The sequence below is a fragment of the Rhyacophila brunnea genome, unplaced genomic scaffold (genome assembly GCF_057557595.1).
Source record: "Rhyacophila brunnea isolate RB1 unplaced genomic scaffold, BYU_Rbru_1.0 scaffold_1, whole genome shotgun sequence".
In the NCBI taxonomy this organism is placed as follows: domain Eukaryota; kingdom Metazoa; phylum Arthropoda; class Insecta; order Trichoptera; family Rhyacophilidae; genus Rhyacophila; species Rhyacophila brunnea.
The window spans coordinates 64,057,228-64,129,316 of NW_028232751.1; the positions used below are offsets into that span (position 1 = coordinate 64,057,228).

A 72,089-nucleotide genomic window follows, 5' to 3' on the forward strand; every position below is an offset into this window, starting at 1 on the left:
TCATGGCTGAGGATCATGACCACTTTTTAATTTTGCCATCCTTTGCCATCCAACTTTATTTCTGAGTTTATTCTTTTTTTTTTATCAAGTAAGAGGACTGAAATTTATGTTCGAGTTTATATAATGTGCAAGTTTAAATATGTATGCAAAGACAATTATGCAAAGACAATTCATGCAAAGACAATGTATAAATATCTAAAGTTGTTTTATTGCTTTCAATATTCCTTCATAAGGTCGCCCTATGTTTCCAAAAAATCTTAAAGGCTAAACCAAACAAACACGAGATAATGAAAATTCTTGGATCCCTATACGCTGCATCTACTTTTTAATCTTAACGAGATATAGCTCGTGCACATCTCAAGAGAGTCGCCGATCAATTCCCAGATGGCATCGAAGCTCGGATTTAATTAGAGCAGTCTGATTTGCAGTTATATCATCCCATTTTTTATTAATATACTAGACATAAACTTTCATTTTTAAAGACATAATAATTATGTATAATCATCTCGTCATCTGTCTTTGTTTCATCGTTGATACTAGATAATATGTACTAGATAGATAAAATGTACACTTCAGAAAAGAGGTGTTTATTTTCTACAATGTGAAACTTGTAAAACAGTTTATCTGGGTCAGGTAGGCGGAATAATAGTTATAGACACCACATCAATTTATGGAAAACAGATTCATAATTCACCAAGCATGTCTTTATAGAGAGCAGCAGCCATATAGTAGATCCAATTCATGGTCCGAAATATGTGTATCTATATGACAAGGGTGATCGACTAAATCTCATGGAGCAATTTGGGATAAAAAAAGTGTATTCCAAAAAAGTCTATGTGGATGTTAATCTGTAAAAGACTTGTTTTCACAGGGTTTTATTGAATTTAAAAAACTAACCCAACACCATCTGTAAGTTGTTGTCTTATTTCAATGAAAAAAATATGCATGACTGACAAAGTTTAATGTGTACTATTTATGGCAGTTCTTAACAGCCTACCTCCACCCTTCACCACTGCTATCTATGCCCCAAGGCTTTCTATGCAATGTGCTGCTCACCCATCTAATGGTCAAACAATCAATGAAATGTAAAAACAATAAATTGTTGACTACGTAATAAACGTTTATACAGCAAATATTTTAATTAATATTCTGTATAAAATCTATATCACGTTTGCTTAATCTTTTCAATGTTTTTTTGTTTTGAGTTGGGCCGTGTAACAGCTTTCTACTCTACAGCATGGTGCTCATTCTGAAAAGAATGGCCGCCCAAGTTTTGATTGGTCACAGAAATTTATTACTTTCAATACATACCTATGTACCTGCCTACCGACAAAAAATTGATTAATTTTTGTATCATAAATTTCATGATTTTTCCTTTATAACATTGATGATTAATTTATTGTAGTATATTTCGACCAAGCAAAGAAATTACACGTTACACCTGCTTTACATTTGTCGACTACCCAGTTAAGTACCTCTTGGATTGATGATTGTTAATAGATAGGTAGTTTTAAGTATTTTAATAACCAACCATCTGCTTCTTCAATATATCTTCTTTAAATCGTATGGTTCCTATACCATTTATACGATTGCAATGAAACTTTCGTCAGTTGTTATGCCCACAGCCTCGAAGGTTTTTGAATTAGTACAATCATCTTCTTCTTCTATTCGTATACGTTCCTATTCCATTAATCCGATTGCAATGAAACATTCGTCAGTTGTTGCGCCGACACCGGCGAAGGTTTCTGAATTAGTATAAACGTCTTCTTCTTCTTCGTTCTATATTCTTTATTCGTATGGTTTCTATACCATTCATCCGATTGCAATGAAACTTTCGTCAGTTGTTATGCCCACACCCGCGAAGGTTTCTGAATTAGTTCGACCATCTTCTTCTTATTATTCTTCTATTCTATATTCTTCTATTCGTATACATTCTAATGGTAGTGCCAACACCCGCGAAGGTTTCTGAATTATTACAAACATCTTCTTCTCTTCTATTCGTATGCGTTCTGATAAATCCAGGGTTCCGGTCTAGCTCAGACAAAGTTCAATTCGAACCCTGGTATCACAATTTTTAGTTAGTAACTGGTAAACTGTCACTTTTTATCTTTAGTATGGTTTTTTTTTAGGATTTGGGCTGGGCAAAATAACGCACCGGAATTAGTTTTATAACGGCAGGGTATATTTACGTGGATTTTATATAATTATTACATTGTTTTATAATTTGTTTTACGGAGGACAAAATTTCGTGAGTTCATTGCTTGACTGTTTTCCGACACTGACGCCATCTTGAAATCCGCTTTCAACGGTTTTTTTCAAGGCGACGTTGCAATATCTCCAACGGTCAAATTATGGCATTGTTGCCATTCAACATATTATTTTCTAACAACTCTTTTTCTTCTCCTTGCACTATCTAACATTCCTCTCTCTCAATTACAATACAAGTTATTTTTCCCATTCATTCTTTATACATGGTATTGCAATTTATTGGCGTTTTGTCTACACATTCTACTGACATGTTTCATACATTATTGTTAGCGACAGTTGGTCACTTTTTATACTGTTTAAGGGGTGAAGCCCAATTTCATTCATCGTCTCGCATGCTTTCTTATTTATTCACACCTGGTCTTCCACGAACCGTGTCATCAGCCTCAAAGACACGGGCCGTGGGACTTATTTCTGGAAAGAAACGTCCCTCTGGGTGGTCAAGGGTGCGGCTCGGTGCAGTTTATTTGACAACGAGGCCAAGGGCGTGTTCAGGCCACTCTACACCCCTAAAAGGTACTCTAGGTATAAGACCCGAAGTCCGAGGTCGTGACAATTCGACCTCTCTGGATTTTGGCGTGAACATAATCCTTGGTCTCAAATAGGCCACCGTTCCCACCACTTGACAAACCGTTGGGTATAGGAATATCGTATACAGTGTTTAGTTTTACATTTATTTTAATTACTTTTGGTTTAATAATGACTCATATATTCCAGCCTCGGAATGTTTACTTTAATCAGGTTTCTATTATTTCTATTCAGTATTCTACAAGTTATTTTGTCAATAGACTTCTCCAGAATCAGAGTGTCTAAGGTCTAGGCGTTCGTTCTAGAGGGTGACACGATCGGGGCTATGACTCGCCACATCCAACCTATTTAGAACGTGAGTCGCGAATCTCAGGAACCGAAAAGGGAGGCAGACGTCATCTCGGTTTGTAATCAAGCATCACTCCTAAAGGACCGATGTAGACACCAGCATGCGCCTTTTTAGTCCGCCCAGTCGAGGAGAGGGTTATTACCAATGCATTGGTCGCAATCCATGGATTTAGACGGGACTTCCAGTTCGCTCGGGTGACGATACATATACATGTATTCGTTTACATATTTATATATTTCCGGATCTACTAAAGATCTAGCAAATACAACAGAGAAATTCAAATCGAAACTTAATTCTCAGGTAGGCTATCAGGGTGTCGGATTATATGTTTTATTAAGCCATATCGTGTGATCAGTGGACTCGCTTATCCGTCCAAATTTAATATGCAGGCATCAGTTAGACCGATGTGAGAATTGCAAACTAATTTATTCCCCCTTTCTACGGCATCGTCTCTCATCTGATCACGTGGCCATACGTCTTACCCTCTGATAGTCTAGAAGATACATATTATAATAGTTACCTATCGAACCTAAATAGATACTAAAATGAATCCAGCTTAATACTCTAATTTTAACGTCTAACCGTGGGACAACTACTTGCTTACCTAGTGTTAACTTGTGGTTTATGTATAATATTATTAATTTTATATCTAAATTATATATATTTTTTTTTTAACTAACAAGTAGGTATCGTCTTGACGATCTCAGTATGGTTTCTTTGATATTATTTATATGGGTATCAGATGGTGAATATTGTTTATTTTTCTTTGTTTTCACGGCCGAACAATCCTGTCAATATCTAGCTCGTGATACTGGGAGGTTGTCGGCGCAAATGGGCGTATTTTTTTTCCAAGTCATCCACATATACAGCCTGTGGTTTTGGTCGTAATATGTGGGTCCGGATGCATGTTTATAAAGTTAAGTATTAGCATAATATATTATTTTTCATAATTCTAAAAAAAAAGTGTAATCGCTTTTCGTTCTGCGCGTGACGTCTAACGTCACTAGGCAAGAGTCCGCGTTTATTTTCGTAAAATTAGTTAAGTTTATATTATATTATGCTGATATAGTAATAAGTTTGTTTCTGATCTTCCTCGTGCGCAGCGTCATACGCCACAACACGAGGATCCGGGTTTTATATTTTATGTGGTTACATACAATACGTATCGCGTCTTTCGTTTCTTTTTATTTCTTATTTTTTTTATTACTCGTTTTTGTTAGTTATTTCGTACGTGTTTCAGTGACCTTTTGGTACGTCGATTCACGTAGAACGGTCCGCAGGGAAAAAACGTTTCGGCAGTCGGCGCCTCCCGCTACGTCTAAGTTCTTGAGGGTTTAGGTCGACAGACCTATGTCTTGTAACCGCCCTTTCATTGTCCGCAGTTGGTGTGTTAACTGTCGGATCATTTCCAGCTGAGGGGGGTGTGAGAGGCCTTCTAGCACGCCCCTTCTTTCCGCTCCTAGGGCATTTAAGTGGCTTTTTGATAGGTTGGTGTTCGACTTCTGTTTAAGGCGTCCCCTGAACGAAAGTATCTAACACGTTTTCAATCCTATCGTACGTCACTAGTCCGTCAGACGTTGCTTGCGCGGCGTGATCGTCGACGGACGTCACCTTGGCAACGTCAATCATCGAATCAGCTTCGCAGGGCACAGACGTCGTTGATTTAGCACCTCGTCGTTTCTTTCTTTTCTTCGCTCCCTTACGAGCGACCGGCAATGCTCTTGGCGAGCCTCCTGTTATCTCCTGTTCCACTCGTGACGGGTCGCTTTCAGGTCGGTCGTGTTGCGATGACGTATTCGGAGAGTGATCAATTCTCATGTCTACATCAGGCGTCTTTGACCCGAGTTGTTCTAGGACGTCGTCTCGAGGGTTGGGGCTTAGAGGAGGCGGTACCCGTCTCCGGCTCCGTCGGATCGCTTCCTTCTCCAGCGTCCGCGTTTTCGTCTCCTTCTGTTTCTACTAGTGGAAATCGCTTCCTTATCTGGTCTACGTGGAACTTGTATGGTCGCCCCCGTCGTTCCACGTAGTACATGGCACGTCCAGCCTTCCAGATTACCTGGTGCGGACCAAACCACCTTGGTAACAAACCGACGCAAATTCCAGGTTTCTGGTTAGGGTGCTCCTTGGTGTATACCATCTCGCCAACCTCGTAAGAGGGGGGTCCTGGTCAAGAGACAGGTCTGCGTCGCCTGAAGTATGCCTGTTGGTTGGCCATCACTGCTTCGTTCATTTCTTTTCTGTTTAATGCTGCTCTGTCGCTAGCACTGGTCCTCAACGGGTTATCCCAGTATCCCGGTCGACACATACGGAATCCCCACAGGACTTCCGCGGGTGTAAACCCAGTCGCTTCATTTCGTCTGCAGCGCAAGTCGGCCAGAATGTCTACGAGGGTTTCGTCCCAGCGGTCTTGGCTCGGGCCCGACAAACGGATTCGCATCCCTTTCTTTATCTCTTGGTTTCTACGTTCAGTGGGATTCGCTCTCGGGCAATAGACACCCGTGATCCAATGAAGTACGCCCCAGGCTTCTAGAGCGAGTGCCCAAGACGGGTGATTGAACTGTGTCCCATTATCCGTTAAAAGTGCCCTCGGTGTCCCATATCGTAGGATAATTTGTTCGCGTATTATGGGTAACGTAATTGCTATCGTCGCAGACCTTATCGCGAATGCTTCGATCCACCGTGAAAATAAGTCTGTGATGACTAATATATATTTATTCCGTCTACGTGTAGTGGGATAGGGTCCCATAAAGTCTAACGCTATTACTTCCCAGGGCCTTTTGGCTTCTACGTGCGAAGTCTGAGGGGCCTTGTGTTGCAGTCCACCTCGTTTTCGGGTGGCGCAAATCTCTTGCGATCTATCTCGCGACTTGTCGTTTTCGTCTGGGCCAAAAATAGTCCTCGCGAATAGCAAAGTCTGTTACTAGTGCTCCCGGATGCCCACTTTCATCGTGGAAAAGTCGCAATACGTCTTTCCGGAGTGATTCGGGTACGACGAGTGTTGGATCTTGGCTTTCATTATTACGTATTAGCATATTATCTCGTACGGATAGGCCCGCGAGTTTCCTATTCGGCCCGGTATCCGTGTTTAATAGATTTATTAGTGTTAACGTTGTTTCGTCGGTTTACTGTTTCTCAATGATAGCCTGTCGCAAGTTTACCATGGTTATCAACATGGCGCTTGGGCATTCTTGTCGTCTCGTAGGGGCAGCCATGCGCTTACTCTCTTCTTCAGGGCTCATGGTAGATCCGGCAGGACTTTGAGGAAACCTTGAAAGGTGGTCAGCTAAGTAGTTTTCAGCTCCCGAGCAGTGCACGATATCAAACGTGAATTCGGAAAGTAACATTGCCCACCGAGCCAATTTTCCTCTGCCACTCTTTGCAGTATTCAGCCATGTAAGGGCTTGATTGTCCGTGATGAGGGTAAACTTCTTGTCTTCCAAAAACCCTCGATATTTAGTCACACCCCAGACGGCAGCCATAGTTTCTAGTTCGTTAGAGTGGTATCGACTTTCGACTTCGTTCAGTCGTTTACTGGCATATGCTATGACGTCCCTTCCACCATCATCTTTAGGCTGGAAGAGGACGGCAGCAATTCCATGTCTTGAGGCGTCCGTCTGGAGACAAAACGGTCTCGAGAAGTCCGGTCGGGCCAGCCTTAAGGGTCGGCCTAAAGCTTCTTTTATTCGTCGGAATGCTTCTGTGGCTGCTTGAGTCCATTGGAATTTGACAGTAGTCCTCAGGAGTTGGGTCAAGGGTGTTGCCATTTCTGCAAATCGCGGTACATACTCTCTTAACCAATTACAGAGTCCTGGGAAGGCCCTCACCTCCCTTCGCGTCTTTGGTTCGGCCGCCGCCTCTACTTCTCGAAGATGGTGGGTCTGAGGTTCGTTTCCCCTTTCAGTTATCCGGTGACCCAGATACTCCACCTCTCTCCGACCTATCTGGCACTTCGCTGGGGCTACTCTAAGCTCGTGGTATTGTAGGCGTTCCATTACAAGGCGTAAGTGACGCGTGTGATCCTCCCACGTTTGGCTGTAAACGATTATATCGTCCAAATATACCAAACAGATGCGGCTTATGAGGCCTACCAGCACTTCTTGGCTCATCAGCCTCTGAAAATTAGATGGCGCGCCACGGAGGCCAAACGGGAGTCTTCGAAACTGATAACGGCACCCATCGGCTGTGGTGAAAGCAGTCAGTGGCTTGGTATCCTGGTGTAGGGGACATTGCCAGTACCCACTTTTTAAATCGATGGAACTGAATATGGTTGCCGTGCCCAGGTCCTTAAGGGTCTCCAGGATGAGTGGCAAGGTCGTGGTTTCCTCGGCGGAGACAGAATTCAATCTTCTATAGTCTACACAAAAACGAGAAGTGCCATCCTTTTTCGGGACCATTACGACGGGGCTACTATATGGACTATTGCTCGGCTCAATAATGTTATCGGCTAGCATCTCTTCAACGTCCTCTTGAATCTGTTTACGTCTTGCCTCTGATTGACGATACGGTGCTAAGTGGAACGGCGTCGTATCCTTTAAAAAGATCTTATATTCGGTCGTTCTACTCGGCGGCCCGGTCGCTGCGAATCGATCCTTAAAGTCCTCCATGACCTTCATCAATGAGGACCTAGCCGCGTCAGGAATATCGGGAGCCAGCTCGGCCAATACAATTGGGCCACATGGCGTCGGTGTCCGTGTCGTCGAGCAATGAAGTGTCTGCCTTGTTTTATCTCCGAAGGGTATACAGCGACGTTTTAAGTCGATTACCGCTTCTTGTTGGCTTAAAAAGTCCAAGCCTAAAAGTAAGTCAATATGTAATTCATCCAGAGCGAGGGCCCGTATTTCCAACGGACTATCTCGCAAGAATCCTTTAACAACTACTTCGCCTCTGGTGCGAAGATTCGCGCCGCCCGCAGCAATAAGTATTTGTGACGATCCGCTCGTTGTATACGGTGGGCACACTAATTCACCTCGGATAAGGGTATTAGTCGCTCCGGTATCGATCACAGCTTCATATGTGCCATTTACTCCTTCTATACGAAAAGGTATCTTGAGGAGATGCTCGACATTCAATGGCGGCATTGACTTCCCCCCGATCTGATAGATACCAGTGATAGCCGAGGTATCTGTTAATACGTACACTGGAGTGCTCGAACCGTTAATAGTTTTACTATCGCTACATATTTCATCACGTAATTCCTTATTACTAACACTTTTTATATCATTTAAATCCGCAGGCAAATGCTTACATACTAGACATACAGCATCTATTTTATTCATTTCGACACTGTAAAAGTCACTCTTACAAGTCGCACATACGCTATTCGTTACCTTATTTATTTTTTTAATAGGTGTATTTTTATTCTCCTTATATGCTAAATGAGTTTTGTTAAAGTCATTTATCTCGTTAATAACGTTCCTGTTTATTTCGTTCTTAGCAATAATACTTCCCGGTAATTCTGGCGTATTTGTAGCTGTCTTTCGTAGTAAGGGCATTTTTTTTTTATCCGAAGGGACACCTGTTTTCTTTGTCCTTTGTTGCGGCGAGATTACCCTCTGTACCCCCGCGTTAACGGTGCCGTCTCCCTGCCCCGCGCAGTCAGCTGATTTCGTTCCCGTGTGTCGTGGAGATAATTCCCCCCGCACTCTTGCGTTAACGCTGCCGTTGCCTCCCCGCCCCGTACGATGAGATGCATAAAATGTTCGTACGCGGTGTTTATTTGAAATGATATCCTTATATTTTCTTCCCATATCCAACATATCATTATAAATATTATTTCTGGTTTGTTCCGACTTATTTAATTGAGCCGGTGTAATACAGAATTTATCAATAACAGGTTTGCCAGTGTCAGCGTTAAATCTACTTACGGTTTTTACTGGGGTCTCTGCTGTGTTTACTGCTTGTCGATGAATCCTCGTATTTTTAATCTCACAAACATTCATCGCCTTTTTTGACACAGTATTTATTATTTTATTACTACTAATTATATTTACAGCTTCGATTGGCTCGCCCTGCGGTTGTTTTCCAACTTTTCTATACCGGCGTGAGGCAATATTTATATTGTTTAGCTTGAAAATGGCTAAAGTTTTTTCAGAATCGGTCGGAAAACATCACCAGGCGGTGCGTCACGAATATATTTTTTTTAATATAGACGCTACATTTACAGCCCCTATGAGAGGGTCCTGTTTCATAACTTTTTCAGCTATCGGAAGGATGTCCTGACTAACGTTACACTTCTTTCCACTTTTGAACACAAGCTCTTGCACAAGCACTTGAAGAGAGTCCTGCGCGACGGTACCTTTGCCAGTGCCGTATGCAGCACGTCGACTGCCATCTGCGAGCCTAGACGGAGGTCGGGTTCTGCATCTAATCTTCATTCCCTCGGTGTCTCCTGTGTTCGCTGGATCCTTCGTTTCAGTACCTCGCACTCGGAATGTTCATGATACTCAGGGCAATAGTAACACTTCCGAGCTCCGTTAGCATTTGAGTAACTTCCACGGCCCCTAGTTCCAAATGAACCCCGTAGAGGGTATTGGCCTCTATACCCGTAACTCGTCTGAGCCGGCGGTGCTTCATAATTAGTGGTCACTTCGTTCTCCGTTTTTGTAGCGAGTGGTGCGAGGCATGTATGCGATACCTCGGCGGACCGTAGTTTCGCGTGTCCCCCGGTTTGTTCCATTCGTTTTGTCTGCTCGCCTCGCCACTGACAACTGCATGTTTGAGGTGTGCTTCTTTGAGTGGGTGTTGGTACGGCGATGGTCGGGTTTGTTTTTATCATCCGTAGGTCACGAACGACTTCTAGTAGTTCTTCGAGTGTCTGCCACTTGCACGCTCCCACCCACAATTGTACTCTTTCTGTAAAAAGTTCGTAAAATATGTCGGCGAGGTCTTTACTACTTGCAGTAGGCATTAACGCCTTGGCGAGGTCTCGCTTGTTTAAGAGGAAGGCATAAAGGTCTTCTTCAGGACGCTGTGCTGTGGTTTTCAGTTCGTCTTGTTGTTCTCTGGTCCTGGTAGGTGACTCAAAGTGACGGCGGAGTCGGTTGGTAAAGGTCTCCCACCCATCGTCTGGAGACACTGTTCTGGCCCAGGACTTGGCTTCGCCTTTCAGCTGCCCCAAGGCACGTCCTGTCCAGTTATCCTCTGGGGTTCTATCCAACCGGAAGAACTCTTCGCATCCGGCCAGAAACGTAGCCACCCTATGTTTGGGGTTACCCCCAAACGTCACTTGTAGTTCTGGCTTATGTGCCCACGGTTTATATGGTAGTTCTGGTCGGGGCACTACCATCGGAAGTACACATGGTATACTAGGTGTGGTCACTTCGGTGCGCGGACTGTCATTAACAAATGGTCGCATTGTTTCGAAATTAGTCGCGAACGCGTTGTCCGTGGAGGCCACTTCCGTGTCGATAATCGGGTCGGCCATGTTTAAAGAGTCATCAGATGTCTCCTTGTTGGTGTCGGCCTTTGTTTGCGAACGTGTCCGCATTGACATGTGCACTCGTTTAGTTTTTTTTTTTTTTTTTTTTAAAAAACAACAAAAAAAAATATTTTTATTTTAATTTTTTTCGGTCCTCATGGTTGCGGGATCGGCAAATCCGTACAATTCACAAGCCGTATATGTTGGGCGCCACATGATAAATCCAGGGTTCCGGTCTAGCTCAGACAAAGTTCAATTCGAACCCTGGTATCACAATTTTTAGTTAGTAACTGGTAAACTGTCACTTTTTATCTTTAGTATGGTTTTTTTTTAGGATTTGGGCTGGGCAAAATAACGCACCGGAATTAGTTTAAGGCGACGTTGCAATATCTCCAACGGTCAAATTATGGCATTGTTGCCATTCAACATATTATTTTCTAACAACTCTTTTTCTTCTCCTTGCACTATCTAACATTCCTCTCTCTCAATTACAATACAAGTTATTTTTCCCATTCATTCTTTATACATGGTATTGCAATTTATTGGCGTTTTGTCTACACATTCTACTGACATGTTTCATACATTATTGTTAGCGACAGTTGGTCACTTTTTATACTGTTTAAGGGGTGAAGCCCAATTTCATTCGTCGTCTCGCATGCTTTCTTATTTATTCACACCTGGTCTTCCACGAACCGTGTCCTCAGCCTCAAAGACACGGGCCGTGGGACTTATTTCTGGAAAGAAACGTCCCTCTGGGTGGTCAAGGGTGCGGCTCGGTGCAGTTTATTTGACTACGAGGCCAAGGGCGTGTTCAGGCCACTCTACACCCCTAAAAGGTACTCTAGGTATAAGACCCGAAGTCTGAGGTCGTGACAGTTCCTATACCATTCATTCCGTTGCAATGAAATTTTAATCAAGTGTTGTTCTCACGCCCGCAAAGGTTTGTGAATTAGTGCAACCATCTTCTTCTTCTTCTATTCGTATGCGTTCCTATACCATTCATCTGATTGCAATGAAATTTTGATCAAGTGTTGTGCGCACACCCGCGAAGGTTTCTAAATTAGTATTATATAAAATAGAAAGTTTGTTTGTTCCATCCAATTTTGATTTTTTTTACTACATATTAATAACATTAATAACGTTTTCATATTTTGGATTCGATTTTAATTAAGTGTCTTATGTTTGACCTTTACTTCTATTAGAATTATTTTAATATTGCCATATTGTATTACACAGATATTTAAATATTAAAAAAATAATTACCTCTTATTATTTTTTAAATAGGTATCTAAGATAAATATAACCATGAAGCGACCCTGTGCGAAGCCGGTTACTTCAGCTATTATTATATAATTTTTATAAATAAGGCCTTTGTAAAATAATATATTAATAAAAATAACTATTAAATCCAGAATCTGGATTATAATACAAATAGGTACATTCACATAATTATTATTACCAAGTCTATGGTCAGTATCATAGACTAATGTCAGTATTTTAATAATATATCAATTGTTTTTTTTATTTCTATTTATGAAATTCATAAAAGAAAACGTAAAGCTTATATTAGTAGGCATTAGATATTCTTAATTATTATTATATTAGCTTTGTGGACGGCAAAAGAATTTTCGTAGTAAAAAGGTTTTTTCTTTAATATTTTCATTTAACTCCATCTGGCAATTTTGGCATTTTTAATAGCAGGCGGATAGTCATTCGTGACTGACGTTTATCGGCGGTACTAATTCAAAAACAGTAGAATATTAGATAAATGGCATATTTATTCGTTTATTTGTCTAAATCATTGTGTTTTAACCTGACATTAGTCGAATTTAGTGTATGAAGATAGCAAGCATCCATATGTACACTGATCACATTTAGGTTCTTCGTCACAATGTGTTATTTCATGCTTTTTACGACTACTGCTGGCACCATTCATTCTGCTTTTCGAAAATCGAAAGGTCGAGAAGGCTTGAAAGTCTTGTTCGCTCAAAAGATGACAAAATTTAAAAGTGGTCATGATCCTCAGCCATGAGTGTACAACCAATAAGAGAGGAGAAGACAACTAATTTTTTTTTTTTTTTAATAATAACCATACCCTTGCTTTTTCGTACAAGGTGGTTGGGTGGGTTAGTTGCATTGATGTGGGGCTAATTAGGTGCCTCCATTTATATCTTTAATTTTCTTTATGGCCAGGATTAAATATTTTGTATAGTGTTCTTGGGTTGTTCTATTGCTTAGTGCTTCGTGAGGCTTTTGGAGGTCAATTTCGTGATTATGTTGTCTACATCGAGTCCTGAGAGTCCATCGCTCCCTTTCTAGTATAGGGCAGTCGTTGATGACATGCCACACAGTTTGAGATGTGTTGCCGTCACATGGACAACAGTCGTCATCCCTCAATTTAAATCTTTTTAGATAAGCTCGCACCGATCCGTGGCCTGTTAGTATCTGTGTGAGTTCGTATGATATTTTTAAGTTCCTGGCAAGAGTGATGGCACAGTTTATGTTTGGAATAAATTTCTGCGTTATTGATCCTGTGGCGGATGTTGTGTATCTGTGGTTCCATAGCTCTATGGTATCTTCGTTTAGTTTTTGTTTTGCGTAACTCAGAGGGAAGTGTGTATAGGTTAAAGGTCTTTTGTCTGTTGTGGCTTGTTTAGCGTATTTATCAGCTTCCTCGTTTTCGGCTATCCCTGTGTGACTTCTTATCTAGAAGAATCTGGGGTTTGTTCCTATCATTCGAAGCTGTGTTGACAGTGTTAAAATGTCTCTTACAAGTGGGTGTGTCGATGATGGGTTTTGGAGAGCTACCAAACTGGATTGGCTATCTGAGAATATGTTTACATAGTCGTGTCTGTGTAACTTTAATCTTTTGAGTGTCCACTCGAGAGATTCTCTGATAGCAAATATTTCTGCTTGGAAAACAGTGCAGTAGCTTTCGAGCTTACATTTTCGGGGTGTTATTAATGTTCCATTTTCGTAGGCTACAAAAGCTGCCCCTACTTTGTTATCGATTAGACTGCCATCTGTGTAGATCTCCAATCCTGTGATGTGGTATTTTGTTTTAGTGTCTTCGTCAACTGTTCCTATGTATTCTATATTTTCTAGATGTCTGTTGCCAGGATGTGGAAGTTGTGTGTAGTGTATTTTGTTTTCGTATGTTCTGTCTGTAGGTAAGTGTCGGGGAAGTATGTGGCTTGTTTTAACTTGGTATATTCCTGTAAGTTCTTGTATTTTTATATCTACTGGCGCTATTCCTGCCAGGGCTTGTGCTGACGTTTGCTAATTTGCGAGCATCTATATGAAAATTTATCGCATTTATAAGGTTTTTCATCAGTATTGCCATTCTATATGTTTTAAGCTTACTAGGTATTTTTAAATTACATATTTTTGATTATATTGGAAATCACATTCATCACACGCAAATGGTTTTTCTCCTGAATGTGTAAGTTCATAAGTTCTTTCATTGAATAAGTTTATGTAATTTTAATATGTTTCTGATATTTCTTCCATCTACCTTCTGTTGAAAATAATGTAATTTCTATGCCATTTTACCATAATATTAACAAACTTATTTCGGAAGTCCTAACTTTTAGCTCAACTATTGAAAAATAATAAAAATGTTAGGTAATAGTATTACAAAGATTTACCACTGCGTTTCATTGGTTAGATTTTTATCTAGATTAATACTGTAAACATCTTTACAGTCTTTTGATGGTGGGAAATTGGAAAATCAAGAGTTACGTATTTTTATCAACATATTGTCGTATGCATGAGAATCCCAAAAACCTCATAGGCTATATACTGCACGTTTGTATGCATGAGTACAAACGTGATTAGCTGTTAAGTGACGTCACGAATGTGAGATCTCATTTGTCCTGGTGTTCGTATTATAAAATTTCATTCCCCGATAAATAATTTAAAATTTTGAAATTGTAAATGTGTCTGAAAGTGTGCGAACGGTACCATATAAATTTAATAATTATACATGAATAATTATTATGAACTTTAAATAATTTATCAGCTATTTTATCACATGTATTTTAAAATTATTTTACTGTACGAAAGGTTGTATTGCCGGTAAACTGTTCCATTTGGTGGCAACACTGAATACATTTGGTGGCAATACTGAATATTATTATGAGAAATGTCAAAACAGAATAGGAATAAATGACAGGAAATGCAAATGATTTTAGACAATAATATGTAATGATCTCTGTATAATATTATCATTTATACCAATCACCGTATGACACTATTGATGTTTCCAGTGTATTTGAGAGTTGTGCCTTGTTTATTACAGTTATCTTACAATAATTAACTAGGTAGGTAGGTACCTATTTTGAAAAACGCAGAATGCTTCCACTTGTATATTTTAAAGCTAGTCTATTATAAACCGACATATTTAGTGAGCATTACACCGTTTTGGCTATTTCGTGTAGACTCTATTGACTGGATGTTCCAAACGGATGCTTGTTCGGGACATTTTGGCGGGGTACTTCATGAAAAATCATGTAATTAAATTACTCAAAGGTGTGCATTTAAAAAATGTGGAAAAAACATGTTTGGTGTTAAAACTTGACGACCACTCAAAATCAAATTACTAGCTTAATTTAAGAGATAATTTTTGAAAAATCGTGTTAAAACTCAACATAAATATACTTAATTGGATGCACTTAACATAAAAAATTTTAAGGCAAATTTAATGGTTCAAGTATCAAGTCACAACATTTAAAAAAATAATATCTCACGATATAATCGAGAAAACAAAAAGAGCACGTGCACAAACGTAAGCCAATAATAGACAAATTGATGACATAATAAATAGTTTAAAAAGTTTGTTAGGTGGTTCTACTTAACGTTCATCAAATATTTAATATCGAATAACTCACGTACTATATGAGAAAAAAAATTAAAAAGTCTGCAGAATTGCACACTAGCTATGCGTCAAGAGATTTCATTTCAGATGAAAAAGCAAAACAAAATCGTGCACTAACGTTCACTACCAACGCACAAGTGTTAACAATTTAAATTTTAAAAAAAACCCAAAGTTTAGCGACTCAAGTATCCAGCATTTAGCTGGGTCACCCAAATTGAAATGCGAATAACCCCCTTAATATTCGTGCACAAACAAAAAAAACGCGCGCACACACGTGCACTAACGATGCACAAACGAATGCACTCAAAAAAAGTTGAAATTTCAACATTGGGTGACCCAACGTTTAGCTGGAACACCCAATTTGAAATTGGAATTTTTCGGTTATTGTAGGTGCACAAACGAAAAAAAATCGTGCACAAACAAATGCACCCAAAAAAAGTTGGAGTTTTAACATTGGGTGATCCAGGTAAATGGACCTTGATTGAGATTATCTTGAGGTAGATATATGTAATACGACACTTGGTTAGGCTAAATGTCGTGTCTTCAGTATCAATGTGATAATATAATAAGTATGTACTGATACCGAGAAGAATGGTAGAGAACTCACATGTATGCTGGCAGCATTCTTCACGAGCGTCACTTTGATTGAGGGATGTGTGGACATCAGGATATATAATTCAAGATAAAACACGTCTTTGATTTGACAGATCCACGTGGAACTAGGTTTATTTACGCTAGAGCATAGGCAAACATTGATAATATTACATCACTTACATCTAAAGAGGTCTTAAATTAGTCACCGCACTGTCTTTATATTAGGGGCGATTCATTGTTGTAATCCCGCGCACTAAGCACTGATTCACTTTTTCTCTCACTAGGGAATTGATTAACTTTCATTGGATTTTTGCGCGAGTCACCGATTGGTATTACAACGATTACGGATTATTAACGATTGATTTAAAAAATGGGTCGGGAACGCCACCGATTGCGCGGCGACACACCTCGCCGGCGTGACGGTTATTTTTTTTGCGTTATCCTTTCATTGTAAGTGGACTCCAACTGGCTTTATTTTTCAAAAGCATCTTTTAATTTTGGCGGGTCTGTTCTACGGAGGGAAAGAGAAAAGGGCAGGTCACTGAGTAACGGGACAAACATTTTGGGACGGGCCGCTTCTATCTTCGGACCAGGTAAAAAAATGCATCTTTTCTGAATGACCGTTTACGAAATGTTATTTGTAATATTTTCGTGTAAGTCAGAAGTTCTAAACATTCTACAGGGGAGCTGGATATTTTTGTTGTTAAATTGTTGATTCGGAATTTGAAATTGTCGCGCCGGGGTCTTTTTTCGTCTGGTAACAGTACATAATGTTCCTAATTTATATTTTTGCCCCTAATATTCGCCAACAATTTTTATGAATATATTTGTTGATACAATCATAAGATTCACCATCACTGCCCTAGAGGTAGTCATTTCTATAAAATATTGTTTTTTTTAATCTCGTTCTTCGGTTTTCTTTTCAGATACATGTTTAGGACCGTCCATTTTGCTATATGCCACCTGTATGCGGGAACCATCGAAGTGCCAAAATGTGTTAACCTGGAGGATTTGGCTGACCTAGCAGCAAAGCTGCGCTCCGATGGGATATCCGCTTCTTTGGATGATGCCCTGGCCAGAAGATATTGCCATGATTTCCATGAGGTAAGTGTTTTCATACTATCATATTTGTTGCGAGCACAAAATATTTGATATGGTACTCATAGCTGAGTGATCCTTCTGCGAAACAATACATTTTGCTTAAGGGCCCACATGCCCCACATAGGTCTTAATTGAGATTTTATGTTATTTTCAGAGCATAAGCGTGGACATTCCTTAAACGTCGTTGATAATCGTTATATAATTTTGAAGCCTTATTATCCCTTAATATTTGATGACTGCTTAAAGTATTTTTACTACATAAAATAGTATTCTTTTAAACCTCTCGATCTAATGTTTTAGATTAGAATTTTATATTAGAATATAAGTTAAAGTGTATAGAAATAAACCAACGGTGGTCCAATAAGAGGTCTTTTTTCTTGAGTGTGTAATTTAACAAGATAATTAAGAGCTAGTCGAAGAATCTAGGTTATCACAAGTTTTGTTTTTGTTCCGTTACGACCAACCGAGTACCCAAGTACACACACCGTTTTTTTTTCTTTCGGTTTAGTACTTGTTCAAACACGCGCGGTAACATGATCTTACTTCCTACTTCAGTTATCGTTTGACAATTTATGGCTACAATGTATGTTGAAGCTTAGCACTGGGAAATGCCAATAGAAATAGCGTATTTAAAAAAAAATAGTACTTACCTTATTATTAGGTCAATAAGTATTATAAAACAATCGTTATTCGTAGGATATTTTATCACGTTTGAATGGTCAAAGACATGGCTTATAATCAGTGTCTTAAGAATTATCTTCAAATGTGTTAATCGTGCCCATTTTTTGAATAAGAAAATGTCTAATTCTTGTCAAATTTGAGATCGCAGAGTTTATAAATATAATTTTTTATCGTAAATCTTTTACTATATTATAATGTTTACAACAATTTTAGTAATGGTTTTATAAATGTGTTTGACTATATTCTAAAACATTATATTAAGATTCTAATGGATTCAATTTCTGTACTATTCCATTTAAGTCGTTTCTCGCGACCCGGGTTTCGCCTTTCGGCATCTTCAGGCGTCGTGTACACTCACCAAAGGTAAAAATACACTGACAGAAGATGCCGAAAGGCGAAACCCGGGTCGCGAGAAACGACTTAAATGGAATAGTACAGAAATTGAATCCATTAGAATTTAAATTCAAATTCCATCAAGTACCTTCGGTCGAAAGTATTAATAATTATATTGAGAGTTTTAAAATAATACTATTTTATATTAATATAAAGGATAATAAGGCTTCAAAATTATATAAATAGATTATCTACAACGTTTAAGGAATGTCCATGAATTTATGGAATGAAAATACCATAAAATCTCTATTTTGACCCACGTACCTATGACCTTGGCGCACGTGGGTCGTTAAGATTTTTAAATCTGACAACCTAATCACTTTTTTTAACAGATTATCATGATCTACTCAAATGACTTACGAGTAGTAATTGTTGGAACGATCAACTTGTTGGTCTCTATCCAATTATTTATTTAGCAGATGAGTGGTTTTCCATTAGATTCATAATTTTTTTCTAGATGTCGTGTATATATATATATATATATATACCCCGTTGTTTATAAACAGAATCGATATACATATTTACATGATGAATATGCGAATGCGAATGCAAATGCAATTTTTATGATGTAGAATTCATGTAAAACAAGTGTGATAATATAATAGTCGTTTATGCATGCGCATGTTCGTGGGTGAAATTATTTTGTGCAATTATGCATTATGCTGTTTCTTTTTTGCCAATTTGCCAAGACGAATATAATAGGATAGGTACCTATCTGTCTTTATTATTGTTTCGCTTGCGAGATGTAGATGATCACTTTTTGTTTAAAATTCAGGTATTTGTAACGCATTACGTTTGTGTATGTCTGTTTTATGTATTTATTACGATATTTGCCGAGCGTGTACCTGCAAGCGATTTATAAAAGTGCAACACTGTCGTCAAATAAACGCTCCTCAACCTTTCATATTATAGACTCGTAGCATCGTAGCTGTGTACCATATATATTATTATTCGCAGTGTTAATTTTTTTAAATATTGTAATATATAACAACTCGTCACATACTAATTTCACATTTTTATTAATTATTAGCATCACTTTGTCCAACAAGTACACAATACCAATTATCAATTGTTTTTCACCATATTGTTAAAATTTTGGAAATGCAGAGTTACACTGCAGTCTGCGATCTGCACTATTTCACATTTATAGCTGTGCCACAACACCCGCTTCACATTACCAAGAGAAGCTTAGATGATTTTTATAGCTCGATGATATAACAGTCACCTTGGTATTGACAGTAATTTTTTTGTTAAAATAATGATATAGTAAAGTTGTTGCGTCCGTGAATTTTTTATTGTAAAATTTTACAACAGAGCAACAAAAATATTATAAATTTTATTCATGTGTCAGCCTTTCTTTGTGATGTGATACTACACATTTGTCATGTTTTTCTTTTCAGCCTTGTTCGACCTGCAAAGTGTCAGGGCTAGAGTGCTTAATATTAACGCACTCTACAGAAAATGATATGTTCAGCACAGTTTTGGAATGGATCAGAAAATATATTGAAATATTCAAAAGCGGTATTGCGCAATTCGAATTACCAGATAATGTAGTTGAGATGGTTTTCAAAGAATACCATCCAGAACTGGTGAGTTAAAAGAATGTATATTAGAATAAAGGAATTTGATTTTTTCTTATATTACCGTGATACGAGGGTGGGTCAATAATTCCTTAGAAAAAAGCATTAAAAAAGTTTTTATTTTTGTATTTTTTTTTTATTTCTCAACATAATCTCCTTGGAGCTCAATACACTTGGTTAGACGTTTCTCAATTTTTTTTAAACCGTCAGAAAAATAAGTTTTCGGAAGGTCCTCAAAATAAGCATTTGTCCGATCGATGACTTCTTCATTTGAAAAAAAACGTTGTCCACTTAGCCATTTTTTTAAGTTTGGGAAAAGGAAAAAGTCACTGGGGGCTAAATCTGGCGAATATGGTGGGTGGTCGACCAATTCGAACTTCAATTCTTCAATTTTAGCCATTGATCGTAAACATGTGTGAACACGGGCATTGTCCTGATGAAAGAGGATTTTTTTCCTGTTTAAATGAGGCCGTTTTTCTTCAATTTCGTTTTTTAGCTGGTCCAGTAAAGATGCATAATAATCCCCTGTTATTGTTTTTCCTTTTTCCAAATAGTCAACGAAAATAATTTCACGTGCATCCCAAAATACAGTAGCCATAACCTTACCAGATGATTTTACGGTTTTCGCCTTCTTTGGACATGGTTTGCCTTCGCAATCCACTGCTTTGACTGTTTTTTCGTCTCGGGAGTATAGTGGTGTATCCATGTTTCATCTACAGTCACAAAGCGACGAAAAAATTCATCCGGATTGCGTTGCATGAGCGACAACAGGGCTTTGGAGGCCACCACCCTATTGCGTTTATTGTCGACTGTGAGCAAACGCGGCACCCATCTTGCAGAAATATTTTTCATGCCCAATTTGTCATGTAAAATAGAAATGACGCTACCTTTTGAGATCCCTGTAACCTCAATTATCTCACTCAACTTTAATCTTCGGTCACTTAACACCATATCGTGGATTTTATTGATAATTTCTGGTGTAGTCACCTCTACAGGACGTCCTGAGCGTGGTTCATCCTTTGTTGATGTACGACCACGTTTAAATTCATTTAACCAGTTATAAATAGTTGCAAGTGAAGGAGCAGATATGCCGTGAACTAAATCCAACTCATTTTTTATTTCCTTTGCTGTTAACCCTTTTATATTAAAATGTTTAATAACAGCTCTAAACTCAATTTTCTCCATTTTCCATTTTTCCATTTTCCACAAGCAATTTGTTTTTTTAAATGTACGAGAAACACACAACAACCCGACCAATCTGATTGAAACTTCGCAGCATACTGAATCGGTAGTGCCGCTGCATGAAAACAAACCGCTTACAGTACTAGTCGCGCCACCTGTCGGCTTATCTAAGGACTTATTGACCCACCCTCGTAATATATTTGTACTGGAGTAGTTACACAATGTAACTATCTCTATGGCTTTAACCTCTAAACTAATTAATTTGTAAACGATTACATTTCTTTTTTTTCCCCCATAATAATGGTTTTTAATTAAATTTGTGTTGAAAAAAATCTTATTCACAATTATCACAAGTAACCTACTATGGCGTGTTTGCACTGATGCAGCGGTGGCAAACCTATGGCACGTGCGGAATTCTGCTGCCACGCAATTATAGTAATATCTATCTATATGTTATATAAAATACCAAGTATGCTTGTTTAGATGTATTAATGTAAGTCACCTGTGGCTTGTTGGTGATATAAAATCATATCATTTAGCTTTTAATTTTAATAATCTTTCGTATTGAAGTTTTGAAATATGACATTTATACAAAAGTTATTTTAAAAAAATAACTCATTAATTTAGTATCTACCTAGCAGTGGCAGTGACATTATATTAAATCGATAATCAATTTCATTCAACTAATCTTTGTTATGTATATTATATAATATTACATACAATTATTAAAAAAAATACAGAGCTGTTACTTTGTCATACAATACATCATATTACACAGTACTTACCAATTGGCCAACATCTCGACGATGACTAAATCTGAATACTGGATAATAATTCCAACATATTAGTATGCATCAGCTGCGCGCGCGCGGTGATCTCGTCAAAAACGCTAAAATGCTACATGCTAAAATATTATTTAAGCTTTAATTACATTGAGCTACTTTACGAGCTGTTTGTTGGCGAATTTATAATTTGCCTGTAAAGTCGCCCAGTGTCGCCAACTAACAGCTCGTAAAGAAGCTCAATGTAATTGACGCTTTACTGACCGCTGCGACTCTATCGAAATTATTATAGCCACAATTATGGTATCTTCCGTTGAATCTGTTTACGGGAAAATTATTACTTATACACAATAATATGCACTTTCTCACTTTCTTGAATGAGATTTTGTTCGCTAGCGAAAGAGGTATTATATTTTTATTTTGTGTATTATTGTGTCAGTAGTTTCAGTCAATAGGTTATGGTAGTTCTCGTATTGTCTATATAATGCTCCATCCAGAGTAGAATTTGTGTTTTATATTAATTTTCAATAATTTAATTTAAACTAATGTATTTTCATTTCAGAACAAAGACAACATCATGGAAAACTTAGCGATGTTCGCAACGATACTGAATAATAAAAACGTCAGTGAAATGGTGGCTACGTTTGCAGTTGTCAAACAATTTATTAAATACATTGCATCTAATTTAAATGCTGTCGTCTGCTCGAATGCATTTTTAAAATTAAAGAAGGACACAGTTAAGCATCTGTCGCCTATTGTTAGCAATTGTCTTTTGCTGGGAGCAGAACGAGCCAGTGTAAAAGATGCAATCAGAGCATACGATAAATTGGATGATCTAACCGATGACCGGATGCATAAAATGTGGATTAATCTAAATAGCGAATTATCAGTGATATGCGAAAAAGTCTTAATCAAGAGTGTACTCCTGAACAAGCAGCGGCCACAATGGGTGGTGGAAGCAAAGATACTGAAACCATCATTGAAACAGCATATCGCCGATTTACTTTCTGCAGTACGGGCATATACGGACTTTAGGCTTGTGCGCAATGTAAGTTTATATTATTTTCCTTTTTTTCACCAGACCCAAAATTCGAACCCAGGACCCATAACACATTATAGGCTGACATATTACCGCTCGGCCGTCGTGGGCGCTTGAAATAATACATGTCTTTTTTAATTGTGTATTTAATGTGTACCCAGAGAATGGACCTGATAGGTTGATATAAATTACTGACATCCATTTCTCGTAAAAAATATCTGTTATGGACCTCTTCGTGAGGCGGCCAATATCGACACCGAATTGTTGTGCCAATTTTGCAACTTACAAAAACAAGAAGTTTTCTTTTTCATTTAGAATATTTACGATGGCTATGTACTGTGTTAACTATATTATTTTTCCTTGTTTGCAGAGAAAAAAGACCATGACAGTACGAGAAGAAACTGATATTATCGTTAATGCCGTGGATATCTGCAACGCAAAGAAAAAAGATGACCGTTTGAAGAAAAAACGTAGGTCTCAGGACCAAACTAAAACTAAACATGCTCCGAAGACGAAAACAGTTATTTACCGAAAAGAATCTTTCATATATAAAAAAACCGTGTTTACAGCACAGGTAAAGAATACTAAATCATTGGGAAAGGTGGTTACGACGACCGCAGTAAAGAGTCTCTCAAAGGATGCAACAGCCGCGTCAGCCCTGAGTCGTACTAAAGCACCGCAAATTGTCAAATTGAATAAAAAATCTAGAATTCCAGTGCCAATTGTTGGAAAGGCGTCAAAGAATGCAACAACAGCGTCAGCCCTGAGTCTTACTAAAGCACCGCAAATTGTCAAATTGAATAAAAAATCTAGAATTCCAGTGCCAATTGTTAGAAAGGCAAAATCATATCAGCGCAATCCACCTAATTATGACGAAATTATTTTGAATTTATGTAGTGGAATTGAAACGCTGCATATTACAGATAGTAATGTTGGTGTGGCACAATCACATCAAGACAATTCGCCAAATTATGAAGAAATTATTCTGAATTTATGTAACGGAATCGAAACGCTGAATATTACAGATAGTGATGTTGGTGTACGACCTGGGACATCGGGATTTCAGCACTCAACACAAAGCAGTTCTGCAAAAGTGGTTCAAAAATCACCTCATGAAAAGAAATATTAAACTGGTGCTTCTGTTATAAACCTGATTGACCCAGCTTTTGTTTATTTGGAATCGATTATCTGTTTGAAAATTTCCTTTTTATATTTTTATGTTTATTTGATAGATACCTACATAATAAGTGTTATTCCAAGTATGTATAATATCTTATCTCATCTCTCAAGTATTTCTTTTCAGTTTATTTTTTACATACTTTATTTACTAAGAATTCCTACATATTTCCAAGTGAAATTAATTTCTAGCTATTTAATCGCCGTGCTTCAACTGGCCGCGATGATAATGATTTATATTTTTCTTTTTTTTTATTATTTATTGTTTTTTTTTAGTTAAGTATCAATGTTTTTTTGCAGACTTTGTAATACTTCAAGTGTCATATTTACAATGAATCAATTTTCGAAAATATTCCACCTGCACTTAACTGTAACTTGTACTGCCATCTGACTTAACAGTACAATATAAACTTTCCATTAATAATTAATACTGTCTTTGAGAAAAAGAGACGTAAAGTTCCATAGACTGATTATTAAAATGACCTCATTATAATTTTAATTATGTAATTTTCATCTCTCTGTATTATGATCTATGGCAATATCAGTGTATTTTAAAAGAACTTTTGCACTGAATTTATATATTTATAACTTAGTCACATCAGCAATAGTTTTAAAATATAATCAATTCTTTTCAAATTGTATCGCAAAAGTGCTTATTCGTTAGAATTTTTTTTTTTTATTAAAAGGTCTGTAGCTTAGTATTTCTTATATTTCGTAGGAGTAAGCTATAATTTTATACAAATATGGTTCAAACATGCATGACATTATCCTACCATTTATTGTTAGGCTATGTTGCTAGAGTATTTTGTGAGGCGATATGCTGACATTCTTCTAAGAGTTAGTTGGTGATAGCTGGTCGATTAATCTTATTATTGAATAATATTTATTACTTCAAATGTTCACTAAAGAAGCTGCCATTCCTAGAAATGATTAACAATAAATGTAGATTCGAATCCTGCTGAGTGATTATTGTTCAATTTAATGGAATTCTTTCAGGGATCGACTTTAAAATTAAATATAGAATCTATTATAGCATTTGCCTTCGCAGGATTAGTCCACATGATGCTTATGTGGTTTGTTGGTTTGATAGAAATAAATTTGTAATTATTAAAACTGTTTTGGGTACCAATCAAAAAGTTGATTTCCAGTGATATTAACGTAACTATTTATATTTAATGCTACCTAGTCTATGTATTATAAAGTACAAGTATTCTGTAGTCACATGAGATGTGCAAAATTGATTAACCTATCACTTTCCCACAAAAAAAAGATTTTTGTGTTTAGTGGGTAATAACGAGAATCGACTCCGTGACAATTAGAATAGTGCAGGCATAAATAATTATCTAAGATGGAACTGAGAACTTACAGTATTTTTTGTGATCCGTAGCTCTGTAAAATTAACTATAAAATTTGCCTTTACAGGACCCTTAGTCCAAATGGTGGTTATGTGATTTATTAGTTTGATAAAAATATATTTGTATTTATTAAAAAAAAATAGGATATCAAAAAGTTGAATTTCCAGTGATATTAACATAACTATTTATATTGAATACTAGTCTATTTACTATAAAGTAAAGTATTCTCTAGTCACATGAAAGGTGCAAAATTGATTTATCTATGTTATGTAGTTTGTTAGTTTGATAAAATAAATTTGTAATTATTAAAACTGTTTTGGGTACCAATCAAAACGTTGAATTTCCAGTGATAATAACGTTACTATTTATATTTAATGCTGGTCTATTTATTATAAAGTTAAGTATTCTCTAGTCACCTGAGGTGTACAATTGATTTACCTATCATTTTCCCACTAAAAAAGATTTTTGTGTGTAGTGGGTAATATCGAGAATCGACTCCGTGACAAAATTATCTAAGATGGAACTGAAAATTTACAGTATTTATTGTGATCCGTAGCTCTGTAAAATTAATTATAGAATCTATTATAAAATTTGCCTTTGTAGTCCACATGGTGGTTATGTGGTTTATTAGTTTGATAAAAATATATTTGTAATTATTAAAACTTTTTTGGGTACCAATCAAAAAGTTATTTTCCAGTGATATTAACATAACTGTTTATATTTAATGCTAGTCTATTAATTATAAAGTAAAGTATTCTGTAGTCACCTGAGATGTGCAAAATTGATTTACCTATCATTTTCCCACTAAAAAAAGGTTTTTATGTGTAGTAGGTAATATCGAGAATCGACTACATGACAGAATTAAAACAGTCTAGGCATAAATAATTATCTAAGATGGAACTGAGAATTAAGAGTATTTTTTGATAATTATAATGTTTTTTGATAATTATTTTCGATACATACCTATTGAAAAAAAAACTATTTTTGTATTATTATACATAACCAAATTTACAGAGATTTTCATTGTTATACAATTGTTAACTTCATTTTTAAAGTGCATCTCTAGTGTATCATATTTGCACAGAATCGTGTTTTGTAATTTTATCTAAGATGAACTGAAATCTAATCTATCTAGGATATCTAAGATGAACTGAGAATTTACAGTATTTTTTGTTATCCGTAGCAGCCGCAAATGTGTCATTTGCACATATTATATGTATTGAAAAAAATCTATTTTTGAATTATTAAACAGATATTTATTGTTATACGGTTTTGGACTTTATTTTTTTAAGTGTAACTTTATTTTATAAAGTTTGTACTGAGTTACATTATTTGATTTTGTAATATACAATACTAATTCTTGTGAATGATATTAAAACGAGTATTTAATAAATTTTGCATTCTTCGATCAGCTATATAAACATCCCTTTTATTCAGCAATATTTTGACAAATTACAATGTCTGCAATAATTAAAATGAAAGCCGCTCAAGTCCATGTTAAACACTTATTTTTTATATTCTTTTCATTCTAAATTCATTGCATTTTTGGAAGATTTATGATTTAATGTATAGCTTACTCCAACATAATCCGATTCACAAAGACTTCTTTCTTACATACTGTAGTTATGACCAGTAAAAAATAAGTTTTAGCCATTTCTTTTTCATTCCATGATTTATGGCCTCTTACATTTTTTTTTGTTTGTGATTCAATAATCCTGGAAGAGTACATTTTTTGTTTTGGTTATGAACCGAGTTTAAATAGTTTATAATATTCCTTTGTTAATATTGTTTATGATTAAATTTTGATTGTGATATTTGAAACATACCTGTGATTCATAAAAGTACCTAAGTAGGTAGTCATTATAAAATTTCTGCATAAGTACATAATAATACGTATAATTTTTTTAGTACAAATTATTCATTTGTTTAAATTGCTTATGTTTTTTTGAATTTAAATTGTTCATCAAAAGTTTTGTGATAAAAAAGTACTTAAGTATTATTTTTTGGTTCAGATTAATCATCTGTTCAAATTGTTTATACTTATGTTTTTTTCTGAATTTAAATTTGCAATAAATAAAAATTCTAATAAAATACTTGTTTGATTTAATCAACCAGTACCAGCTATTATATTATGTGTAGCAATCTGGCAAGGGATTCAATTTTCTCTAATTCAAATTAAGAAAAGTTCTTTCCAATAATTGAACACTGGAAAACCTGTCATTCATATAACTAAGAGCCATAGAGAGAGAGGCATATAAATTCATTATCAAATTAAAGCTTAAAACATATTTTAATCGATCAAAACCTATCTAAATACAATGGGAAAAATAAAATATATTTTTTTATTTCAAAGACAAAGCGACAAACTAGAAAAAAATGGCTAAATACATATAAGCGCAATACTGCCAGAGCTAAATTGCTTCAGTGAAAGTGTAGTACATTCATTATCGTCCCTGTCTATCAAATTCTATAAATCCACTTAAATTTTATGTTTTATTTGTCTCAACAAAATTAAAATATTTACATAAATTATTATAATTTCATAATTTGCATTATCACTCTTCACTAGGGAGACGCCATTTTTGATCATTCTCTCGTGTGACTTTACCGAATTGCGTACTGATTTTGAAGACGAAAATTACAGTAATAAGCAATAAGGTAAGGGATTCAATAAGGTAAGAGAAATAATTAATCTATGATATTTTATATAATTATTTATGGTTTCTGGCAATATAAATTAATTTTACGTGTTTCTTCATGCACGTAACTTTACTGTCAAAATTTCCGAATGCAAAGTTTGAATGTTCTCATTATTTAACAATCCCTTTGATAATGTGCCAATATATTACTTTATAAGCTTAGAATATTGAATTATTATGAATATTCTATATAATTATATGTGTTTGAACTAGTATTTAGTTAATTCTACGTGTTTTTCCAACATTCAAAATTTGTTGACTAAAGGCGATTTTTGTTGTTGTTTACAGCTGTTCCAAACCAACCGATTTGCCTCCAGACGACTAAAAATACATAAATAACCAAAAAAAGGACTCAATAAGGTAAGATAAATAAGTTATATGTGATATTTTATATGTTTATTGATGGTTTCTGGCAATTTAAAATAGTTTTACGTGTTTTTTCGTACACGAGACTGTACTGTCAAAATTTCCGAGTGCAAAGTGTGAATGTTCGCATTATTTACCAAATACTTGATAATGTGCCGATATATTACTTTATAAGCCTAGAATATTGAATTATTATGAATATTATATATAATTATATGTGTTTGAACGAGTATATAGTTAATTCCACGTGTTTTCCCAATATTCAAAATTCGTTTACTAACGGCGATTTTTTTGTTGTTTACAACTAATCCAAACTGACCGATTTGCCTATAATATCCAGATAATTGACTGATCAGTCACGTCACAAGATAATAATTTATACGCAAAATATAATTTATATAAGATAATCGAACATTTTGATAAAGCCTCATGTTTCCCAAGAATTAAATTCTGTTTTCTAATGTGTAATTTTGTTTTGATTCCAGCCTATTTTCACGCATTGAAATGGAGGCCTTTGTAACAGACGACTCTGAGCAGGATTATGCATTCGAGTTATTATATGACCCTGATTCAGATGTTCTACTGGATGCCACCACCGATGTCGCAGACATCACCGATTTCACCGCAGGCCACTCGAGCAACTTTGAGGACGACTTCAACGGTTTAATTAACCGCATTGCAGAGGTGCTAGATGAAACCAGTATGGTGTCAGGAGTCGACACGTCCGAGGACCTACTCCCTGGCCCATCTCGGACAGAAACCAGAGGTCGAGCGGGTGGACGGCGTGGAAGAGAAAGTAGGGGCGGTCCTCCCAGAGGCAGCCAAGGAGGACATGCGAGGTTTAGTGCCAGTGTTACTGAACCGTGGTCAACAGAAGACTATACTCCAGCACCTGGACCGCTTACTGCTGACCCAAGTGTAAAAGTGAATGTTGACGTTCAGTCTGTTCATTGATTTTTTTTAAATGTAACCCTAGTCGTAAGTTAGAATTTAAAGATTTTTTAGTAGAGTATTTAATTTCTTTAATGTCTTTTGGTACCGATGTCTCGTCTTCTCCAGCTCTGAGGCGTCATTTGACGCTGGATTCGCCTGTAAGATTATCTGGAGACATGTCCAGACATACCTTACAGGCGATTTTAGCGACGCAGAAAAAGGCATATCCAACAAGGCTATGCAAGGTATGTGCCAAAAATAAAAAAAGGGGCGAGACTCGGTACATGTGTAAAGAGTGTGATGTTCCTCTTCACAAAGGCATCTGCTGGCAGAAATATTACACTATTCGTAATAACTAAACTGTTTCTGATTGTTCCTGAAAGTTTTATTTAAATATTCCCACAAATAAGCCAACAAACCAAGATTATATCATTTTCTAGAAAAAACCAATTTCACTCAAATTTGTCCGGGAATAGGGGCAAATTTTATCAAAACCTGCCGGGGCTGAAAGTGCTCTGTGTTCTCTATGTGTCCTTGTTTTTACGGATGTGTATGATATGATTTATGATGTATATCCTATGTTAGGCTTACTATATTATATTATTATTATTTTCTATCTGTGAACACTTCACCGGGTATTTAACTGTCATTCTGTATTTTTAACCATGTAGTTATAGCATTGTGAAGTTGTGATTATATTGAGATGGACGTCGCGTACTGTTACGCTTCACGGCGACAAATTTAATCTATAGTTTCGTTACTTTGCAGAATATTTTGAACGAACACGATCTGTGTAAATTTAATGATGGAGTAACTAAGAATGAGTAGGTACTGAAAAGGGAAGGAAGACTCGGGTGGTCGAAATGAAACGCTCGATCGTCTCAACAGAGATCCGTTTAATGCGGTAGACGATAGAAATATTGGGTTACAATCTTATTTATTACAAATACAGGTTTGGTCATAAAGTTACATAAAAACAAGAACATTCGATCAATTATTATATTAGGAATTTACATTGCCAAGCGTAGTGACCTGAAGGAGTTAATCCATCATGCAGGTACAGCACACATTATATTGTCGTAGGAACACGTCAAATCACAAGTATCAAATCGAAAATCTTACTATTATAAAGAAAAATTACATACTAATTTATTTCTATAAAGTGCGAACAATATAGGGCTTTGTTTGGGAGTACTGGGCCAAAGGCGCCCAGTGTGACAACCGCTGGTTGAAGCTTTATAGATTTAGCTACCCAAAGCCACTCCACAATCCTCGAATTAAGTCCTTTGCAGGGAGGGGTACGCCTGCGGGTTTTCTAACTCAATTATTTTATTTAATTAAGTGCATTTTTCCTCGTGTTCTATGGACTGAACACAGATGGCAATAGCATAAAAAAAAAGCAGAAATTATACTTATTTAATTTATATTCGAGGATTGTGGACCGTCAAAAGCTGGCTGGTCAGACGGGTGCAGTTGTATTGATGATTAGACCAACCGAAGACAAAGAAAGCCCTATATATACGTATATTTGGTGAGATGTGGCACCACAAAGCTCTCCGATCATATGACAATCACGTCCGGTGAAATGCCCTTTCTGCGCGCGGGAAGAACGGTTTTGTCCCGCGGAAATTAGCCCGGCGTAATTAATTTATTTGGTAGGATTAATTTTCCCGGGTGGAATAACAGAATGCGTAAACAAAACAATTTAAAAGAACTTAAGAAGGCCAAGCACAGAAATCGATATATCGACACAAAAAGGTTCGCGCGTCAGGTAACGTGCCTCTATCTGATTTTTACAGATGGCAGTGCAGGTTCAGGAAATCGATAAACGCCGTTCTTTTTAAACCAAGAAAAAGGACGGCATAGGAGAATTTAAGACGACAATTGACTACTTTACACCTCGCTTAACGTATATTGTGGTACCACATTGATATATTAATATTTTGTAGTTGTGATCCTTATCGTCACAACTACAAAATAAAAGGAGAAGAGAGTCTCTGGCTAGATAGGAGTAGAGTATAAAAGAACAGAGCATGAGCATAAGCAAGGGCCATGAGTTGCGTGCATCCTTTTCAAGCTGAACAATAATTACTTCCGTAACCTCGCAACTGACAACTGTAAAAAAAATTAAATTAGAAATACAAAGAGGAATTGCACGGCTGAAGGCACGTGCAATCTCTGATTAAAAGATGTAGTTATTAAAGTCCTGGACGCCACACGGTCTTGATACCGTGAAAGAGTATAATTATATTACAGTGTAGAAGAAAGGGGAAATAATAAATGAAAGAGCAATTTATGTACTTGACCGAACTATATTATAGCGAAAACAAGAATATTACATTAAAAGGTTATAAAGGAAATACTATAATAAAGGCAAGCAGCTAAGTTTTAAAAGAAACATTGGAAGATAAGTGAATCAAATAATAATAGTTTTACAATACCAAACTTGGAACGACACAAAGGCCTCAAGCACTGCGGCTGCAATCGTGCTGCTTTAAGTGACGTCCATTATAAATGTTGGTAAAACCAAAGCAGAGCACGACTATCCTGTTTGACAGACCGAATCAAAAAGCCCTGTTGCTACTTTCACACCTCGCGACGTCCGCTGCGGCCGGAAATTCTATCAGCGACATCTGTGGAATCGCGAACGCTCCATGACTTGACCATAAATATTCGACGGGGTTGCCAGAGTATGAATGTTGGTTATGGTCATTTTGAACATAACAACATACCACACTACAAACCTCACAGGTAAATTACACTTAATTCCTTAACACGTAAATGGCAATATTAAAACTTTTAAACATTAAAGGGATCCTATACGCTACGAAACAATTATTACACTATGACAATTAAAAATAATACCAATAACACCTAGAATTAATTTTTCACTGACAGGGCATGGCTTTAATATTATATACTCCCAAGAGGGAGGCAAGCTTGAAATAAATTTGCATAAATTAGACACGAAATAAAAAGGAAGACAAAAGTTATTAACAAACAAAGTTATAGTTATACAAATATTATATAGTTATAGTTATACAATGTATAAGTTATACAAAGGAGAAATTAACAAAAATTCGGCGGCGTGCTGGTGGATGGCGCCTTCGGATGAAGGTCATGTGGAGACCCAGGTAGGGTCTTCAAGGCGTCGGAGGAGAAAAGAGGCCTCTTCGATTTTTTTTTTTCCTACCTTTTCTTCTGCTTGTGCTTAAAATTTTGAATTTTGTTGGCAAATAGTGTAGGTTTCTTATGAGGCCCTTCTGTGAGTCTATTCAAGAAGGTCTCTCTGTATTTAGTTATGGTTTCGGCAATGTCGATTCGATCGTGTTTTGCATTGATGCGTTTGATGCTATGGTGAGGCTTGAGTTCATAGACGATTCGAAGGCATCTGTTCTCTATTGTTTGCAGCATCTTTAAATTGGATTTGGTGATGTCAGTAGTCCAAATTGGGGATGCATACAGCATGGTTGGTTTAATAACCATGCTATATAGTGCCTTTTTGTTTTCTTCTGAGAGACAACTTCTACGGTTGAAGATGGGTCTAAGAACCCCCATCGCCATAAAGGCTATACCCCGAGGTATTTCACAGTGTTACTGAATGAACAGGGGATGTCACAAATAGTAATTTTTCCTTTATAGGATTTTTGGCTCCGCGAGAAGAGAATCGCCTCCGTCTTCTCCGCGTTAACTTTAAGTCTCCAGCGACTGAAATAATCAGTTAGCTGTCGAGTGCCCTTTTCTTAGTTCCTAGTCGCCGTGTCAGTCTGGCGGCTGGTGGAAAGGATGGCTGTGTCATCTGCGTATAGCGCCAGTGTGCAGTTGGCGGGATTTGGCATATCACTTTTGAAATGATTGAAGAGCCTAGGCCCCATCAAACTGCCCTGTGGTACCCCTGCATCGATAGTGCGGTGAGATGAATTCTCCCGTTTGACCACTGCAAAAAGCGGTCGACCGCTCAAGTTGTTCTGGATGATTTTTGTGATGTACACGGGCATGTTTGTGGTAAAAAGTTTGTGGATTAGACCGTCATGCTAGACCGTATCAAATGCCTTTTCGAGGTCCAACAGAACCATACCAGTGGTCTTGCGTTGCTTCATATCGGCCATCACAATCCCGGTAATTCTGGAGAGTTGTAGGGTCGTTGATAGACCCTTCCTGAAACCATATTGGGTGTCCGGGAGGACTTGATTGTGGGATGGGAGAAAGCGTCGAAGGATCACTTTCTCGAAAAGTTTGCTTATGCCATCTAGTAGACTTATAGGTCTGTTGTTTACAGCCAAAGAGTGGTCTTTATTGGGTTTTGCTATAGCGACAACGTGAGCCGTTTTCCAGGTCTTTGGAAAGTATCTGCGCAGCAGACATGCATTGAAGATCTTAGCAATATGTATCCGCGCCTTCTCGGGAAGTCGTTTCAACATGTAATTTGTGATATTGTCTCGTCCGGGTGCCTTTCTGGCGATCAAGGTATTGATAGATCTAGAGATCTCGCGCGGTTCAACAATTTTAACATCATCGGGATCGATGTCTTCTTTCGCAAGTGCAAGAATTGAGTTGTTCACCAAGGCTTTAGTAGCTGAATCGGTGTCCGACTGGATTTTAGTATTATTGACGAACGCATCGGCAAGTGCGTCTGCTTTTTCGAGATCTGAGTACACGAAATTTCGACTAGTCGCATTCTCTCTGAGGGGCTTTATAACAGACGGGCCCGTTTTAATCGCCCTGGATAGTACCCAGAGCGAGTTCCGCGGGTCGTCTGTATAAATTCTGCAGTCCTTGAGTTTATTGTCCCAATGCTCGGCTTGTAGTTCTGATACTATCTTCTTGATTTTACCTTGCAAAGTATTGATTTCACGTTTGATGAAGTGATTTGTGCGTCTAGCTTTGTTCCAGTCATTGCGTAGCTAGTTTCTAGTATTGATGAGCTCTCTGGCCTCATCATTACGATCCACCGTGATGGGATTTTTCTTGATTTTCGGAATATAGCGACGTCTCGCTGTGAGAATAGTCTCAGTGAGTTCGACGGCCGCTGTCTCTATCTCTACCTCCGTTTGAAAGGTTCTAGGCGTGAGATCAATGCATCGATTAATATGCCTCTTGAATAGGTGCCATTTGGCTTTAGAGTAGTCAAATTGGATTTTACTTTCTTTATCGTATTCGCCTCCAACTTCGAAATAAATTGGCAGGTGATCCGACTTCAGAGCATTAACAACTCTCGGGACACCGGTTTCTGGGGAGTTGTTTGCTATCACAAAATCTAAAACCGCTGGGTTGTAACGAGCTTGGACACGAGTCGGCTCGTCAGGATGTGAGATTGAGAAATCGTATTTCTCTGTAATCTTTAAGAGGGCATTGCCACGGGCGTTGTTGGAATGGCAGTTCCAAATCTTATTATGTGCATTAAAATCACCTGCTAGGATGACTGAGCCTCTGAGGTTGGCAAGGTAGACCACCTCTGCCTTGCTCATTTTTTCTTTGGCATGCCCATATACCGAAATTATGGCATGTAGGCGTCCATTTAAGTTAATTCAACTGCCGTGGCTTCAAACCTAATGAGAGGCTTAATTGGGATGTGAGCATGTTTTAAGTCTTGATTGACTAGTATCATGACACCCCCACCCTTCGCTGGGAGAGGGCAGTCCTCACGATAACAGTCAAAACCGGGAACGGAGAAACGGTCTTTTGGTTTAAGGAATGTCTCCTGAATTAAAGCAATGTCCACGTCTAGCACCCGGAGTAGGTCAGTCAATTCCGGTCGCTTATCGCGCTGAGCAATGCTGCGGGCGTTCCAGGAGATTATTTTTAGTGGGCGTGTGTTAGCCATTTAGGGCAACATGCCGCATTTAATAAGCAGAGATTCGGCTCTGTCAAGCCTTTCCTCCATGGACAGGGTAGGCTCTGCTCGGATAGAGCGAGTCATTTTGATACATTCTAGTATGGCTGGAATGTCATCAATGGTGACACCATCCTCTCCATGAAGGAGTGAATTCTGTGCTTCCACCAGAGTTGAAGGAATGGTCCTACTGTGGGGGCTTGACTGATTGGCTGCTGAGGAAGCAGATGTATGCGGTCCCGTGAGAGCTGCCGTGTATGATAGTATTTGGGGGTCTGCCGCTCGGGAGACTGATTTGTGCGGCATGGCTTTGGTCTTAGGAGTCGCTGAGGCTGCTCTGCGAGCTGCTATTGCCTTAGCGTAGGCAATACGCTTAGGGCATTGCCTGAAATTGGCTGGGTGGTCCCCGCCGCAGTTGCAGCACCTGACTCCTGGGGAACCTATAGCACTACCTTTAGGGCGGGGGCATTCCTTTGATGCATGAGCATCCATACATTTGACGCACCTTGCGTCTCTATTGCAGTTGTGGGCCGAATGACCGAACTGTTGGCATCTATAGCACTGAGTGCCACCATTGTTTGACTTGCCCCTGAATTTCTCCAGGGACACCTTGACATGAAAAATTTCTCTAACCTTGTTTGACATTAACTGCATGTCGGAGCCAGGGGGCATTTGCACCAGGAAGAGGGGATTTCTGGTGGTGGTCGGATTTTTGGATCTCATTAAAGAGACTGATATTACCTCAAAGCCTCTCGCTCTGAGGTCCTCCGAGATTTCTCTCGGTTCTATGTTGGGAAGTCCCTTTATAACTACCTTGCAGGTTCTATCCTCTGCAAGGGTGAATGTGTGAAAAACGGCTCCAGAATCTCGTAGACCGTTAACAAGAAGTTTGTGCGCAACTACTGATTCCATTTGCACGGAGTAGTTTGGTCCTCTAATTTGGATGGAGCATTTATTTTCACCCAGGAATGTATTGAGACAGTCTATTACCGTCTTATGGTTTTCTCCCATTACTGAGAGAATGACAGGAGGGACTCGGGTTTTGCGAGCCTTGGAAGGATTTGCAGAAGAGGGGGGGAGTTTTGGTGGGGCAGTTGGGAGTATTTCCTCTGGGTTAAGTGCCATAAATTTGTTCGCTGTTGGCACAAATGTTGGGGAAGTCGAGAGAGGCCGTTTTGGGGCCTTTGCGGTGACTCTCTGCCACTTAAAAGGAAATTCCGTCTCCATATCCTGGGAGAGGTTATTGAGGGTGACCTCAATAGCGGTGTCCTCAGTGGGGGCTAGAGACCTTGACGAAAAAGTAGGGTTTATGACTCTATCATGGGGTTTTATAAGAGGGTGTATTTGGAGGGGTTTTCGCACAGAAGATGCTTGAAAGAAAGGTGAAGAAAGTGCTTTTTTCATATTTTTCTCCATCGTAGTTTTTAGAGATTTATCTATCTTCTTCTTCTTCTATTCGTATGCGTTCCTATACCATTCATCTGATTGCAATGAAATTTTGATCAAGTGTTGTGCGCACACCCGCGAAGGTTTCTAAATTAGTATTATATAAAATAGAAAGTTTGTTTGTTCCATCCAATTTTGATTTTTTTTACTACATATGAATAACATTAATAACGTTTTCGTATTTTGGATTCGATTTTAATTAAGTGTCTTATGTTTGACCTTTACTTCTATTAGAATTATTTTCATATTGCCATATTGTATTACACAGATATTTAAATATTAAAAAAATAATTACCTCTTATTATTTTTTAAATAGGTATCTAAGATAAATATAACCATGAAGCGACCCTGTGCGAAGCCGGTTACTTCAGCTATTATTATATAATTTTTATAAATAAGGCCTTTGTAAAATAATATATTAATTAAAATAACTATTAAATCCAGAATCTGGATTATAATACAAATAGGTACATTCACATTATTAATATTACCAAGTCTATGGTCAGTATCATAGACTAATGTCAGTATTTTAATAATATATCAATTGTTTTTTTTATTTCTATTTATGAAATTCATAAAAGAAAACGTAAAGCTTATATTATTAGGCATAAGATATTCTTAATTATTATTATATTAGCTTTGTGGACGGCAAAAGAATTTTCGTAGTAAAAAGGTTTTTTCTTTCTATATATTTTTATTTAACTCCATCTGGCAATTTTGGCATTTTTAGTTGCAGCTGGATAGTCATTCGTGACTGACGTTTATCGGCGGTACTAATTCAAAAACAGTAGAATATTAGATAAATGGCATATTTATTCGTTTATTTGTCTAAATCGTTGTGTTTTAACCTGACATTAGTCGAATTTAGTGTATGAAGATTGCCGATTTTTAAAAGTTTCGTTGACATACTTGTGTTTTCCGTGGTTCGTTTGAGGTGGTTGCTCTCGTAGTACACAGAGTTTTTCCAGCGTGACGAATAGTTCATTTTCAACATCTTCGAAAGTCTTGCCTTGAGCTGCTAAGGCCGTATCATCCGCGTAAATAAACTGCCTTGTACTCGATGGTGCTGGCTGGTCGTTTGTATAAATATTATATAGGGCTGGAGCCAGCACGCTTCCTTGAGGCAGGCCGTTTTTTTGGGATCGCCATCGGCTCTTTTTACCATGTAATGTTACGAAAAAACGTCTATTTTGCAGAAATGTCCCTATGAGCGTCGTTAAGTTGAGATCGCCGGTGATTTCATAAAGTTTTCTCAATAACTTTTTATGATTTACCGAGTCATATGCAGCGGTAAGGTCGATGAATACTACGCCAGTTACTTCTTTTCGTTCATATCCGTCTTCGATATGCTGTGTTAGATTTGGAATTTGTCCACAGCACGATTTTCCAGGCCTGAAACCAGCCTGCTCTTTGATTATTTTTTCATCCAAGAAATTTGAGATGCGATTAAAGATCAGTCTTTCAAACAGTTTAAAAAGATGGCATAGTAGCGAAACCGGTCGGAAGTGCTTTGGATCATTTGCTTCTTTACCTGGTTTAAGAAGAGCAACTACCCGTGCTTTCCTCCAGATTTTGGGAATCCGAAAAGTTTTTAAGCATGTAATAAACATTTGTAGCAGCCATTGCAGAGCTTTGGGTCCGAAATGCTTAATTTGCTCTCCTCTCAGTTCATCCAATCCGGCTGCTTTGTGATTCCTCATATCTTTTATGACGCTTTCCAGCTCTGACAATGTGAGAGGGTTTTGAAGAAAGTTGTTTTCACTTATTTCGTTTCGTATTCTACCCTTTTCCTTCGCAACGTTTTTGTCTTTTTTCCTAGCCGTTTTTCCATTGATCAATTGTTGGTGGGCGATTTGATTTGGCGTGCTACCGTAGTGATTTGAGGTGGACTTGTCGGGTCGTTACTGAGGTTTTTTATTACTTTCCACGCTTTCCTACTGTTTTGTGTCATGTCGAGGTTCTCTACCAGATTGCACCATTTTTCCTTTCGTGCCTCAGACATTGCTTCCAATACCTTTTCTCCTGCTTCAAGTGTATCGTCAGCAAAAGGGCCTTCTTCGTCAAGTGCCTTATATCTGTCCAACAGAGGTTTTGTTTCAGATGACATTCCTGGAATATACTCAGTTCTGCACCCCCTTGGAATATTCTTCCTAGAGATTCTCTTTGTCGCCTCAATGAATTCATCATAAGTCTCTGGTAGTGGCTGCAGGTTATCTACTGCCTTATCGAGATCTTCCTTGAACATTTCCCAGTTTGCTTTTTTGAAGTTAAACTGTCTCTTGAATGGGACTATAGTTGGTTTAATCATTACGTTAACTTCACATATGATAGGCCTGTGTTGAGTTCTCGGTATAGGGTGTTGCACTTGCCTTGTGCATTGAGCAGATATCTTTTCACTTATGAATATATTATCAGGGTTTTATCCTTTCCTCCACCTGCCGCTGTTGAAAGAGGCTGGGAGTTTTGGGTGGTGGATAAGTTGAAGTCCTCTGGTTTCTGCCCATTCTTCTAGTGTCGCTCCATTTTCATATGTTGTACTGTATCCCCAGGTTGTGCTGTGACACTTGAAATCACCAAAAACAAATTTTATGTCGGATGCATTAAAATTATTTGGTTCTTCAAACTCAAAGTTTGCTGCGGGTGGTTTGTATACGGATGTGACGCTGCAGCGTGGGAGTTCAAAGGTCAGAATTTTGATGTCATTTTTATCTGAGAATGCAGTGGAGACTATGCTGGTGCCTTTTTTTTTTTACGAAAATGGCACTGCCGTACTGGTCGTGTGGCCTTTCAACGACTAATTGCAGTCCTTGTACATAGGGTCTATGGCTATATACTTCATCGAATTTAACCTTAGTTTTTTTTTTCAATTCAATTTTTATAACTGTCTCGACTAACTTGATTAATTCTTTTCGAAGGTTTTCGTGTAAATCGATGAAAACTTATAATCATGCAATTTTTTAAATAATAAATGCTTGTTTCGAAGGATAAGTGAAAATAAAATGGACCTACATAGACATACATACATATAAGAAAATATTATTGATTGATGAAGTGGTTTGATTTTGCAATCTCCAACAGCATTTCCACCAAGTAAAGGGGTTAGCCTATCTTCAGACACCTTAAAACCTGGCATAGATTTTTCTAGTTAGGATATATAATATGACTGATCTGGCATTTTTTTCCAATTAGCCCAGTTTCGTACAAATTAAAAATTCGTCGTGGCAGTTAATCCTCATCAGCGCAACAATTTGTCCGATTCCGCCCAGTGTGGTCAGTCTCAGGTCTTAAGACCAATTCATTCACCGTTGACAAAATAATTTCAATGAACAATATCCCGAAGCTCGTGACGGCATCTGCGGCATAATTACCGAAGGAAGCTTGCTAAAATTATCATGACTACATTTTTACTTCGTAAACGTCACATTTTTAGGTTATGTATCATATTATGGTAAATGCCATAGACAAGATGTACTGTCAATGGATAGTACCTATATTAAATTTAAATATCATACCATAATCTAATATATAAAAATCAATATTTGTTTGTTAGTATTTTATGCGCTGCCACACCGTTCATCCAATTGCGATAAAACGTTGTAAACTTATTGCTTGCACTTGCGCGAAGAGTATAGATTATAAATCTTATATATAAAAAGAATGCCTGTATGTCTGTTTGTCTGTCTGTCTGTCCCGTATGCGTTCCTATACCATTCATCCGATTGCGATGAAATTTTGGTAAGTGGTTGTATGCATACCCGCGAAGGTTTCTGAATAAGTACAACCATCTTCTTCTCTTCTATTCGTATGCGTTCCTATACCATTCATTCCGTTGGAATAAAATTTTGATCAAGTGTGGTTCTCTCGCCCGCAAAGGTTTGTGAATTAGTGCAACCATCTTCTTCTTCTTCTATTCGTATGCGTTCCTATACCATTCATCTGATTGCAATGAAATTTTGATCAAGTGTTGTGCGCACACCCGCGAAGGTTTCTAAATTAGTATTATATAAAATAGAAAGTTTGTTTGTTCCATCCAATTTTGATTTTTTTTACTACATATTAATAACATTAATAACGTTTTCGTATTTTGGATTCGATTTTAATTAAGTGTCTTATGTTTGACCTTTACTTCTATTAGAATTATTTTCATATTGCCATATTGTATTACACAGATATTTAAATATTAAAAAAATAATTACCTCTTATTATTTTTTAAATAGGTATCTAAGATAAATATAACCATGAAGCGACCCTGTGCGAAGCCGGTTACTTCAGCTATTATTATATAATTTTTATAAATAAGGCCTTTGTAAAATAATATATTAATTAAAATAACTATTAAATCCAGAATCTGGATTATAATACAAATAGGTACATTCACATTATTATTATTACCAAGTCTATGGTCAGTATCATAGACTAATGTCAGTATTTTAATAATATATCAATTGTTTTTTTTATTTCTATTTATGAAATTCATAAAAGAAAACGTAAAGCTTATATTATTAGGCATAAGATATTCTTAATTATTATTATATTAGCTTTGTGGACGGCAAAAGAATTTTCGTAGTAAAAAGGTTTTTTCTTTCTATATATTTTTATTTAACTCCATCTGGCAATTTTGGCATTTTTAGTTGCAGCTGGATAGTCATTCGTGACTGACGTTTATCGGCGGTACTAATTCAAAAACAGTAGAATATTAGATAAATGGCATATTTATTCGTTTATTTGTCTAAATCGTTGTGTTTTAACCTGACATTAGTCGAATTTAGTGTATGAAGATTGCCGATTTTTAAAAGTTTCGTTGACATACTTGTGTTTTCCGTGGTTCGTTTGAGGTGGTTGCTCTCGTAGTACACAGAGTTTTTCCAGCGTGACGAATAGTTCATTTTCAACATCTTCGAAAGTCTTGCCTTGAGCTGCTAAGGCCGTATCATCCGCGTAAATAAACTGCCTTGTACTCGATGGTGCTGGCTGGTCGTTTGTATAAATATTATATAGGGCTGGAGCCAGCACGCTTCCTTGAGGCAGGCCGTTTTTTTGGGATCGCCATCGGCTCTTTTTACCATGTAATGTTACGAAAAAACGTCTATTTTGCAGAAATGTCCCTATGAGCGTCGTTAAGTTGAGATCGCCGGTGATTTCATAAAGTTTTCTCAATAACTTTTTATGATTTACCGAGTCATATGCAGCGGTAAGGTCGATGAATACTACGCCAGTTACTTCTTTTCGTTCATATCCGTCTTCGATATGCTGTGTTAGATTTGGAATTTGTCCACAGCACGATTTTCCAGGCCTGAAACCAGCCTGCTCTTTGATTATTTTTTCATCCAAGAAATTTGAGATGCGATTAAAGATCAGTCTTTCAAACAGTTTAAAAAGATGGCATAGTAGCGAAACCGGTCGGAAGTGCTTTGGATCATTTGCTTCTTTACCTGGTTTAAGAAGAGCAACTACCCGTGCTTTCCTCCAGATTTTGGGAATCCGAAAAGTTTTTAAGCATGTAATAAACATTTGTAGCAGCCATTGCAGAGCTTTGGGTCCGAAATGCTTAATTTGCTCTCCTCTCAGTTCATCCAATCCGGCTGCTTTGTGATTCCTCATATCTTTTATGACGCTTTCCAGCTCTGACAATGTGAGAGGGTTTTGAAGAAAGTTGTTTTCACTTATTTCGTTTCGTATTCTACCCTTTTCCTTCGCAACGTTTTTGTCTTTTTTCCTAGCCGTTTTTCCATTGATCAATTGTTGGTGGGCGATTTGATTTGGCGTGCTACCGTAGTGATTTGAGGTGGACTTGTCGGGTCGTTACTGAGGTTTTTTATTACTTTCCACGCTTTCCTACTGTTTTGTGTCATGTCGAGGTTCTCTACCAGATTGCACCATTTTTCCTTTCGTGCCTCAGACATTGCTTCCAATACCTTTTCTCCTGCTTCAAGTGTATCGTCAGCAAAAGGGCCTTCTTCGTCAAGTGCCTTATATCTGTCCAACAGAGGTTTTGTTTCAGATGACATTCCTGGAATATACTCAGTTCTGCACCCCCTTGGAATATTCTTCCTAGAGATTCTCTTTGTCGCCTCAATGAATTCATCATAAGTCTCTGGTAGTGGCTGCAGGTTATCTACTGCCTTATCGAGATCTTCCTTGAACATTTCCCAGTTTGCTTTTTTGAAGTTAAACTGTCTCTTGAATGGGACTATAGTTGGTTTAATCATTACGTTAACTTCACATATGATAGGCCTGTGTTGAGTTCTCGGTATAGGGTGTTGCACTTGCCTTGTGCATTGAGCAGATATCTTTTCACTTATGAATATATTATCAGGGTTTTATCCTTTCCTCCACCTGCCGCTGTTGAAAGAGGCTGGGAGTTTTGGGTGGTGGATAAGTTGAAGTCCTCTGGTTTCTGCCCATTCTTCTAGTGTCGCTCCATTTTCATATGTTGTACTGTATCCCCAGGTTGTGCTGTGACACTTGAAATCACCAAAAACAAATTTTATGTCGGATGCATTAAAATTATTTGGTTCTTCAAACTCAAAGTTTGCTGCGGGTGGTTTGTATACGGATGTGACGCTGCAGCGTGGGAGTTCAAAGGTCAGAATTTTGATGTCATTTTTATCTGAGAATGCAGTGGAGACTATGCTGGTGCCTTTTTTTTTTTACGAAAATGGCACTGCCGTACTGGTCGTGTGGCCTTTCAACGACTAATTGCAGTCCTTGTACATAGGGTCTATGGCTATATACTTCATCGAATTTAACCTTAGTTTTTTTTTTCAATTCAATTTTTATAACTGTCTCGACTAACTTGATTAATTCTTTTCGAAGGTTTTCGTGTAAATCGATGAAAACTTATAATCATGCAATTTTTTAAATAATAAATGCTTGTTTCGAAGGATAAGTGAAAATAAAATGGACCTACATAGACATACATACATATAAGAAAATATTATTGATTGATGAAGTGGTTTGATTTTGCAATCTCCAACAGCATTTCCACCAAGTAAAGGGGTTAGCCTATCTTCAGACACCTTAAAACCTGGCATAGATTTTTCTAGTTAGGATATATAATATGACTGATCTGGCATTTTTTTCCAATTAGCCCAGTTTCGTACAAATTAAAAATTCGTCGTGGCAGTTAATCCTCATCAGCGCAACAATTTGTCCGATTCCGCCCAGTGTGGTCAGTCTCAGGTCTTAAGACCAATTCATTCACCGTTGACAAAATAATTTCAATGAACAATATCCCGAAGCTCGTGACGGCATCTGCGGCATAATTACCGAAGGAAGCTTGCTAAAATTATCATGACTACATTTTTACTTCGTAAACGTCACATTTTTAGGTTATGTATCATATTATGGTAAATGCCATAGACAAGATGTACTGTCAATGGATAGTACCTATATTAAATTTAAATATCATACCATAATCTAATATATAAAAATCAATATTTGTTTGTTAGTATTTTATGCGCTGCCACACCGTTCATCCAATTGCGATAAAACGTTGTAAACTTATTGCTTGCACTTGCGCGAAGAGTATAGATTATAAATCTTATATATAAAAAGAATGCCTGTATGTCTGTTTGTCTGTCTGTCTGTCCCGTATGCGTTCCTATACCATTCATCCGATTGCGATGAAATTTTGGTAAGTGGTTGTATGCATACCCGCGAAGGTTTCTGAATAAGTACAACCATCTTCTTCTCTTCTATTCGTATGCGTTCCTATACCATTCATTCCGTTGGAATAAAATTTTGATCAAGTGTGGTTCTCTCGCCCGCAAAGGTTTGTGAATTAGTGCAACCATCTTCTTCTTCTTCTATTCGTATGCGTTCCTATACCATTCATCTGATTGCAATGAAATTTTGATCAAGTGTTGTGCGCACACCCGCGAAGGTTTCTAAATTAGTATTATATAAAATAGAAAGTTTGTTTGTTCCATCCAATTTTGATTTTTTTACTACCTATTAATAACATTAATAACGTTTTCATATTTTGGATTCGATTTTAATTAAGTGTCTTATGTTTGACCTTTACTTCTATTAGAATTATTTTCATATTGCCATATTGTATTACACAGATATTTAAATATTAAAAAAATAATTACCTCTTATTATTTTTTAAATAGGTATCTAAGATAAATATAACCATGAAGCGACCCTGTGCGAAGCCGGTTACTTCAGCTATTATTATATAATTTTTATAAATAAGGCCTTTGTAAAATAATATATTAATTAAAATAACTATTAAATCCAGAATCTGGATTATAATACAAATAGGTACATTCACATTATTATTATTACCAAGTCTATGGTCAGTATCATAGACTAATGTCAGTATTTTAATAATATATCAATTGTTTTTTTTATTTCTATTTATGAAATTCATAAAAGAAAACGTAAAGCTTATATTATTAGGCATAAGATATTCTTAATTATTATTATATTAGCTTTGTGGACGGCAAAAGAATTTTCGTAGTAAAAAGGTTTTTTCTTTCTATATATTTTTATTTAACTCCATCTGGCAATTTTGGCATTTTTAGTTGCAGCTGGATAGTCATTCGTGACTGACGTTTATCGGCGGTACTAATTCAAAAACAGTAGAATATTAGATAAATGGCATATTTATTCGTTTATTTGTCTAAATCGTTGTGTTTTAACCTGACATTAGTCGAATTTAGTGTATGAAGATTGCCGATTTTTAAAAGTTTCGTTGACATACTTGTGTTTTCCGTGGTTCGTTTGAGGTGGTTGCTCTCGTAGTACACAGAGTTTTTCCAGCGTGACGAATAGTTCATTTTCAACATCTTCGAAAGTCTTGCCTTGAGCTGCTAAGGCCGTATCATCCGCGTAAATAAACTGCCTTGTACTCGATGGTGCTGGCTGGTCGTTTGTATAAATATTATATAGGGCTGGAGCCAGCACGCTTCCTTGAGGCAGGCCGTTTTTTTGGGATCGCCATCGGCTCTTTTTACCATGTAATGTTACGAAAAAACGTCTATTTTGCAGAAATGTCCCTATGAGCGTCGTTAAGTTGAGATCGCCGGTGATTTCATAAAGTTTTCTCAATAACTTTTTATGATTTACCGAGTCATATGCAGCGGTAAGGTCGATGAATACTACGCCAGTTATTTCTTTTCGTTCATATCCGTCTTCGATATGCTGTGTTAGATTTGGAATTTGTCCACAGCACGATTTTCCAGGCCTGAAACCAGCCTGCTCTTTGATTATTTTTTCATCCAAGAAATTTGAGATGCGATTAAAGATCAGTCTTTCAAACAGTTTAAAAAGATGGCATAGTAGCGAAACCGGTCGGAAGTGCTTTGGATCATTTGCTTCTTTACCTGGTTTAAGAAGAGCAACTACCCGTGCTTTCCTCCAGATTTTGGGAATCCGAAAAGTTTTTAAGCATGTAATAAACATTTGTAGCAGCCATTGCAGAGCTTTGGGTCCGAAATGCTTAATTTGCTCTCCTCTCAGTTCATCCAATCCGGCTGCTTTGTGATTCCTCATATCTTTTATGACGCTTTCCAGCTCTGACAATGTGAGAGGGTTTTGAAGAAAGTTGTTTTCACTTATTTCGTTTCGTATTCTACCCTTTTCCTTCGCAACGTTTTTGTCTTTTTTCCTAGCCGTTTTTCCATTGATCAATTGTTGGTGGGCGATTTGATTTGGCGTGCTACCGTAGTGATTTGAGGTGGACTTGTCGGGTCGTTACTGAGGTTTTTTATTACTTTCCACGCTTTCCTACTGTTTTGTGTCATGTCGAGGTTCTCTACCAGATTGCACCATTTTTCCTTTCGTGCCTCAGACATTGCTTCCAATACCTTTTCTCCTGCTTCAATGGGACTTCAATTCAATTCAATTCAATTCAATTCCTCTTGAATGGGACTATGGTTGGTTTAATCATTACGTTAACTTCACATATGATAGGCCTGTGTTGAGTTCTCGGTATAGGGTCATGCACTTGCCTTGTGCATTGAGCAGATATCTTTTCACTTATGAATATATTATCAGAGTTTTATCCTTTCCTCCACCTGCCGTTGTTGAAAGAGGCTGGGAGTTTTGGGTGGTGGATAAGTTGAAGTCCTTTGGTTTCTGCCCATTCTTCCAGTGTCTATAATCATGCAATTTTTTAAATAATAAATGCTTGTTTCGAAGGATAAGTGAAAATAAAATGGACCTACATAGACATACATACATATAAGAAAATATTATTAATTGATGAAGTGTTTTGATTTTGTAATCTCCAGCAGCATTTCCATCAAGTAAAGGGGTTAGCCTATCTTCAGACACCTTAAAACCTGGCATAGATTTTTCTAGTTGGGATATATAATATGACTGATCTGGCATTTTTTTCCAATGAGCTCAGTTTCGTCCACATTAAAAATTCGTCGTGGCAGATAATCCTCATCAGCGCAATAATTTGTCAGATTCCGCCCAGTGTGGTCGGTCTCAGGTATTTAGGCTAATTCATTCATTGTTGACAAAATAATTTCAATGAATGTATAAAATTTGGCTTTTTGTTTTGTTTCAGAATTTATAATGTCGAGTGAAAATAAGAAAGAATTACCTAAAATGACCGAATCCGCTAACCGAGCTAATATTATGTTGGATACATCGGTGACAATTTACAACTTATCCAGTATTATCAGAATCTTCCCTACATTTACAAATCAGCTACCCAAGTGCACACCAGTGTGCTTTGAAATCGACGATGAAGAAGTACCTCAGACACAACCAATAGGTAAGAATACTTTCAAACCAATATGAATCCGATTCAAATGAATACATGTAAAACTTCTTTTAATAAATTATTGAATTCAATTTTCAGTCCCTTTTACAAATTATACACCGGAGAGTTCCTTCGCCATGGACTTACTGACAATCTTTCTGAAAGAGATATGCTGGGATCTTACTATACTTACAGACGAGGAGATGCAAATCAAAGCACATAAAAATGTTCTCATTTCAAGGTATGAATGACTTAAAATAATTTATGAATTAAGTTTATTTTACAAAGTTGTTTATTTACAACTTCTTGATGTGCATGGCTACTGTATAATGCATTTTAAAGTGACAACTTCATTAGTTGCTACTCAGATGTCATATTATATTTGTTAACTTTTATGGTATCCTAAAAATAAATACAATATAGGTTCATTTCCAAAAAGTTTCTTTTTGAACCTTAAAATGAATGAAAAATGTCTATCTTTTGGTGTTTCTAAGGATTTTTTGGTTTTGATAATACATGCTTGAATAATTATTAAACAATTCTTTTCCAGGTGCCAGTATTTTGCAAGAATTTTCAGCGGTGAGAGCAATAATGAAGACGTTATTGCTCTAGACGGGTATGATTTCCTTTTTAATTTAAATTTGTTTCCATATTCATATTTACATTATTTTTTTATTGTTTCTTTAATGCTTTGCATTTTTAATAATTTTAAAATAACCGTTAAATTTGTAGTGTTACTCTAAGCCAAATAAATGTATTAATATTCCTTTCGGGAGGCGGTCATGTTCTACTTTGGATTGTTGATGCAAATAACTTTTTCTTAGTTCATGACCATTCCTTAGCTTGAGCGTATGAATACCACACAGCACCTCCAATAATTCCGGTCGCCATCCAGTTTTCATTTTCAACATTTTCCCATGTTATGCCAGCATCACGTAGTTATATCATATACTTCATGTGAATGGTATTTAACGGCCTTACAAGATGCCGGAATTTGGTTGGTTTGAAGAACAGGCAGGCCTGATTGAGAAGGTCCATTTACCTGGATCACCCAATGTTAAAACTCCATTTTTTTGGGTGCCTTGCAGGCACTTAACTCTTCCTAATAATATTTACATAGGTGTTATGAATTTCTTTTTTTTCTGTTTCTCCAGATGGTGCAACGTATGCTTGTAGTTTTCGTAGGTATTATGTTAGGAGAGAAGTGTTAGACAAAAACTTCATATTATGCTCTTCAGAATCGATATCAAATGAAGTTTTGTAGGTACTTTATAAAGTAATTGCCTTTGACGGCTTTGACGCAAATGGTTTTCTTCTGAATGTGTGAGTTTATTAATTCTTAAGCAACGTACCTACTTACATATCTGTTAACATTTATATTTAAACTCATCACAATTATGAGTTTTTAAATGACATATTTGTTTAGGTACATTAAAAATGAAATCCATCACACGCAAATGGTTTTATATTTTAAGATAACGTTGTGGAGAGCCTCCGTATAAGTAGTCAATTTATTTAAAAGGTTATTCACCATTTTTTATCTTTACATGTGTTTGAAGATTACTCCATCGCGAGCATCCAAATGAATAGACATTGCATTTATAAGATTTTTCATGAATATGGTCCATATATGTATATATTCATTTCATGTCTTTTAAGACAACAAAGTCGCACGCATTTATATGAATATACATTGCATTTATAAGACTTTCCCCAGAATTTGTCATTTTATGGCTTTTAAGATAACTATATACATTAGGTTATATACATTAAGTTGAGACTCAAACAATGTAAAAATATTTTCTACATACCTCCAGAAGTCGTATTCATGTCGCAGAATTGAAATCGAACACTTCACTTGAAATAAATGGGTTTTCAAAGTCACCGTTATTTTCGTCTGTTTAGCACGCAACGCGTACACTCTTCACGAAGGCTACCTTCCAATTGACGCAGCGACGAAGGTATACGGTCAAAACGCTTCCCCTTTCACAATGAAATGCAGTCATTAGTCCTCTACCTGACTGACTACTCAAGTATCCCCATTTCGAAAATTCATTTCTGGGGTTTTGGCCACGTTTTTGGGCTTTTCTCATACTGTGCGACGTGGAAGTCTTTAAATACTTACATATTATTATGACACATTTTGTTTTCGATTATGTCCATTACTTATAAGATCATATGGGATCTGGGATTATAAGTAATGGACATGTTTGAATGTATTTTTAAACTAGCAAGCATCCATATGTACACTGATCACATTTAGGTTCTTCGTCACAATGTGTTATTTCATGCTTTTTACGACTACTGCTGGCACCATTCATTCTGCTTTTCGAAAATCGAAAGGTCGAGAAGGCTTGAAAGTCTTGTTCGCTCAAAAGATGACAAAATTTAAAAGTGGTCATGATCCTCAGCCATGAGTGTACAACCAATAAGAGAGGAGAAGACAACTAATTTGCGAGCATCTATATGAAAATTTATCGCATTTATAAGGTTTTTCATCAGTATTGCCATTCTATATGTTTTAAGCTTACTAGGTATTTTTAAATTACATATTTTTGATTATATTGGAAATCACATTCATCACACGCAAATGGTTTTTCTCCTGAATGTGTAAGTTCATAAGTTCTTTCATTGAATAAGTTTATGTAATTTTAATATGTTTCTGATATTTCTTCCATCTACCTTCTGTTGAAAATAATGTAATTTCTATGCCATTTTACCATAATATTAACAAACTTATTTCGGAAGTCCTAACTTTTAGCTCAACTATTGAAAAATAATAAAAATGTTAGGTAATAGTATTACAAAGATTTACCACTGCGTTTCATTGGTTAGATTTTTATCTAGATTAATACTGTAAACATCTTTACAGTCTTTTGATGGTGGGAAATTGGAAAATCAAGAGTTACGTATTTTTATCAACATATTGTCGTATGCATGAGAATCCCAAAAACCTCATAGGCTATATACTGCACGTTTGTATGCATGAGTACAAACGTGATTAGCTGTTAAGTGACGTCACGAATGTGAGATCTCATTTGTCCTGGTGTTCGTATTATAAAATTTCATTCCCCGATAAATAATTTAAAATTTTGAAATTGTAAATGTGTCTGAAAGTGTGCGAACGGTACCATATAAATTTAATAATTATACATGAATAATTATTATGAACTTTAAATAATTTATCAGCTATTTTATCACATGTATTTTAAAATTATTTTACTGTACGAAAGGTTGTATTGCCGGTAAACTGTTCCATTTGGTGGCAACACTGAATACATTTGGTGGCAATACTGAATATTATTATGAGAAATGTCAAAACAGAATAGGAATAAATGACAGGAAATGCAAATGATTTTAGACAATAATATGTAATGATCTCTGTATAATATTATCATTTATACCAATCACCGTATGACACTATTGATGTTTCCAGTGTATTTGAGAGTTGTGCCTTGTTTATTACAGTTATCTTACAATAATTAACTAGGTAGGTAGGTACCTATTTTGAAAAACGCAGAATGCTTCCACTTGTATATTTTAAAGCTAGTCTATTATAAACCGACATATTTAGTGAGCATTACACCGTTTTGGCTATTTCGTGTAGACTCTATTGACTGGATGTTCCAAACGGATGCTTGTTCGGGACATTTTGGCGGGGTACTTCATGAAAAATCATGTAATTAAATTACTCAAAGGTGTGCATTTAAAAAATGTGGAAAAAACATGTTTGGTGTTAAAACTTGACGACCACTCAAAATCAAATTACTAGCTTAATTTAAGAGATAATTTTTGAAAAATCGTGTTAAAACTCAACATAAATATACTTAATTGGATGCACTTAACATAAAAAATTTTAAGGCAAATTTAATGGTTCAAGTATCAAGTCACAACATTTAAAAAAATAATATCTCACGATATAATCGAGAAAACAAAAAGAGCACGTGCACAAACGTAAGCCAATAATAGACAAATTGATGACATAATAAATAGTTTAAAAAGTTTGTTAGGTGGTTCTACTTAACGTTCATCAAATATTTAATATCGAATAACTCACGTACTATATGAGAAAAAAAATTAAAAAGTCTGCAGAATTGCACACTAGCTATGCGTCAAGAGATTTCATTTCAGATGAAAAAGCAAAACAAAATCGTGCACTAACGTTCACTACCAACGCACAAGTGTTAACAATTTAAATTTTAAAAAAAACCCAAAGTTTAGCGACTCAAGTATCCAGCATTTAGCTGGGTCACCCAAATTGAAATGCGAATAACCCCCTTAATATTCGTGCACAAACAAAAAAAAACGCGCGCACACACGTGCACTAACGATGCACAAACGAATGCACTCAAAAAAAGTTGAAATTTCAACATTGGGTGACCCAACGTTTAGCTGGAACACCCAATTTGAAATTGGAATTTTTCGGTTATTGTAGGTGCACAAACGAAAAAAAATCGTGCACAAACAAATGCACCCAAAAAAAGTTGGAGTTTTAACATTGGGTGATCCAGGTAAATGGACCTTGATTGAGATTATCTTGAGGTAGATATATGTAATACGACACTTGGTTAGGCTAAATGTCGTGTCTTCAGTATCAATGTGATAATATAATAAGTATGTACTGATACCGAGAAGAATGGTAGAGAACTCACATGTATGCTGGCAGCATTCTTCACGAGCGTCACTTTGATTGAGGGATGTGTGGACATCAGGATATATAATTCAAGATAAAACACGTCTTTGATTTGACAGATCCACGTGGAACTAGGTTTATTTACGCTAGAGCATAGGCAAACATTGATAATATTACATCACTTACATCTAAAGAGGTCTTAAATTAGTCACCGCACTGTCTTTATATTAGGGGCGATTCATTGTTGTAATCCCGCGCACTAAGCACTGATTCACTTTTTCTCTCACTAGGGAATTGATTAACTTTCATTGGATTTTTGCGCGAGTCACCGATTGGTATTACAACGATTACGGATTATTAACGATTGATTTAAAAAATGGGTCGGGAACGCCACCGATTGCGCGGCGACACACCTCGCCGGCGTGACGGTTATTTTTTTTGCGTTATCCTTTCATTGTAAGTGGACTCCAACTGGCTTTATTTTTCAAAAGCATCTTTTAATTTTGGCGGGTCTGTTCTACGGAGGGAAAGAGAAAAGGGCAGGTCACTGAGTAACGGGACAAACATTTTGGGACGGGCCGCTTCTATCTTCGGACCAGGTAAAAAAATGCATCTTTTCTGAATGACCGTTTACGAAATGTTATTTGTAATATTTTCGTGTAAGTCAGAAGTTCTAAACATTCTACAGGGGAGCTGGATATTTTTGTTGTTAAATTGTTGATTCGGAATTTGAAATTGTCGCGCCGGGGTCTTTTTTCGTCTGGTAACAGTACATAATGTTCCTAATTTATATTTTTGCCCCTAATATTCGCCAACAATTTTTATGAATATATTTGTTGATACAATCATAAGATTCACCATCACTGCCCTAGAGGTAGTCATTTCTATAAAATATTGTTTTTTTTAATCTCGTTCTTCGGTTTTCTTTTCAGATACATGTTTAGGACCGTCCATTTTGCTATATGCCACCTGTATGCGGGAACCATCGAAGTGCCAAAATGTGTTAACCTGGAGGATTTGGCTGACCTAGCAGCAAAGCTGCGCTCCGATGGGATATCCGCTTCTTTGGATGATGCCCTGGCCAGAAGATATTGCCATGATTTCCATGAGGTAAGTGTTTTCATACTATCATATTTGTTGCGAGCACAAAATATTTGATATGGTACTCATAGCTGAGTGATCCTTCTGCGAAACAATACATTTTGCTTAAGGGCCCACATGCCCCACATAGGTCTTAATTGAGATTTTATGTTATTTTCAGAGCATAAGCGTGGACATTCCTTAAACGTCGTTGATAATCGTTATATAATTTTGAAGCCTTATTATCCCTTAATATTTGATGACTGCTTAAAGTATTTTTACTACATAAAATAGTATTCTTTTAAACCTCTCGATCTAATGTTTTAGATTAGAATTTTATATTAGAATATAAGTTAAAGTGTATAGAAATAAACCAACGGTGGTCCAATAAGAGGTCTTTTTTCTTGAGTGTGTAATTTAACAAGATAATTAAGAGCTAGTCGAAGAATCTAGGTTATCACAAGTTTTGTTTTTGTTCCGTTACGACCAACCGAGTACCCAAGTACACACACCGTTTTTTTTTCTTTCGGTTTAGTACTTGTTCAAACACGCGCGGTAACATGATCTTACTTCCTACTTCAGTTATCGTTTGACAATTTATGGCTACAATGTATGTTGAAGCTTAGCACTGGGAAATGCCAATAGAAATAGCGTATTTAAAAAAAAATAGTACTTACCTTATTATTAGGTCAATAAGTATTATAAAACAATCGTTATTCGTAGGATATTTTATCACGTTTGAATGGTCAAAGACATGGCTTATAATCAGTGTCTTAAGAATTATCTTCAAATGTGTTAATCGTGCCCATTTTTTGAATAAGAAAATGTCTAATTCTTGTCAAATTTGAGATCGCAGAGTTTATAAATATAATTTTTTATCGTAAATCTTTTACTATATTATAATGTTTACAACAATTTTAGTAATGGTTTTATAAATGTGTTTGACTATATTCTAAAACATTATATTAAGATTCTAATGGATTCAATTTCTGTACTATTCCATTTAAGTCGTTTCTCGCGACCCGGGTTTCGCCTTTCGGCATCTTCAGGCGTCGTGTACACTCACCAAAGGTAAAAATACACTGACAGAAGATGCCGAAAGGCGAAACCCGGGTCGCGAGAAACGACTTAAATGGAATAGTACAGAAATTGAATCCATTAGAATTTAAATTCAAATTCCATCAAGTACCTTCGGTCGAAAGTATTAATAATTATATTGAGAGTTTTAAAATAATACTATTTTATATTAATATAAAGGATAATAAGGCTTCAAAATTATATAAATAGATTATCTACAACGTTTAAGGAATGTCCATGAATTTATGGAATGAAAATACCATAAAATCTCTATTTTGACCCACGTACCTATGACCTTGGCGCACGTGGGTCGTTAAGATTTTTAAATCTGACAACCTAATCACTTTTTTTAACAGATTATCATGATCTACTCAAATGACTTACGAGTAGTAATTGTTGGAACGATCAACTTGTTGGTCTCTATCCAATTATTTATTTAGCAGATGAGTGGTTTTCCATTAGATTCATAATTTTTTTCTAGATGTCGTGTATATATATATATATATATATACCCCGTTGTTTATAAACAGAATCGATATACATATTTACATGATGAATATGCGAATGCGAATGCAAATGCAATTTTTATGATGTAGAATTCATGTAAAACAAGTGTGATAATATAATAGTCGTTTATGCATGCGCATGTTCGTGGGTGAAATTATTTTGTGCAATTATGCATTATGCTGTTTCTTTTTTGCCAATTTGCCAAGACGAATATAATAGGATAGGTACCTATCTGTCTTTATTATTGTTTCGCTTGCGAGATGTAGATGATCACTTTTTGTTTAAAATTCAGGTATTTGTAACGCATTACGTTTGTGTATGTCTGTTTTATGTATTTATTACGATATTTGCCGAGCGTGTACCTGCAAGCGATTTATAAAAGTGCAACACTGTCGTCAAATAAACGCTCCTCAACCTTTCATATTATAGACTCGTAGCATCGTAGCTGTGTACCATATATATTATTATTCGCAGTGTTAATTTTTTTAAATATTGTAATATATAACAACTCGTCACATACTAATTTCACATTTTTATTAATTATTAGCATCACTTTGTCCAACAAGTACACAATACCAATTATCAATTGTTTTTCACCATATTGTTAAAATTTTGGAAATGCAGAGTTACACTGCAGTCTGCGATCTGCACTATTTCACATTTATAGCTGTGCCACAACACCCGCTTCACATTACCAAGAGAAGCTTAGATGATTTTTATAGCTCGATGATATAACAGTCACCTTGGTATTGACAGTAATTTTATTGTTAAAATAATGATATAGTAAAGTTGTTGCGTCCGTGAATTTTTTATTGTAAAATTTTACAACAGAGCAACAAAAATATTATAAATTTTATTCATGTGTCAGCCTTTCTTTGTGATGTGATACTACACATTTGTCATGTTTTTCTTTTCAGCCTTGTTCGACCTGCAAAGTGTCAGGGCTAGAGTGCTTAATATTAACGCACTCTACAGAAAATGATATGTTCAGCACAGTTTTGGAATGGATCAGAAAATATATTGAAATATTCAAAAGCGGTATTGCGCAATTCGAATTACCAGATAATGTAGTTGAGATGGTTTTCAAAGAATACCATCCAGAACTGGTGAGTTAAAAGAATGTATATTAGAATAAAGGAGTTTGATTTTTTCTTATATTACCGTGATACGAGGGTGGGTCAATAATTCCTTAGAAAAAAGCATTAAAAAAGTTTTTATTTTTGTATTTTTTTTTTATTTCTCAACATAATCTCCTTGGAGCTCAATACACTTGGTTAGACGTTTCTCAATTTTTTTTAAACCGTCAGAAAAATAAGTTTTCGGAAGGTCCTCAAAATAAGCATTTGTCCGATCGATGACTTCTTCATTTGAAAAAAAACGTTGTCCACTTAGCCATTTTTTTAAGTTTGGGAAAAGGAAAAAGTCACTGGGGGCTAAATCTGGCGAATATGGTGGGTGGTCGACCAATTCGAACTTCAATTCTTCAATTTTAGCCATTGATCGTAAACATGTGTGAACACGGGCATTGTCCTGATGAAAGAGGATTTTTTTCCTGTTTAAATGAGGCCGTTTTTCTTCAATTTCGTTTTTTAGCTGGTCCAGTAAAGATGCATAATAATCCCCTGTTATTGTTTTTCCTTTTTCCAAATAGTCAACGAAAATAATTTCACGTGCATCCCAAAATACAGTAGCCATAACCTTACCAGATGATTTTACGGTTTTCGCCTTCTTTGGACATGGTTTGCCTTCGCAATCCACTGCTTTGACTGTTTTTTCGTCTCGGGAGTATAGTGGTGTATCCATGTTTCATCTACAGTCACAAAGCGACGAAAAAATTCATCCGGATTGCGTTGCATGAGCGACAACAGGGCTTTGGAGGCCACCACCCTATTGCGTTTATTGTCGACTGTGAGCAAACGCGGCACCCATCTTGCAGAAATATTTTTCATGCCCAATTTGTCATGTAAAATAGAAATGACGCTACCTTTTGAGATCCCTGTAACCTCAATTATCTCACTCAACTTTAATCTTCGGTCACTTAACACCATATCGTGGATTTTATTGATAATTTCTGGTGTAGTCACCTCTACAGGACGTCCTGAGCGTGGTTCATCCTTTGTTGATGTACGACCACGTTTAAATTCATTTAACCAGTTATAAATAGTTGCAAGTGAAGGAGCAGATATGCCGTGAACTAAATCCAACTCATTTTTTATTTCCTTTGCTGTTAACCCTTTTATATTAAAATGTTTAATAACAGCTCTAAACTCAATTTTCTCCATTTTCCATTTTTCCATTTTCCACAAGCAATTTGTTTTTTTAAATGTACGAGAAACACACAACAACCCGACCAATCTGATTGAAACTTCGCAGCATACTGAATCGGTAGTGCCGCTGCATGAAAACAAACCGCTTACAGTACTAGTCGCGCCACCTGTCGGCTTATCTAAGGACTTATTGACCCACCCTCGTAATATATTTGTACTGGAGTAGTTACACAATGTAACTATCTCTATGGCTTTAACCTCTAAACTAATTAATTTGTAAACGATTACATTTCTTTTTTTTCCCCCATAATAATGGTTTTTAATTAAATTTGTGTTGAAAAAAATCTTATTCACAATTATCACAAGTAACCTACTATGGCGTGTTTGCACTGATGCAGCGGTGGCAAACCTATGGCACGTGCGGAATTCTGCTGCCACGCAATTATAGTAATATCTATCTATATGTTATATAAAATACCAAGTATGCTTGTTTAGATGTATTAATGTAAGTCACCTGTGGCTTGTTGGTGATATAAAATCATATCATTTAGCTTTTAATTTTAATAATCTTTCGTATTGAAGTTTTGAAATATGACATTTATACAAAAGTTATTTTAAAAAAATAACTCATTAATTTAGTATCTACCTAGCAGTGGCAGTGACATTATATTAAATCGATAATCAATTTCATTCAACTAATCTTTGTTATGTATATTATATAATATTACATACAATTATTAAAAAAAATACAGAGCTGTTACTTTGTCATACAATACATCATATTACACAGTACTTACCACTTGGCCAACATCTCGACGATGACTAAATCTGAATACTGGATAATAATTCCAACATATTAGTATGCATCAGCTGCGCGCGCGCGGTGATCTCGTCAAAAACGCTAAAATGCTACATGCTAAAATATTATTTAAGCTTTAATTACATTGAGCTACTTTACGAGCTGTTTGTTGGCGAATTTATAATTTGCCTGTAAAGTCGCCCAGTGTCGCCAACTAACAGCTCGTAAAGAAGCTCAATGTAATTGACGCTTTACTGACCGCTGCGACTCTATCGAAATTATTATAGCCACAATTATGGTATCTTCCGTTGAATCTGTTTACGGGAAAATTATTACTTATACACAATAATATGCACTTTCTCACTTTCTTGAATGAGATTTTGTTCGCTAGCGAAAGAGGTATTATATTTTTATTTTGTGTATTATTGTGTCAGTAGTTTCAGTCAATAGGTTATGGTAGTTCTCGTATTGTCTATATAATGCTCCATCCAGAGTAGAATTTGTGTTTTATATTAATTTTCAATAATTTAATTTAAACTAATGTATTTTCATTTCAGAACAAAGACAACATCATGGAAAACTTAGCGATGTTCGCAACGATACTGAATAATAAAAACGTCAGTGAAATGGTGGCTACGTTTGCAGTTGTCAAACAATTTATTAAATACATTGCATCTAATTTAAATGCTGTCGTCTGCTCGAATGCATTTTTAAAATTAAAGGAGGACACAGTTAAGCATCTGTCGCCTATTGTTAGCAATTGTCTTTTGCTGGGAGCAGAACGAGCCAGTGTAAAAGATGCAATCAGAGCATACGATAAATTGGATGATCTAACCGATGACCGGATGCATAAAATGTGGATTAATCTAAATAGCGAATTATCAGTGATATGCGAAAAAGTCTTAATCAAGAGTGTACTCCTGAACAAGCAGCGGCCACAATGGGTGGTGGAAGCAAAGATACTGAAACCATCATTGAAACAGCATATCGCCGATTTACTTTCTGCAGTACGGGCATATACGGACTTTAGGCTTGTGCGCAATGTAAGTTTATATTATTTTCCTTTTTTTCACCAGACCCAAAATTCGAACCCAGGACCCATAACACATTATAGGCTGACATATTACCGCTCGGCCGTCGTGGGCGCTTGAAATAATACATGTCTTTTTTAATTGTGTATTTAATGTGTACCCAGAGAATGGACCTGATAGGTTGATATAAATTACTGACATCCATTTCTCGTAAAAAATATCTGTTATGGACCTCTTCGTGAGGCGGCCAATATCGACACCGAATTGTTGTGCCAATTTTGCAACTTACAAAAACAAGAAGTTTTCTTTTTCATTTAGAATATTTACGATGGCTATGTACTGTGTTAACTATATTATTTTTCCTTGTTTGCAGAGAAAAAAGACCATGACAGTACGAGAAGAAACTGATATTATCGTTAATGCCGTGGATATCTGCAACGCAAAGAAAAAAGATGACCGTTTGAAGAAAAAACGTAGGTCTCAGGACCAAACTAAAACTAAACATGCTCCGAAGACGAAAACAGTTATTTACCGAAAAGAATCTTTCATATATAAAAAAACCGTGTTTACAGCACAGGTAAAGAATACTAAATCATTGGGAAAGGTGGTTACGACGACCGCAGTAAAGAGTCTCTCAAAGGATGCAACAGCCGCGTCAGCCCTGAGTCGTACTAAAGCACCGCAAATTGTCAAATTGAATAAAAAATCTAGAATTCCAGTGCCAATTGTTGGAAAGGCGTCAAAGAATGCAACAACAGCGTCAGCCCTGAGTCTTACTAAAGCACCGCAAATTGTCAAATTGAATAAAAAATCTAGAATTCCAGTGCCAATTGTTAGAAAGGCAAAATCATATCAGCGCAATCCACCTAATTATGACGAAATTATTTTGAATTTATGTAGTGGAATTGAAACGCTGCATATTACAGATAGTAATGTTGGTGTGGCACAATCACATCAAGACAATTCGCCAAATTATGAAGAAATTATTCTGAATTTATGTAACGGAATCGAAACGCTGAATATTACAGATAGTGATGTTGGTGTACGACCTGGGACATCGGGATTTCAGCACTCAACACAAAGCAGTTCTGCAAAAGTGGTTCAAAAATCACCTCATGAAAAGAAATATTAAACTGGTGCTTCTGTTATAAACCTGATTGACCCAGCTTTTGTTTATTTGGAATCGATTATCTGTTTGAAAATTTCTTTTTTATATTTTTATGTTTATTTGATAGATACCTACATAATAAGTGTTATTCCAAGTATGTATAATATCTTATCTCATCTCTCAAGTATTTCTTTTCAGTTTATTTTTTACATACTTTATTTACTAAGAATTCCTACATATTTCCAAGTGAAATTAATTTCTAGCTATTTAATCGCCGTGCTTCAACTGGCCGCGATGATAATGATTTATATTTTTCTTTTTTTTTATTATTTATTGTTTTTTTTTAGTTAAGTATCAATGTTTTTTTGCAGACTTTGTAATACTTCAAGTGTCATATTTACAATGAATCAATTTTCGAAAATATTCCACCTGCACTTAACTGTAACTTGTACTGCCATCTGACTTAACAGTACAATATAAACTTTCCATTAATAATTAATACTGTCTTTGAGAAAAAGAGACGTAAAGTTCCATAGACTGATTATTAAAATGACCTCATTATAATTTTAATTATGTAATTTTCATCTCTCTGTATTATGATCTATGGCAATATCAGTGTATTTTAAAAGAACTTTTGCACTGAATTTATATATTTATAACTTAGTCACATCAGCAATAGTTTTAAAATATAATCAATTCTTTTCAAATTGTATCGCAAAAGTGCTTATTCGTTAGAATTTTTTTTTTTTATTAAAAGGTCTGTAGCTTAGTATTTCTTATATTTCGTAGGAGTAAGCTATAATTTTATACAAATATGGTTCAAACATGCATGACATTATCCTACCATTTATTGTTAGGCTATGTTGCTAGAGTATTTTGTGAGGCGATATGCTGACATTCTTCTAAGAGTTAGTTGGTGATAGCTGGTCGATTAATCTTATTATTGAATAATATTTATTACTTCAAATGTTCACTAAAGAAGCTGCCATTCCTAGAAATGATTAACAATAAATGTAGATTCGAATCCTGCTGAGTGATTATTGTTCAATTTAATGGAATTCTTTCAGGGATCGACTTTAAAATTAAATATAGAATCTATTATAGCATTTGCCTTCGCAGGATTAGTCCACATGATGCTTATGTGGTTTGTTGGTTTGATAGAAATAAATTTGTAATTATTAAAACTGTTTTGGGTACCAATCAAAAAGTTGATTTCCAGTGATATTAACGTAACTATTTATATTTAATGCTACCTAGTCTATGTATTATAAAGTACAAGTATTCTGTAGTCACATGAGATGTGCAAAATTGATTAACCTATCACTTTCCCACAAAAAAAAGATTTTTGTGTTTAGTGGGTAATAACGAGAATCGACTCCGTGACAATTAGAATAGTGCAGGCATAAATAATTATCTAAGATGGAACTGAGAACTTACAGTATTTTTTGTGATCCGTAGCTCTGTAAAATTAACTATAAAATTTGCCTTTACAGGACCCTTAGTCCAAATGGTGGTTATGTGATTTATTAGTTTGATAAAAATATATTTGTATTTATTAAAAAAAAATAGGATATCAAAAAGTTGAATTTCCAGTGATATTAACATAACTATTTATATTGAATACTAGTCTATTTACTATAAAGTAAAGTATTCTCTAGTCACATGAAAGGTGCAAAATTGATTTATCTATGTTATGTAGTTTGTTAGTTTGATAAAATAAATTTGTAATTATTAAAACTGTTTTGGGTACCAATCAAAACGTTGAATTTCCAGTGATAATAACGTTACTATTTATATTTAATGCTGGTCTATTTATTATAAAGTTAAGTATTCTCTAGTCACCTGAGGTGTACAATTGATTTACCTATCATTTTCCCACTAAAAAAGATTTTTGTGTGTAGTGGGTAATATCGAGAATCGACTCCGTGACAAAATTATCTAAGATGGAACTGAAAATTTACAGTATTTATTGTGATCCGTAGCTCTGTAAAATTAATTATAGAATCTATTATAAAATTTGCCTTTGTAGTCCACATGGTGGTTATGTGGTTTATTAGTTTGATAAAAATATATTTGTAATTATTAAAACTTTTTTGGGTACCAATCAAAAAGTTATTTTCCAGTGATATTAACATAACTGTTTATATTTAATGCTAGTCTATTAATTATAAAGTAAAGTATTCTGTAGTCACCTGAGATGTGCAAAATTGATTTACCTATCATTTTCCCACTAAAAAAAGGTTTTTATGTGTAGTAGGTAATATCGAGAATCGACTACATGACAGAATTAAAACAGTCTAGGCATAAATAATTATCTAAGATGGAACTGAGAATTAAGAGTATTTTTTGATAATTATAATGTTTTTTGATAATTATTTTCGATACATACCTATTGAAAAAAAAACTATTTTTGTATTATTATACATAACCAAATTTACAGAGATTTTCATTGTTATACAATTGTTAACTTCATTTTTAAAGTGCATCTCTAGTGTATCATATTTGCACAGAATCGTGTTTTGTAATTTTATCTAAGATGAACTGAAATCTAATCTATCTAGGATATCTAAGATGAACTGAGAATTTACAGTATTTTTTGTTATCCGTAGCAGCCGCAAATGTGTCATTTGCACATATTATATGTATTGAAAAAAATCTATTTTTGAATTATTAAACAGATATTTATTGTTATACGGTTTTGGACTTTATTTTTTTAAGTGTAACTTTATTTTATAAAGTTTGTACTGAGTCACATTATTTGATTTTGTAATATTTAATACTAATTCTTGTGAATGATATTAAAACGAGTATTTAATAAATTTTGCATTCTTCGATCAGCTATATAAACATCCCTTTTATTCAGCAATATTTTGACAGATTACAATGTCTGCAATAATTAAAATGAAAGCCGCTCAAGTCCATGTTAAACACTTATTTTTTATATTCTTTTCATTCTAAATTCATTGCATTTTTGCAAGATTTATGATTTAATGTATAGCTTACTCCAACATAATCCGATTCACTAAGACTTCTTTCTTACATACTGTAGTTATGACCAGTAAAAAATGAGTTTTAGCCATTTCTTTTTCATTCCATGATTTATGGCCTCTTATATTTTTTTTTGTTTGTTATTCAATAATCCTGGAAGAGTACATTTTTCGTTTTGGTTATTAGGTTTGGGTTTAACCGAGTTTAAATAGTTTATAATATTCCTTTGTTAATATTGTTAATGATTAAATTTTGATTGTGATATTTGAAACTTACCTGTGATTCATAAAAGTACCTAAGTAGGTAGTCATTATAAAATTTCTGCATAAGTACATAATAATACGTATATTTTTTTTAGTACAAATTATTCATTTGTTTAAATTGTTTATGTTTTTTTGAATTTAAATTGTTCATCAAAAGTTTTGTGATAAAAAAGTACATAAGAATTATTTTTTTGGTTCAGATTAATCATCTGTTCAAATTGTTTATACTTATTTTCTGAATTTAAATTTGCAATAAATAAAAATTCTAATAAATGACTTGTTTGATTTAATCAACCAGTACCAGCTATTATATTATGTGTAGCAATCTGGCAAGGGATTCAATTTTCTCTGATTCAAATTTAGAAAAGTTCTTTCCAATAATTGAACACTGGAAAACCTGTCATACATATAACTAAGAGCCATAGAGAGAGAGGCATATAAATTCATTATCAAATTAAAGCTTTAAACATATTTTAATTGATCAAAACCTATCTAAAAACAATGGGAAAAATAAAATATATTTTTTTATTTCAAAGACAAAGCGATAAACTAGAAAAAAAATGGCTAAATACATATAAGCGCAATACTGCCAGAGCTATTGTATTGTTCAAATAGTTTCTTGAAACAAAATTAGCAAACATACGAAAAATAAAAATGAACAAATGTATCAAGCAAGATCGGTGATCTTATGAACATATTTTTCTTAATTTTTTAATATACTTGACGTCATTATTAATTACGTTGTAATATTAAAAGTTGAGCCAATTAAATTTAACATTTATCTCCCCAGGAAGTGGCGCCATGGTGGAAAGAATTGGCATTATTGGGCGTGGATTCTTGTTGGATTATTTACGTGTATCGTGTATCTAAGCGCTGAGTATTCATACGTCATAACAACGCTGCCAATCGCGTCGTCGACAAATGTCACATGTGGCAAGGTCGCGTTTTGTTTTTGTTTTTTATTCTGCTTTGCTTTCGAAGTTACTTACTGAACGTGTGTAATTTTTGATAGGAACTGTGTTCGAGTAATTAGGTACCCATTCAAACGCAATTTGGTGACAGCATTTAAATAATACAAGAAGCGCTTTTAGATTCGTATCGTCAATTATGACGGTTAATGAATGCAATGAGATGTCTTTCACCTGTTTCATAAAATAGGCAATGTCTTCCAGAAGGTGTGTATTTCTGAATGACTTCGTTGGATCGCTCAACGATATTTATTTATTTAATTATAAAAAGAGTACTACGGCATAACCGCTATTGGCCAATGCGCCATAATACATAATAAATACAAATATATAAAAATATCTTAATTACAAATAACAACTAATATAAAAAGAAAGTGGCAAAGACAGCATGTGTAAATATTAAAGAAATATGATAATATATACAATTATAAATTTAACCTATTTAATACGTCCACAAACATTATATAGTTAATAAAAAACAAATCAACCTTTATGGTGCCATCAAAAAAGCTAATTGCACGATACACAGCATCATGCAACATAACATCTGTCCTGTGACGAAGTATCTTGAAGACTGTGGAGCTACGAGTGATATTAGTGGGAACATGAAAATTAATATTTGCCAGTATATACGGATTGTAAATGAACCCACGAAGAAGTAAAAAGAAATGCTTTAAAAGAACAATCACTCTTCGAGTAGACAGGGATTGCATTGATAGCATACCCAGAAGAAAACGAGTAGGGAAATTTATTTTACTGTCATTATCATAAGGAAAGAACCCGTATGTTCTTAAGTAGAGAAATCTAAGAAATTTATTGTGGACTCGATCCAACTTAATTATGTGGATGGACCTATTAGGACTCCAAATAATGCTGGCATATTCAATAATACTCAACACAAATGATACGTATAATGTACGTAGCACTCGGACGTTTTCGAACGATTTTGAAACCCTTATAACAAAACCAAGCATTTTGCTAGATCTAGTACTGATGTTAAGAATATGCTGATTGAAAGTGAACTTTACATCATACAATACACCCAAATCTTTTATCTCCGTTACCATACTCAATATTATACCAGACAATGTGTATGGGAACAATAAGGTGTGCCTTGAACGACTGAATGAAATAATATTACATTTGGAGGTAGCGAATTCAAGTTTATTCAATATAGACCATTGCGAGATAGCATCTAGGTCAGACTGCATGATCGCACAGCATAATGGGGTTTCAATAGTTCGAAAAAGTTTAAGATCATCTGCGAATAGCAAACAAGAAGAATTGGTTATAACTTTGACAATATCATCAAAAAATATTAAAAACAAAATTGGGCCAAGATTTGAACCTTGAGGAACACCAGAGTTTGTTCTAAAAATCCGCTATTCATTCCCATGGTAATCAACAAATTGTCGGCGATTTTGCAAATAAGAAGCAAAAAAACATATTATACTATATGACGCGCCAAATGTACAAAGCTTTTGTAATAAAATATCGTGATCAACACGATCAAATGCCTTGGAAATATCAGTGTACACAGAATCAACTTGAATTGACTTATCTATAGAATTTGAAATAAAATTATTATTCACTATAAGATTTGTTACTGTGGACCGCCTAAGTCGAAAACCATGCTGCGAATCAGAGATAGATATCTAAATCCTCTTCATACAACACTGGTTTCTGTACCATGTGCGCTCCTGATTTACTCTATTAATTAGAATACGTTCGCAACACGGAATTCGTAGAAATGATTTGTTGAAAAAACGACGAAGATTCGCAAACGTTATTTTCCATGGCTACATCAAGTTCGCAGATGTTATATTCCATGCTGACTTTTGATTTGAATGTTATATCGACATCTATTGTCAACGATGGATTCTCTAAATTTTTGTATTATCGATCGCATAAACCCCGCAAAAAATATGTACTGATTTCACGTCCATTTGCACATTTCTATGCCATGTTGTTAACGTCTTAGACTTAAGCACTTTACTAAGGCTCAGAGTAACTGTATACTAAGCTTTGAGTACCAGGCCACATTCTGAGGATGCCTCATCCGAATTTAAATCTGGCTAGTCTGTTCTTCAAGCCAACCAGATTCTGACATAAAAAGAAAAAATATATATATGTAAGAAAAGATATGACATTCCGCATAATGCCGGAGGATATACCAGCATGGCGGGTTATGTATGAACCCCCGAGGGCAATAGAAGACCTGCAAGGCTGAAATTGAGATGGCTGAACTGTGCACCAGGAGATTTAAGAACGCTCTGTCAAAGCAACTGGAGATTGTCAACGCTCGATCATCCAGGAGGGCGATTCACGAATGAATCAGTATGACCGGTTGCGCAAGGTAAGCGCAAGCATACTACAACGAAGTATATTAAAAGTCGACCGGTAGTGTCGTGGAGGAAGTTTTTAAAGGAGGTCAAGACCCGCCAAGGGTTATACTGCCATTAATGATAATGGGCATTCGAACCGGAACATGATCATATTTGCCTGCATTCTAATATTGAATATATATTTTCTAATATATATTTTGAATATTCTAATATATATTTTGATACATTCTAATGTTGAATAATTATACCCATAATGTTACAGCACCCGACTATTGCTTCAGTGAAATTGTAGTACATTCATTATCGTCCCTGTCTATCAAATTCTATAAATCCACTTAAATTTTATGTTTTATTTATTTTATTCGTCTAAACAAAATTAAAATATTTACATAAATTATTATAATCTCATAATTTACATTATCACTCTTAACTAGGGAATCCAATCCCGAGCCAAAATTCTGATCCCGGGATTTCGGGATTACAATTTGACAATCCCGGGATCCCTGGACTAGTCCCGAGATTGGCATTTTTTCCATGGTTTATATGTTTTTTTTATATTTACAAATAACATTAATAAAATTGGTCAAAAATAAATTTAGTATAATTTATACTATTTAAGACATTTTTATTAATATTGTGTACGTTCAATCTTGAAAATACATCAGTTTAATATAGTAAACAATATTGTTATATAAATAATCATCATCATCATCAGCCTGAATCTATCCACTGCTGGATGAAGGCCTCTTCAAGCTGCTTCCATTTTTCTCGGTCCTGTGCATTGCGTTGCCACGTACTTCCGCCGAACTTTATTATTTCATCGATCCAACGGCTCTAAGTCTACATTGCGGACGGACTTCTTGGATACCAATGTATGACTAGATTTGTCCAACGATTGTCTCTTGTTCGAGCTTCGTGTCCAGCCCATCTCCATTTAAGGCTTTTAATAAACTCTATTACATCGCAAACCCTTGTCTGCTTTGTTATCCACTCATTCCCCTTTTTATAAGATATAAGATCATTTATAAGTAATGGACATGGTCGAAAACAAAATGTGTCATAATATGTAGGTATTTAAAGACTACCACGTCGCGAGAATCTATATGAACGTACATTGAATTTATTACATTTTTAATCAGAATGTGTCATTGTATGTCTTGTAAAACATTAATTCGCGAGCATCTATATAAACACAAACCAATCGCATTTATAAGGGGGTGCACCGTTACGTTTTATTTTATTGATTTTAAAGTTTCTAGGTTCCGAGCATTTTTTTATAAGGTTTTTGAACACTATTTTTTATCATCTAATGTATTTTTAAACTAGCGAGCATCTATATGTACACTGATCACATTTAGGTTCTTCATCACAATGTGTTATTTCATGTTTTTACGAGTACTGCTGGCACCATTCATTCTGCTTTGCGAGAAGCGGAAGGTTGAGAAGGCTTGAAAGTCTTGGTTGCTCAAAGGATGACAAAATTTTAAAGTAGTCAATATTCTCAGCCATGAGTATACAACCAAGACGAGAGGAGAAGACAACTAATTTGCCAGCATCTATATGAACATTCATCGCATTTTTTAGGTTTTTCATCAGTATTGCCATTCCATATGTTTTAAGCTTACTAGGTATTTTTAAATTACATATTTGATTATATTGGAAATCACATTCATCACACGCAAATGGTTTTTCTCCTGAATGTGTAAGTTCATAAGTTCTTTCATTGAATAAGTTTATGTAATTTTAATATGTTTCTGATATTTCTTCCATCTACCTTCTGTTGAAAATAATGTAATTTCTATGCCATTTTACCATAATATTAACAAACTTATTTCGGAAGTCCTAACTTTTAGCTCAACTATTGAAAAATAATAAAAATGTTAGGTAATAAATAGTATTACAAAGATTTTACCACTGCGTTTCATTGGTTAGATTTTTATCTAGATCAATATTGTAAACATCTTTACAGTCTTTTGATGGTGGGAAATTGAAAAATCAAGAGTTACGTATTTTTATCAACATAATGAATAGCCAAAAAAAACAATGTTCTTTAAAATCGGATGATCTTGATTTTTTTTTCTAGCAAACGTATATAAGTATAGACATCGTATCGGTGGTAAACTCAAAATACCTAAACTATCGACTTACGAACATTTGGCAGCAACGTATTGTATACGTTGTTTGAGAACTCATAAACTTACACATTCAGGAAAAAAACCAGTTGCGTGTGATGATTGTGATTTGAAATGTAATCAAATATGTAATTTAAAAATACCTTGTGGTCTTAAAATATGTGGAATGATAATACTGGTGTACACCCTCACAAATGCGATTTGTGTTCATATAGATGCTCGAGAATTAAAGTTTAAAAATACATACAATGACACATTCTGAAGAAAAATCTAATAAATGCAATGTATGTTCATATAGATTCTCGCAAATAATGTGCGTACTTGCCAGACCGAGGATTAGAACCTGGGACCCTTGACGCAATATGCCAACACTTAAGCCGCACGGCCATTTTTGGTGTATGGTGAAAAACCTTATAAATGCAATTTATGCTCATATAGATGCTCGCAACTCAGTCATCTTAAAAGCCATAAAATGACAAATTCTGATGAAAAGTCTTATAAATGCAATGTATATTCTTATAAATGCGTGGTACTTTGTTGTCTTATACTTACATATTATAATATAGAACATACACGTGAACAATCTTATAAATGCAATGTATGTTAAGTTAAAAAATTGTGAATAACCTTTTAAATAAATTGACTACTTATACGGAGGCTCTCCACAACATTATCTTAACGCTCATAAAACGAAATAGGAGAAAAACTATTTGCGTGTGATGAATCTTATTTTGAATGTAGGTACCTTAACAAATATGTAATTTAAAACTCATAATTGTGATAAGTTTAAATATAAATCTAAACAAATATGTTAGTAGGTAAGTACGTTGTTTAATAACTAATAAACACACACATTCAGAAGAAAACCATTTGCGTGAAATACCTAATTGTCGAAGCCGTCAGAGGCAATAACTTTTTAAAGTACCTACAAAACTTCATTTGATATCGATTCTGAAGAGCATAATATGAAGTTTTTGACTAACACTTCTCTCCTAACATAATACCTACCAGAACTACAAGCATACGTTGCACCATCTGGAGAAACAGAGAAAAAGAATAAAATCATAATATGCAAATATTATTAGGAAGAGTTAAGTGCCTGCAAGGTACCTCCTATATATAAAATAAATATAAATGTCATTCCAATATTATTTTTTGAAGAAAATATCGTTGCATAAAAATATATTGCATTTTTCAAAAATATGCATACCAAAATGTATTCTAATAACTTATTTATTTTTATTATGGATCATATTGGTAAACAACAGGTACATTTACCTTTAACACCCAATATTAAAACTCCAACTTTTTTTGGGTACATTTGTTTGTGCATCGTAAGTGCACGTTTTTTTCCATTTGTGCACCTATAATAAACGAAAAATTCCAATTTCAAATTGGTTGTTCGAGCTAAACGTTAGGTCACCCAATGTTGAAATTTTACTTTTTTGAGTGCATTCGTTTGTGCATCGTTAGTGCACGTTTGTGCACGCATTTTTTTCGTTTGTGCACGCACATTAAGGGGACGTTCTACAAAATTGGCCTTCAGAATTGAAAATATGATTTTTTAACATGTGGTCCATAATATCTGGTCTACTAGTTAATATAAAAAGGTCGTGTGAAAGTTGTTTGTGTCAATAAATTTGCTCTATGACTCGATCCGACTTATATTTTACATTTATTTCATCAGGGCTGTCGAAGACATAAATCATAAATATTTATAATTTTAAATTTTTATTGATTTTATATAAGTTTTGTGCATTTAATGCCGGGTCCACACTGGCAACAAGTTAAGTTGCTGGCAACCTCGTTAGATTTTCCGATAATTATGATGATTATCGTAAAATTTCTTAAACAATTATGGTAAGTATCGTTAAATTTAATGAGGTTGTTAGCAACTTGTTGCCAGTGTTGAAATGGCTTAATATCCACTGTGGTTCACGTAGTGGCATGGACCTGGGGTTAACTAATTCAGGAAGTCAACACCCATGATAGAATTTTTTCCAGTTTTGGTTGCATTGTATTCCAAAACTCTTCTGTAAAAATCGTTTCCGATTTTATAAATGGAAATTTCTCGGTGTACATAGTAAACAAACCTACGAATAAAAAAAGACAAGAAGGAACATACTGATTCATCGCAGTAAAATCTGGCAATCAAATTCGCCATTTTGAAAAGCGACTATTTTGCGTAAACAAATATCACGTGGTCTGTACGTGTGCGGCAAACTTCGAATGTGTTTGTAATTTTGTGTATTTTATGTTTGTGTATCACACATTGTCGGCAATATTTGCCGGCCTTTCTGGTTGCCGTGATTTGTACACATCTTCCTTCCTGTCTTTTTTTATTCTTAGAAACACACAGTAATTGTTATTAGTTATATGAAGTTGGCCTTGAATCTGTAATAAAATAATACACAATTAAAAGATTTTGAAATAGAAAAAAACACATTTCCAAGCTTTCAGCCGTACTCACTCATAAATGTCATTCGTCATTTAGATAAGTTGATAAGTATATACCTACACACTTTGATGTTATCTTGCAAAGTGCGAATGTAATGTTTTCAAATAATTGATATGGATTAATTATACCATCGTACTATTTTCTCGAAATCATAAACATACTATAATAGTATTCAGTGGCGCACCCAGGATTTAATATTGGGGGGGGCCCAAGGAGGATAATGTAAATTAGTCCCATAGGATCTTTTTATTCTTCACAACCTAATTTCTCGTTTATTGGCCTTTTGTCTATTGCACTCGGTGTACCTACACCATGGTCCCCACATCCTGAAACGGGCCCTCAGGATTGGATATTTGGCGGTCCCCCTACCTACCGTGAAGATTAAAGGCAGTGTGAAACACTATATTAACGTTTTTCAAATTGTGTTTTAGTTGAAATTGAGGGAACTCATACAGTGAATTATTGGCGATTTTTAATATATCTACTTTAATAATGGAGCTGCCGAGTATCGACACATAATAATCAAAAAAAATATTGCACAATTATATAAGTAATTGAAAATGTTTATGGCCATGAAATATAATAGTCCCGCAGGCGACTTTTTTTACTATTAAAGCTAATGTATGATGTGTGTTTATCTCACTTATCTGGTCAACCCGACACGCCGGGCTCCCCACAGCCCGACCTCCCAGGCTAGAGCCCTGTCAGCCCCCCCCCCCCCCCCCCCAGCCATTACCTACACCACTCCGGAATTCGTTTGGACACCGAGAATTTTTGACAGTTCCATTAGGGATTGGGTTTCTAAAAAACCTGACATTAGTGTTTCGAAATTTTTGTGCTAGAAATTAAAATCTAAGAAATTTATCTAAAAAGGGTGCTGGAGAATTACAAATCATTTTTTTGCCGTGTTTTTATTTGTCTAGCCCAAAAGTATAGTTTATCGGCTCTCAATTTCAATGTTTAAAATCATTCTGATAATTTTGGGGGGTGCCAGGGCCCCTTGCTTCCCCCCCTGGGTGCGCCAGGGCCCCTTGGTCCCCCCCTGGGTGCGCCACTGATAGTATTTGAGTATGAACCTATGTTGAATTTGAATTGGGTTATAATAATAATATACC

At 35.7% G+C, this 72,089-nt stretch overlaps 3 protein-coding genes across 4 annotated transcripts; all 3 read left to right on the top strand.

The window, feature by feature from the left end:
* Nucleotides 1-12,256: 12,256 nt before the first annotated feature.
* LOC147080093 (uncharacterized) lies at nt 12,257-59,890 on the top strand. 2 transcript variants are annotated; one of them, XM_085947986.1, is made up of 8 exons: nt 12,257-12,294; nt 47,121-47,330; nt 47,418-47,559; nt 47,869-47,934; nt 52,884-53,061; nt 55,533-55,721; nt 58,239-58,724; nt 59,086-59,890. In XM_085947986.1, the coding sequence occupies exons 2-8, from the start codon at nt 47,129-47,131 to the stop codon at nt 59,842-59,844; spliced, it is 2,022 nt and encodes a 673-aa protein (XP_085804112.1). In that variant the 5' UTR covers nt 12,257-12,294; nt 47,121-47,128; the 3' UTR covers nt 59,845-59,890. The 2 variants fall into 2 exon arrangements, with proteins under 2 accessions (XP_085804112.1, XP_085804118.1); XM_085947992.1 differs by lacking the exon at nt 12,257-12,294 and adding an exon at nt 45,139-45,166.
* On the top strand, nt 16,960-24,030 carry LOC147080094 (uncharacterized). The gene is made up of 4 exons (XM_085946482.1): nt 16,960-17,133; nt 19,605-19,793; nt 22,311-22,796; nt 23,158-24,030. The coding sequence occupies exons 1-4, from the start codon at nt 16,960-16,962 to the stop codon at nt 23,914-23,916; spliced, it is 1,608 nt and encodes a 535-aa protein (XP_085802608.1). The 3' UTR covers nt 23,917-24,030.
* Nucleotides 28,090-29,946, top strand: LOC147080095 (uncharacterized). The gene is made up of 2 exons (XM_085959559.1): nt 28,090-28,377; nt 28,869-29,946. Exon 2 carries the CDS (start codon nt 28,888-28,890, stop codon nt 29,335-29,337), a length of 450 nt encoding a protein of 149 aa, XP_085815685.1. The 5' UTR covers nt 28,090-28,377; nt 28,869-28,887; the 3' UTR covers nt 29,338-29,946.
* Nucleotides 59,891-72,089: the final 12,199 nt, after the last annotated feature.

Excerpts from the sequence above, each read along its gene's own strand:
- LOC147080094 (XM_085946482.1), top strand. The coding sequence starts at position 16,960 with ATGTTTAGGACCGTCCATTTTGCTATATGCCACCTGTATGCGGGAACC. Across the intron at positions 19,794-22,310 it reads AAGAATACCATCCAGAACTG|AACAAAGACAACATCATGGA; the intron begins GTGAGTTAAAAG and ends TTTTCATTTCAG. Across the intron at positions 22,797-23,157 it reads ACTTTAGGCTTGTGCGCAAT|AGAAAAAAGACCATGACAGT; the intron begins GTAAGTTTATAT and ends CCTTGTTTGCAG.
- LOC147080093 (XM_085947986.1), top strand. The coding sequence starts at position 47,129 with ATGTCGAGTGAAAATAAGAAAGAATTACCTAAAATGACCGAATCCGCT. Across the intron at positions 47,560-47,868 it reads AAAAATGTTCTCATTTCAAG|GTGCCAGTATTTTGCAAGAA; the intron begins GTATGAATGACT and ends ATTCTTTTCCAG. Across the intron at positions 47,935-52,883 it reads GACGTTATTGCTCTAGACGG|ATACATGTTTAGGACCGTCC; the intron begins GTATGATTTCCT and ends TTTTCTTTTCAG.
- LOC147080095 (XM_085959559.1), top strand. The coding sequence starts at position 28,888 with ATGGAGGCCTTTGTAACAGACGACTCTGAGCAGGATTATGCATTCGAG.